This window comes from Triticum dicoccoides, chromosome 1A (assembly GCF_002162155.2).
Source record: "Triticum dicoccoides isolate Atlit2015 ecotype Zavitan chromosome 1A, WEW_v2.0, whole genome shotgun sequence".
NCBI lineage: Eukaryota > Viridiplantae > Streptophyta > Magnoliopsida > Poales > Poaceae > Triticum > Triticum dicoccoides.
In genome coordinates, this window is record NC_041380.1 from 125662502 (window position 1) to 125734590 (window position 72089).

Below are 72089 nucleotides of genomic sequence, written 5' to 3' on the forward strand. Positions count from 1 at the left end.
TTGCCCATATCTTGTCCCATGTGGCGGTTAGTGTGTATAGGCCAACGACCAACTTAGATCAAATACCCAATCTTGTTAAGCGTGTTATTTTGAAATAACCACGGACAACGACCAGGGACTAGGCCCACCTCTCTCTTGGGTGGTCTCAACCTGCCTTATCGCTCCGCCACAAAGATCCACTCAGACGGCCGTCAGGAAATATGTCCTTTCAGCCCCCAATCCGTGAATCACTCGCGGATACTCTACGAGGCAACCCGACTTTAGTCACCACATGTATCAAGTATAATATGTAGGTATGTATATACTCGTGATCACCTCTCGAGTGAACATGGCCCGATAGTATAGCAAGGCAGCAGACAAGAATGTAGGGCCACTGATGAAATACTAGCATCATATACTAAGCATTTAGGATTGCAGGTAAGGTAACAACCGTAGTAACAAGGACGGGCTATGCAGTAGTATAGGATCCAATCAATGAAACAATAACACTACTCTAATGCAAGTAGTAGATGGAAAGAGTAGGTGATATAGGGATGATCAAGGGGGGTTGCTTGCTTGGAAGCTCTGCTGAGAAGGAGGGGTCATCAACACTGTAGAGATCGGGGCAGGAGTGGCGTCAGTCTCGAAGTCTACCGGAGAGAAGAAGGGGAGAAACAATGAATACAATGCAAACATATGCATGACGATGCATGACATGATAATAAGCGGCGCTAGGTATGCCCTAACGCGGTACCAGGCGATACTGGCGAAGGGGGGAAACATCCGGAAAAGTATTCTCGGTGTTTGGCTTTTTCGGACAAATGAAACAGAGGAGGCGGTTTCATTTTCGCTACGCTAGGGATGTGTGGCAGACGAACGGACTGCTTATTCAGATTTGTCATGTTTTTCTGAGCAACTTTCATGTACAAAGTATTTTCGTCCAAGTTACGGATTATTTTATATTAATTTTCAAAGTTTTAAACATTTTTTGGAATTAATATTTATTCAATTTAAAAAGGCAAAAAGCTAAATGCACCTAGAACTATACCCAGTTTAGTGCACACAGAGGATGACAGGGGGCCCAGTCAACAGCCTAGTCAGCTTTGACCACTGACTGGTCAAATTGACCAGTAGGGGCCACCTGCAATAGGCTCAGGTATTTAGCAGTGTGTTTGATTTATTTCAATTAGACTAACTAAAAATCAATAACTAAACTGATGGGGGTATTTATTTTAATTAGACGCGTGGGGCCCAACTGTCTCTGAGGGTTAGGGGGATTAGCGTCCTAATTAAAAGGGGTGATGAGCAGGCCCATTAGTCAGTTTGTCTGGCAGAGGGGTTTGAACGCGCGTACACAGAGGGGAGCCCACGGCCCCGGTGTGCTTAGGCTTTCGGGCGATGGCGAATCAACGGCGGAACGGAGTGGATTCGAGGTGGGGAAATGGGGAATCGAACAGGGGCTCGCCAAGGAGCTCGGGGGCGTGCTCGGGGAGGCTGTGGGTGGCCGGAGGCGAGGTCGAGGCGGCAGGATGACGGCAATCGAGGCGGAGGGAGTCGCTCGATCCGGCTATTGTGGTGCTCCTCGCCTCGGTCTGACCCACGTAGGTGTTGTAGGGGAGGCGGATGAAGCTCCCGGTGTAACCTCGAATGGAGGGGACGATGACGGGCACGCGGATGACAATGGCGCGGGGATTTCCAGGTTTGGGAGAGCTCATGTGAGAGGGGAAGGGGCGATGAGCTGGGTGAGTGGGGCTAGGGTTTGCCGTGAGGGGTCGACGGGGTCAAGTAGGGCGCCGGGGAGGAGCGAGATGCTCGGCACATGGAGATCCCCTCGCCATGGACGTGCGGCCTTCATCCACGGCATCTCTATGAACAGAGAAATAGGAGGAAGAGGGGTTGGGCTGGGCCTGACATAGTAGGCAATGGGCTAGGTGCACAGGGGGGTTTCCTCTATTTCTTTTTTCCTTTTGTTTTGCGTTTGCTTTTCTGCTTTTCTTTTATTTCTTTAATGTTTTCATTTAAAGTTCCTTTTATTTTATTTTTATAAAATACCAAGTTAGCACCTAAATTAGTATTACTAATTAGGCCACTTCCACAATTATTTTGGCACACTACTAATTTCGTTATATTATTATAACTTTATAAAAGGCATTAAATTAATTGTTTTGCCCTCTGCTTTGGTTATTTTAGTGCATTTAAATATTAAAAGAAATGTTGGTTTCTCCACCATTATTACTCATGAATTATTTCTCACATTTAGAACATTTTAGTTTTAATGTTTGAAAACTTTTATTGTTTAACTTTATTTTAAATTTGAATTCGAACGGGATTTGAGTCATCGTGAGACTAAAAATAGTAATCGTGATAACGTGGCATCATTAGTAGAGGGTTACTGTAGCTTAATTATTCGGGTGTTACAATTCTCCTCCACTACAAGAAATCTCGTCCCGAGATTAAAGAGGTGGAGTAAGGGGGAACATTCTGGTTACGAAATTCTAACGAGTCTTCTTGTTCTTGGTTGTCTTCTCAAAGGAGTTGGCCCCTCTCGTTGATGCCTTCCTTTCTCTACTTCAGGTCATTATGATGAAGTCGTCATCCTTTCTTCGGAAACTCCATCGTATTTACGAAAAGGTTAAGGGGTAGCTTCGGAAGAACGAACCTCTACATGGTTGCTTATCTGGTAGATAACATCTGGGAAGGTGGTGGAAAGTGTATCTCGATTTGAGACTTAAGAAAAATATCGAGAGTAAAGTAAGAAGGTATAATGAGAAGTTTTGAACGGGCAGGTGATCGTTCGATGCCTGAAACAACGTGTGAAAGGGGGTGCAGAGCAACGGAAAAAATTATTGTGTCTGATACTAGAATAGATCATTCCTAGGACGATGACTCATCAATTACATACGAGGCAAAGCGCGAGAATAACTTTGGAAACATGGGTGTACAGGAGAGTCAGGTTTCGATCCTAAGGAACTGTGGGTTATGGGCCCACCATGTGGGTTAAAAGTGGGAAGGGCGCTATCATCTTGCACGGTGATGATAGCAAGGCATGTCAGAGAATAGCATGTCAGTTATGTCGGTAGCAACGTCGGCACCAAGGGTGAGGGACGAAGAGAAGCATTTTCCTGCTCGTTGAACGAGGTGGACCAATAGGCAAAGTTCACATCCATCGGTGGCTACCGGAATGTAATCAACAATAGTAACAGGGTCTTACTGACAGGGTTTGTACACCGAGGTGTTTACATAAGCAGGGAAATGTTACTGCTTATTTCATATAGACCACAAGAAAGGTTAAACAAAACAATGGAAAGGAAAATGTGATTATCAGAATAAACGGAACAATGGAAAGGAAAATGTGTATACACGAGTATTAGGTGTATCTCCTTCCCAAGAGCAAGCAGAGCGGGATAATCCTGACAGGATTGTAAGTAGAAAATCATTTAGGTAAGGGGAGAGGAATTTCATGACATTACCCATACAATGGTGTGTGGATAATTGATCAATAAAGATTTAGCATTATGCTTCCAATGCCCTTGTTGATGTATGAGTACCACGGTCATGCTTCAAGATAGCATAGACATGGTTAGAATGTAAAGGTCGTACTTAGGAATCACAAAAGGATCCAGGAGGAACTGCTAGAACAACTTGAATCATTTCATCATGGAAAAGGTGAGGATGTGGCCGATGGGCTCAGCAAAAACTCATCGATATTTCCATGATTAAGTAAACAAGGTGATAGCATTGAGCATACCGAGCTAAATAAAGAAGTATGTTCGAGGAGAACATCCACAATTAAACATTGAACGAAAATGCACCTGGAAATATGGACCAAGTAGCACGATCAATGTTAAAAATGGTGATTCGATAACCAAAAGACTTAGAATGAAACTATTGACCATTCACTTCAAAGCAATAGGGTTTCTAGAAGTTGTGACCAAGAAATGAATGGGGATAGCGAGAAGTATTACTATATCAAGAATTCTTAAGAGATGGAGCAATTTTCACAACATTCTTGACATAAAAGATGGTAATAGTCCAAGGTAGAACAGAACATGAGCTAGATAGTAAGGAACTCAAGGTACAACTCAAAACATGAACAAGTTTGTGTTGGGGGGAAGGTAAGAATGTTGTCGATGATAACACAAATCATCGAGGGGCAAGGATGGTATTTCTCATCATGAATTCGATTGATACTCTGGAAGAGTTCAGAATGTTGATGATGATCACAACACATTTGTCGAGAGGTTTCTTGAAGATGTATTATTCGATCAATGACAACATCAAGGAAAAGGAATGATGAAGTGAAAGGTTATCAGAAGCACATATAAGATTGCAAGCTCAAAATCAGAATTGTCTTTCAAGCCAAACAATATGATGTTGAAAACTCGACATAATCTTAGTGCATTGTCAAAATTGTGTTCCGAGGACGAAGGACATAGGTAGCACAGTCAAGCTTTAGCATGACGATGGTAATGTATTCAAACGTCTCAGAATGACATGATCGAGTACAAACTCGTAACCAATTAAGATTACTAAGAGTTGTTGAATCAAAGTGCAAACTTGATTTAGTTATCAGTGTCCTTGAGTGTCTAACAACTCAGAACCCATGGAAAATTGGATTTAGCGAGGAATAATAGTTCAGGAAGAACTCGAAAGCAGTTATGTAGTTCCGTGATATTCTCGAGATACCGGAGGGTAATACTCGAAGGTAGATCAGAATAGAGGTTGAAGTGGTGTATTTATCTGCAAAATACAAGTACTTTAACTTGCTCGAGAAAAGGAATCAAAGGATATCAATATGGCCAGAACCACGGTTGCAAAAGACCAGATCCCAGATATAAGATGAACTCATACCAAGGGAATAATTAACTTAAGAGAAGCTTCCATGATAAGATCTACATCGTGTCCATGGGCATGAACACAATGATCAAGGTCTACTACCACTTCTCCAATGCATGACCATGCATTCATTTCTCTATTAAAAATGATTTGAGTGTGAAAAACTACCTGGTGAATTATCTAAGGAGTATGACCCGTGAAAACTTTCAGGTTCACACAGATTAAGGAAGGCATAGGTTCAACCCATCGAGGCATCGTGGAAACATATACCACAAGCTTTAATAGTAAATATCACCAGCTCAAAAGCAGAGCATAGTTGGCTAAATCAGAGAATAGGATTTACCAATGGCATTATGTATCAGGGAAAGAACTTCTCGAGGTTTTTGTATATGAAGGACACTATCAGATGATAATTTAATAAAGGATCTAACGGTCCATAACGGGGCTGATGTGAGCATCGGCACACGACCAGAGGAAGAGATAATGCAAAGGCGTTGGATTACAGAAACAACTGACTAATTCAAAGCTCAAATATAAAGGAATTATGATTTCCAAATCAAGAGATCAGAAGCAAACACTCTGATTAAGGATGGATAAGTTGAGTAGTCTTAGAGCTACAATCCATGGCAATATGATTGGTCGAGGTCCAATTCATGTTTAAAATAACATGTGAGCTGGAAGGATGAATTCTAGGATATGATTGAGGATTGCGAGCATTCGCAACATATCAGATCAAATGCTCAAAATGACAATGACAAAGGATACTAATGAATATTGCTAGACATATGGAAAGTAACCATAATGCTAGCAGACAAGTATTTGTAGAGCAATAGTTGGCAGAGGATTATCGGAAGATCGAATAATATTTCAAAGAATTTTGTGAAACACATGAACAACTAGTAATGAACAATTCCTTGATAAGGGTGAAGAAGTATTCGTAGGGGTACTCATGCGGCAAGGAACTGCAAAGCAGTAGGCATGAAGGATTCTCAGAATATCGGAGAATATTTCGATGTATCTTGTAATAACAAGAACAACTAGGAATGAATGTATGAATGATAAGTGTATGTAGTTACACATAGGGATTTATCAGTGGTAGGGAATTGCAAAGACGATGAACACGAAGGTCTCGGGAAAACAACAAAGAGTATCTTCAGGATCTTCTGGTGCACCAAGCAATCATCTTGAGTGAGGGGCTCTCCGGGAGGAGGTAGTTACGAGAACCTAGAATCAGAGTTAGTAAAATAATTTAACCTGAATAGAAGAGAGAGATTAAAGTCCCAGAGTATAGGTCAAGGAATAAAAGATCCTAATACCACCCAATGGCGACGTGGGCCCATAAGCCGCACAACCATGTTAGTAAAAGTTTTTCAATGACTAGACTCAACTTCGGCCAAGTAGTTTGGAAGGGGGATTCCTACAGTCAGTCGGCTCTTATACCAACTTGTGATGTCCCTGATTCAATTGTACACTAATCATACACACAAATGTGTACGATCAAGATCAGTGACTCATGGGAAGATATCACAACACAATTCTATACACAAATTAAAGTCATACAAGCTTCATATTACAAGCCAGGGGCCTCGAGGGCTTGAATACATAAGGTCGATCATAGACAAGTCATCGGAAGCAACAAAATCTGAGTACAGACATAAGTTAAACAAGGTGCCATAAGATAGCAAGCACAAACAGGAATACAGATTGAAGAGGTGCAGGCCTCCTGCCTGGGATCCTCTTAAAGTACTCCTGGTCGTTGGCGGCCTGCACATAGTAGTAAGCACCCTTGGAGTGGTAGTAGTCGTCGTCGATGGCGTCTAGCTCCTGGGCTCCAACATCTGGTTGTGACAACCAATAAGAAAGGAAAAAGGAGAAAACATAGAGCAAAGCAACCGTGAGTACTCATCCAAAGTACTCGCAAGCAAGGATCTACACTACATATGCAACGATATCAATGAAATGGGTAATATCTGTGGACTAAACTGTAGAATGCCAGAATAAGAGGGGGATGGCTAGTCCTATCGAATATTGCGCTTCTGGAAACCTCCATCTTGAAGCATATAGAAGAGAATAGCAAGTACAACATCAAGTAACACCGTATAGCATAATCCTACCCGGCGATCCTCTCCTCATCACCCTATGAGAGAGTGATCACCGGGTTGTCTCTAGAACTTTTGTGGATGTGTTTTATTAACTATTCAGTTCTAGTTGTCATGAAGTCGGAATACAACTCCAAGTCGTCTTGTTACCGTGGACACGGCTATTTAAATAGATCAATCTTCCCTACAGGCGTGCACCAAATTACCCAACACGCTCGATCCTTCTGGCCGGGCACACTTTCCTGGGTCATGTCCGGCCTCCGAAGATCAACACGTCGCAGCCCTACCTAGGCCCAACAGAGAGGTCAGCATGCCGGTCTAAATCCTAAGCGCGTAGGGGTCTTGGGCCCATCGCCCGTTGCACTCTGCACATTTCGTACACGGCTGGTGAGCAGACCTAGCCCCCTTATACAAGTGCAGGCATTCCAGTCCAACCCGGCGCGCGCCACTCAGTCGCTGACATCTCGAAAGCTTCGGCTGATGCTACAATGTCGGTTGCCCATATCTTGTCCCATGTGGCAGTTAGTGCGTATAGGCTAACAACCAACTCAAACCAAATACCCAATCTTGTTAAGCGTGTTATTTTGAAATAACCATGAACAACGACCAGGGACTAGGCCACCTTTCTCTTGTGTGGTCTCAACTTGCCCTGTTGCTCTGCCACAAAGATCCACTCAGAGGGCCATCAAGAAATATCTCCTTTCAGCCCCCAGTCCGTGAATCACTCGCGGATACTCTATGAGGCGACCCTACTTTAGTCACCACATGTATCAAGTATAATATGTAGGTATGTATATACCCGTGATCACCTCCCAAGTGATCACGGCCCGTTAGTATAGCAAGGCAGCGGACAAGAATGTAGGGCCACTGATGAAATACTAGCATCCTATAGTAAGCATTTAGGATTGCAGGTAAGGTAACAACGATAGTAACAAGGACAGGCTATGCAGTAGTATAGGATCAAACTTATGAAACAATAACACTACTCTAATGCAAGCAGTAGATGGAAAGAGTAGGCGATATCGGAATGATCAAGGGGGGTTTGCTTGCCTGGAAGCTCTACTGAGAAGGAGGGGTCGTCAACACTGTAGTCGATCGGGGCAGCAGTGGTGTCAGTCTTGAAGTCTACCGGAGAGAATAGGGGGAAGAAACAATGAATACAATGCAAACAGATGCTTGACGATGCATGACATGACAATAAGTCGTGCTAGGTATGCCCTAACGCGGTACCAGGCGATACTGGCGAAGGGGGGGCATCCAGGAAAGTATTCCCGGTGTTTGGCTTTTTTAGACAGAGGGGGACGATTGCATGTTCTCTATGCTAGGGACATGTTGAAAACGAACAGACTGCGTATTCGGATTCAATACGTTTTTCTGAGCAACTTTCATGTACAAAGTATTGTCATCCGAGTTACGGATTATTTTATATTAATTTTCAAAGTTTTAAACACTTTGTGGAATTAATATTAATTCAATTTAAAAATGCAAAATGTTAAATGCACCCAAAACTGTACCCAGTTCAGTGCACACAAAGGATGATAGTGGGCTAGGGGGCCCAGTCAACAGCCTAGTGAGCTTTGACCACTGACTGGTCAAACGGACTAGTAGGGGCCACCTGCCATAGACTCAGGTATTTAGCAGTGTGTTTGATTTATTTCAATTAGACTAACTAATAGAGTGGGGCCCATATGTCATACTCAATAACTAAACTGATGGGGGTATTTATTTTAATTAGACGTGTGCCGCCCAAGTGTCTGTGGGGGTTAGAGGGATTAGCGTCCTAATTAAAAGGGTTAATGGGCATGCCCATTAGTCAGTTCGTCCGGCAGGGGGTTTGAACGTGCGTACACAGAGGGGAGCCCGCGGCCCCTCTATGCTTCGGGCGACGACGAATCAACTGCGGAACAGAGTGGATTCGAGGTGGGGGAAAGGGGAATCGGACGGGGGCTCATTGAGGAGCTCGGGAGCGTGCTCGGGGAGGCTGGGGTGGCCGGAGGCGAGGTCGAGGCGGCGGGATGACGACAACTGGGGCGGAGGGAGTCGCTTGATCCGGCTATTGTGGTGCTCCCCGGCTCGGTCCGACCCACGTAGGCACTGTAGGGGAGGCGGATGAAGCTCCCGGCATAACCTCGGCCGGAGGGGACGACGACGGGCGCATGGACGACAGTGGCGTGGTGATTTCCGGGTTTGTGAGAGCTCGTGTGAGAGGGGGAGGGCGAGGAGCCGGGTGAGTGGGGCTAGGGTTTGAAGTGGGTGGTTGATGGGGTCAAGTAGGGCGCCGAGGAGGAGCGGGATGCTCGGCACGTGGAGATCCCCTCGCCATGGACGTGCGGCCTTCGTCCACGGTGTCGTGGACTTAACACGACAGATGCCCTAGCAAAAGGACTTAGGTGTGGAGCCATCGCAACTAGGTTAGCTTGAAGGGGTTAATCGGGACAAAGGACACAGAGAATTTACCCAGGTTCGGCCCCTCTCAACGAGGTAAAAGCCTACTCCTGCTTTAGGTTGTACTGCTTGGGTTTCGATTACCAGGGAGCGAATACGCTTGACCTAGTTCTCGATGAGTTGTTTTCTTGAGTCAACCCGCCTCCAGGTCACCCCTTTATATACAGGTTGATGCCCGGCGGCTTACAGAATCCTGGCCGGCTCATACGAAATGTGTCCGGCTCGGTATCTAACTAAGCTTGCCTTACAACACAAGTTAAACATATGGCGGCTCATACCCATGGGCCTCAAGTCGTCCCGGGGTCTTGGGCCTTCAATAAGCTTGCTCTATGAATCGCCATCTTCACATCTTCTGGACCTTATCGGACCTCTTTGTCTTTAAGACTCCAGTGGCATGACCCGACCCCTCCTGGGCGAGTCATACCCAATAGTTATATCCCGAACATTAGGCCTCAGGTTGATTTGAACTTGTTCACATCAATCTTCCCTTCTTGACTTAGTTGAATCTTCCATCCTCTTGCATTAATTATGCAAAAGGCCGAGAAACTCTCAACAGATCTTTTTCTTTAATGGACCTCCCGAAAATCGAGGCGTTCGCATAACCACATAATCATTTTTCGGTCTCCTCGATTCACATGCATGCCATCTATCCACTTCCTTATAAATAGGGATAGGGGGCCCCTGTTTTCACTTTTACCTTGCCCCCTCATCTTCGTCTTCTTCCTTGCGACTCCTCGGCCATCTCGAGCTCCGCCGCCGCCTCCGTCCGGCGTCCTCAACTCCGGCCACTGCATCAACCTGATCGAACTAGAGCACTGCGGCACACCTCCATTGTTCATCAGCGTCAGTAAGTATTCTCCTTTCCCGTAGCAGATCTTCATTAGGGTTTTCACCATTCGTCGGTGTTCTTCATTGTTCCTTATTTTCTCTTCTAGATCATATGGCTTGATCTGAACATGGTACCAAACTTGTGCGGTAGAAGTTTAGCATCCCCTTTCAATCAAATAAAATCCTCCCTCTGTACAAAAGATCGCATCTATGCATACGAATTCTTCTGCTGCCACCACCTTAGGTTTAAAATTTATTTGCATTTTCTGAACTACTATAGATCCAAAATCATAGCACCAATCTACAGAACTTGTTTATCCATCACTTAGTAAAAATTCACTTTCCAATCTGTTGTACTGCAATCATGCGGGTGGCTTATATGATAAACCATAACCCGCCATATATCATTAGTCTTCTGATTAAGCCGCTAGTATATATCTGCATAACTCGGCGTTATCTTCCGGTTTAACATGCTGGCTCTTCCTTCTACTTATGAATTGTCTTTGTATAATGCACTTTACCTTTCAATCACTGGCCGGCTTAGCAGCACAATCCTTAACCCGACAATATTTCCCTTTGTAGTCAAAAAATGTCTAAAGCCAAAACCGTCACCTCATGCAACTGGGTCATCTCCCGGGTTACCGAAGAAACATTGAACGAGTATGTCCAAACGGGCGTCTTAGCCAAAAAAGATGCCATCCATTGGAGGGTCCCAGGCACAGAAACCCCTCCTAAGCCCAAGGAAGGTGAAGTAATGGTTTTTACTGATCAAGAGTATGGCGGGTTTACCCCAGGGCTGGTCATGATGTCCAATATAAAAGCCGCTGGTGACTGTATAGTCCATAACTAGGGCGGGTTATCAAAACCTCGGATATTCCTAGAATAAACAAATAACATACCTGTTATATTTTTTCATATTGCCGTCTTACCATGCAATATGCAGCAAGGGTAATAATCCAGAAAACTTTTAGAGCGCATAACTCCAATTGCACAATCAAGGCATACTGGTGACTTATCGTCCAGAACCAGACCGGGTTATCAAGCATCCGAATACGCTCAAATATGAGCCATAAAGATTAAGGCTACATGGCCTGGATTGTTTTAAACCATATGTCAATATGGTACAAAAATATGAACCCAAACAATGTTCAAACAAAATAACAAACCGGAAAAATAAGGCTTTCATAGGCTGCCAAACCTCAATATCAAGTGATGTTCAAGGGCCGCACAGCCACTGAGTTAATCCTTTATTCAAACCTGTAAGTCGGGCCTCACATGGCCAACCGTCGTTTTAACTTTGACCAGTTCAAGGTCTTTATAAGATTAACTGTCAAGAGTATGGCGGGTCATTCCAGGATTACCTAGTCAGAGTGGCAGACATACAGAAGGCAGGATAACCCGAAGTTTTGGTGAATACAGCTGGCGTCCAAGCCGATCAAAGGGTAAATATAGCTATGTTCATTGAACAGGAAGCCCCCAAGTGACCTTTAATAAACCATCAAGGTAGGTTACCTATGTTTGAATTGTACATTGTAACAAGTTCTCTTTGGCAATCTTATAACTTGGGCAAAGAAAGCCCCCAAGTTGTTTTGCAACAAGGCGTATAAGCCGGATCAAAGGGTAGTCATAGCATTGCTCAGTGAGCAGGAAGCCCCCATGTTATTTGTAACAAGGCGTGCAAGATGGATCAAGAGGGTAGTCATAGCTATGCTTAGTGAGCGGGAACCCCCAAGTGATCTTATGAATTGATAATAAAGACTCAGATACTCAGAAATGAAACGACAAAGGCCCTAAATTATCAGGGATGCCAGCTTTATTATACTAATCTTAATATATACATTGGTAGAAGTTGTACATCACAAGAGCCGGTGGCTCAGGTGTAATAAGGCCGAAGATGAGCAATATTCCATGACCGAAGGGTCTCCTCCTCCGACGTGCGTGAGTCCTTGTGGTCTCAGACATCGATGAGGTAGTATGATCCATTGTTCAGATTTTTCCTGACCACAAAAGGCCCTCCCCAAGGTGGGGATAACTTATGCATATCTGTTTGATCCTGGATGAGCCGGAGCACCAAGTCACCTTCTTAAAAGGTCCTGGGTTTAACCCGGCGACTATGATATCAACACAGATCTTGCTAGTAGATTGCTGAACGAGCTGCCGCAAGGTCACGCTCCTCATCTAGGAGGTCTAGAGCATCATGTCGTGCCTTTTCATTATCAGCTTCAACATAATCCGCCACGTGGGGCGAGTCATGACGGATGTCATTGGGAAGAACTGCCTCTGTCCGTAAACCATGAAAAAAGGCGTATAACCCGTGGATCTGTTGGGGTTAGTATTGGTAATCCAAAGCACTAAAGGTAACTCCTCAACCCAACAACCCGGCGTCCTCTGCAAAGGGACCATAAGCCGGGGTTTTATGCCTCTCAAGATTTCTTGATTGGCTCTTTTAGCTTGACCATTGGACTGGGGGTGGGCCACATATGAAACATCAAGACGAATATGTTCACGTTGACAAAATTCTTTCATAGCACCTTTAGACAGATTAGTGCCATTATCAGTTATGATGCTGTGAGGGTAACCAAAATGGATAATCATCTTTTTAATGAATTGAACCGTCGTTGCCACGTCACACTTGCTGACCGGCTCTGCCTCAACCCACTTTGTAAACTTGTCAATTACCATCAAGAGGTGAGTCTTTTTGTCCTTAGATCTTTTAAAAGGCCCAACCATATCCAGCCCCCAAACTGTAAACGGCCAAGTAATTGGAATCATCCTCAACTCTTGAGCCGGCACATGAGCTCGTCTAGAAAATTTCTGACAGCCATCCCATTTGCTAACTAGATCCTCTGCATCAGCATGAGCCGTCAGCCAATAAAACCCATGATGAAAAGCTTTAGCCACGAGAGACTTAGAACCAGCATGATGGCCACAATCTCCTTCATGAATCTCTCGTAGAATCTCATGGCCCTCCTCAGGAGATATACAACGCTGAAACACCCTTGTGACACTGCATCGGTGCAACTCTCCCTTGACAATAGTCATTGACTTAGACCATTGGGTTATCTGTCTGGCCAAATTTTCATCTTCAGGTAACTCACCCCGGGTCATATAAGCCAAATACGAGATTATCCAATTAGGAATAACATGAAGAGCCGCCACCAACTGCGCCTCCGGGTCAGGGATAGCAAGATCCTCCTTCGTAGGCAATTTAACTGAAGGGTTATTTAAAATATCAAGGAAAACATTAGGTGGTACCGGCTTACGCTAGGATCCCATCCGGCTTAAAGCATCAGCTGCCTCATTTTTCCTACGACCAACATGCTCCACTTTATAACCCTTGAAATGACCAGCAATAGCATCAACCTCTCGGTGATAAGCCGCTATGAGTGGATCCTTGGAATCCCAAGTTCCGAAAACTTGCTGACCCACCAAATCTGAGTCACCAAAGCACCTTACCTGGCTTAGATTCATCTCTTTAGCCATCCGAAGACCATGGAGCAAGGCATCATACTCAGCTGCATTTTTAGTACAAGGGAACATCAACCTTAAAACATAACAAAATTTATCACCTTGTGGGAAAGTCAAAATAACTCCAGCCCTCGAGCCTTCCAACTGCCTAGACCCATCAAAATGAATAGTCCAATATGTGTTATCAGGCTTTTCCTCAGGCATCTGCAACTTTGTCCAATCATTAATAAAATCCACAAGCGCTTGAGACTTGATGGCTGACCGAGGCATATATTTCAAACCATGGGGTCCAAGCTTAGTGGCCCACTTGGCCACCCGACCTCTGGCTTCTCTGTTTTGAATAATATCCCCTAAGGGAGCAGAACTAACCACAGTGATGGGATGACCAAGGAAATATTGTTTCAACTTACGGCTAGCCATGAACACCCATAAACCAGCTTCTGTCAACGTGTGTATCTCTGCTTGGATTCAATGAGTACCTCACTGACATAGTAAACCGGCCGCTAAACCAGATATTCCTTGCCTCCTTTCCACAACAACTGCCACACTAATGGCTCTACTATTAGCAGCCACATATAACAGCAAGGGCTCCTTATCAATGGGAGCTGCAAGGATTGGTGGCTCAGCCAAGTGCTTTTTCAATGCCTCAAAATCTTGATTATCAGCATCACTCCATACGAAGTGATCTGTTTTCTTCATTATCCGATATAAAGGGATAGCCTTCTCTCCCAGGCGGCTTATAAACCGGCTCAAAGCCGCAATACGACCCGCCAAGCGCTGGACGTCATTGATACATGCCGACTTAGCCAAAGAAGTGATAGCCTTGATTTCTTTGGGTTAGCTTCAATGCCTCTCTCAGAAACCAAAAAACCCAACAGCTTACCAGATGGAACACCGAAAACGCACTTGGCCAGGTTAAGCATCATTTTGTAGACCCGGAGGTTGTCAAAGGTCTCCTTCAAATCATCTAACAAGGTCTCTTTCTTCCTTGATTTCACAACTATGTCATCCACATAAGCATGAACATTGCCTCCAATTTGATTATGGAGGCAATTCTGAACACAACACTGATAAGTCGCCTGGGCACTCTTGAGCCCAAAAGGCGTAGACACACAGCTGAAGGCTCCAAAAGGAGTGATAAAGGCTATCTTTTTCTGGTCCTTAACTGCCATCTTGATCTGATGATAACCATAATAAGCATCTAGAAAACTCAAACGCTCACAACCCGTCGTAGCATCGATCATCTGATCAATACGAGGAGGGCGCAAAAAGATCAGCCGGACATGCCTTTCAAGGTCTGTATAATCCACACACATACGCCAAGTGTCGTTCTTCTTAAGTATCAGCACCGGGTTAGCCAACCACTCAGGATGAAAAACTTTAATAATAAACCCAGCCACCAAGAGCCGGGCTACTTCTTCACCAATGGCCTTGCGCCTCTCTTCATAAAAACGACGAAGGAATTGCTTGACCGTTTTAAACTTTGGGTCCACATTGAGAATGTGCTCAGCGAGTTCCCTCAGTACACCTAGCATGTCTGAAGGCTTCCATGCAAAGATGTCCCGGTTCTCACGGATGAACTCGATGAGCGCGCTTTCCTATTTTGGATCCATATTGGCATTGATGTTGAACTGCTTGGACGAGTCGCCAGGAACAAAGTCAACCTGATTGGTGTCATCTGCCGATTTAAACTTCAACAAAGGGTCATGCTTTGTCGTTGGCTTCTTCAAGGGGGTCATGTCTGTCGGGTCAACATTATCTTTTATAAAACTTCAACTCCTCCGTTGCACAAACAGACTCAGCGCAAGCAACATCGCCATCTTCACACTTCAAGGCTATCTTCATGTTGCCATGCACTGTGATGGTACCCTTGCGACCCGACATTTTAAGATGCAGATAAACATAACAAGGACGTGCCATAAATTTAGCATAAGTCGGGCTTTTGATCTTGACCACATCAAAGGTCAATGTTTCAGCTATGTAATCATGGTCATCACCAAAGGCCACTTCCAAAGCTATCTTACCTACTGGATACGCCGACTTACCAGGCACCACCCTATGAAAAATAGTAGAAGACGGCTTAAGGTCTTTGTTAGTCAAATTCATACGTCAAAAAGTATCATAGTAAAGGATATTGATATTGCTGCCTCCATCCATGAGCACCTTTGTAAATTTGTACCCTCCAACCTGAGGGGTAACCACCAAAGCCAACTGACCTGGATTGTCAACTCGGGGCGGGTGATCCTCACGGCTCCATACAATAGGATGTTCAGACCATTGCAAGTATCGAGGGACTGCCGGCTCAACCGCATTCACCGCCCGTTTATGAATCTTCTGGTCTTGTTTGCATAAGCTGCTTCGGATTACTCTAATAACCGGTATGCTGTTGTTGATTCCCTTGACTAGGTTGCTGATTAAAACCATCTTGGCTGCCTTGGCCCTGAAAATCGGAGCTTGAGCCTCCACTTCCAAAGCCAGGTCCGTGATAGCCGGAGCCTGACCCACCATGCGGGCCATGATTGTTCTGGAAAAAGCTAGAATTTCTGTACTCCCTCATGATGAAGAAATCTTTCCACAGATGACTGGTCGGCTTCTCTTGCGTACCGTGCTTTGGGCAAGGCTGATTCATCATCGTCTCAAGGTCGAACTTTGGCCCGCCAAACCGGGGTGTTGAGGATTTCCCCTTGCGACGCTGATTATTACTCTGTGTGTTGGTATTAGCTACAAAGTTTGAACCACCGTCCATCTGCTTGCGCATACCATTGTTACCTTGACCCATTGTATTATGTTGTTGTCCATTTGCATTTCCATTCTTCTTCCCCTTGCTAGCCTTCTCATCATCAGACTCGGGGTCCTTAGTACTATCAGAGTTGGCGTATTTGACAAGAACCGCCATGAGCTCTCCCATATTATTGCAGTGGCGCTTAAGCCACCCTAGCTACTGCTTAAGGGGAAGGAACCGGAAATTATTTTCCAACATCAGGACGGTTGAACCGGTGTTGACACTATCCGATGAGTGGATAACGACCGAGATCCGATACACCTAATTGGTTGTCGATTCGCCCTCACCCTGGACGCAAGAGTCTAAATCAAGAATCGACATAGGTTGTTTGCACATGTCTTTGAAATTTTGTATAAAACGCGTATTCAATTCAGCCCATGACCTGGTGGAGTTAGGGGGCAATCCTTTCAACCAAGTGCGCGCCGGCCCATCCAACATCATGGTGAAGTATTTAGCACACACAACATCACTGATGTCCAACATCTCCATGGCCATCTCATAGCTCTCAATCTAGGCCTCTGGGGGCTGATCCGCTATGTAATTAGGCACCTTGCGGGGGCCCATAAAATCCTTGGGCAAGCACTCATTACGTAAAGCTGACACTAAGCACGACACACCAAGAGTTCTAGAGGTTACTCCTGCCTCCACAGACATCGATGGGTAAACTGGAGATTGTTGTTTAGCCGCTAACTGAGCCGCCGACTCAGCCTCTCGACACGCCCTGCCCTAATCCACTGAAGCCTGAGCATTGTTATCAGCACACGGCGGGTTATGCCTCGAGGCTCGTTATGGTGCCGCTTGATGTCTACTACGCAACTTTATTCTTGTAGACGCCTGTTGGGCCTCCAAGCGTAGAGTTTTGTAGGACAGTAGCTATTTCCCCTCAAGTGGATGACCTAAGGTTTATCAATCCGTGGGAGGTGTAGGATGAAGATGGTCTCTCTCAAGGAACCCTTCAATCAAATAACAAAGAGTCTCTTGTGTCCCCAACACACCAAATACAATGGTAATTTGTATAGGTGCACTAGTTCGGCGAAGAGGTGGTGATACAAGTGCAATATTGATAGTAGATATTGATTTTTGTAATAAGAACAATAAAGAACAGCAAGGTAGCAATTGACAAAACGGAGCACAAACGGTATTGCAATGCTTGAAAATGAGGCCTCGGGTCCGTACTTTTGCTAGTGAAATCTCTCAACAATGCTAATATAATTGGATCATATAACCATCCCTCAAAGTGCGATGAAGAATCACTCCAAAGTTCCTATCTAGCGGAGAACATACGAAGAAATCGTTTGTAGGGTACGAAACCACCTCGAAGCTATTCTTTCCGATCAATCTATCCAAGTGTTCGTACTAAAATAACACCAAATAATTTCAGATTCATAATACTCAATCCAACACAAAGAACCTCAAAGAGTGCCCCAAGATTTCTACCGGAGAAACAAAAGATGAGAGCATTAACCCCTATGCATAGATTACCCCAATGTCACCGCGGGTGTCGGTGTCAAAACCGGCGGATCTCGGGTAGGGGGTCCCGAACTGTGCGTCTAGGCCAGATGGTAACAGGAGACAGGGGACACTTTGTTTTACCCAGGTTCGGGCCCTCTCGATGGAGGTGATACCCTACTCCTGCTTGATTAATATTGATGATATGGGTAGTACAAGACTAGATCTACCACGAGATCAAGGAGGCTAAACCCTAGAAGCTAGCCTATGGTATGATTGTTGTGTATGGAGTTGATTGCCTACGGACTACAACCCTCCGGTTTATATAGACACCGGATAGTATTAGGGTTACACAGAGTCGGTTACAATGGTAGGAGATCTTGAATATCCGCATCGCCAAGCTTGTCTTCCACGCCAAGGAAAGTCCCATCCGGACACAGGACAAAGTCTTCAATCTTGTATCTTCACAGTCCAGGAGTCCGGCCGAAGGTATAGTCCAGCTACCCGAACACCCCCTAATCCAGGACTCCCTCAGTAGCCCCCGAACCAGGCTTCAATGACGATGAGTCCGGCGCGCAGATTTATTCGGCATTGCAAGGCGAGTTCTTCTCCAAATCTTGTGTACCTGTAGGAATAATGTCCGATTTTTGTAATGCAGCCCTTCTCGGCTTCCATGCCCAATAATGGCCGTCTTCCACGTGTTCAAACAAATGCGAAAAGCTGGGGCGTTTTTACATCCACACCCCTAGCCGTATAAACGAGCCGCCTATTTAACGGGATGGGGATTTAGGTCCAAACCACATCTTCTCCTTTCCGCGAGTTATCATCAGAGCGCTTCCAGCAAAGGTCCATTCCAACATGACCGGCCGTCGCAGCTCCTCCCCTCGCCCCTCCGGTCCCAAACCCGGGGACTGGGAGAGTTGCACCATCCCGCATAGCAAGTTAGCGTCACTTCAGGCCCGGGATTCCTTCCTCAGGCATGCATGGTCCCGGTCCGAGCCGGTCTCGCCACCTATAATGGCGGAAAACAAGCAAAGAACACCCCTAATCCTTCTAAAGGAGAGCGGGTGTGCCTCGTCCCCTATCTAATAAGGGGACTGGGATTTCCAATTCACCCATTTCTCCGCGGGCTTCTGGAGTTCTACGGCCTCCAGCTGCACAATCTCACGCCCGCCTCCGTATTGCACATTGCGGGTTTCGTCGCCCTCTGCGAGCTATTTTTAGGCGTTGAGGCTCATTTCGCACTGTGGAAGAGGTTATTCTGCCTGGTGCCCCGTTCTGAAAAGGGGTCTATATATCAAGTGGGCGGAGCCGAAGTATGGCGCATCATAAGAAGGCGTCCGAGGACTGGCCTTCGGAATGGTTTACATAGATGACGTCCCGCTACCGGACCCTATCCGGGTCGGTCTCCCTGAGTTCAACAGTGCTCCATTGAAGAAACGCTTCAGCTGGCGTCCGCGGAGCTCTCAGAGAAAAAGTGACAGAGACGCCCTATACCTGATGGGCCAGATAAGACTGTTGGCTCATTCCGGACTAACCATGATTGGAGTCATGGCCGCATGCATTATGCGGGGGGTGCAGTCGCTTCAATATAGAGGCCACCCCATGTGGGATTTCAACGGGGAGGATGACGCTACACGTTACGGTCGTAAGGGGCCAGACTCAGCCGCCGCCTTAGTAAAGATCTTATCCTCTTTGTATAAGGGAGAAAAGGAGGAATTCCTCCGCGTCAATCCGCAGGCCGGATTCAGTATGTATGATCCTCCAAGTTGGGTAAGTGAACAATTGCTTGCCCGTTTGTTTTATGCTCCCATGGTTATATAGGTAGTCTAACGACTTCAATGCAGGAACTGCGACAGGAGGTAAAGGACGTAAGCAGCCGCCCTCCACAGCCTAAGGACCCAGAACGGTTCCTCAATCCGGACTCCGAAGAGGATTCGGACATATCGGTGGATCTTATTGACGGGGTGTTCCATCGGCTAAGCAAGGACAATACCTTGGTAGCCATCATGGCTGATTACCCAGGGTTAATTCCAGCCTCCCAGGTGATAGAAACCGGAGTCTCATTCCCTTGAGAGAGATTGCACTCTCGTGTATTCCGGTGTTTCTGACAACAACCGTGTTTTGCAGGGGAGTTTTCGAGGCAGGAGGCCGAAACTGCGGCGGCTAGCCAACGAGGGGCCGCAGGGCCCCGTGGGGCAAAAAGGAATGAAGTCCGGACTGAGATGCCGGCGCAAAGGTATAGCGCACCCTCTGTTTCCCTGGTGTTATTCTGTCAGGGCATATTTTAACGTTCGTGCTATCTTCAGAACGAAGAGACCTCGCCGGGCTACATCCGGAGAGGTTGCCAATCGCGCCTCCACCAGCCAAGCTCCAACGGCTGGCCAGGAAGCGGGGGCGAGCACAAGGCGCGTACCGGACGCTCCTCCGATAGAGGATGAGGACAGGTTGTCTGCCACAAATTCTGAAGTGGAGAGTGCCATGAACCACAGGTGTCGCCGGACAGTTCTACGTGACGCTTGTTTCTCCCAAGAGGCTTTAGATGCCTTTAATTCGAGAGATGCCTACCTCCGTGCCGCTCAAAATGGTTTAGCCAGAGCCACGGAGCAATATGTAAAAGACATACGGGTAAGAAAATTTTGGTCAAATATATATATACTAGTAGCCCCCGAGACTTGAAACAGTTACAGCAACTGATTTAAGGATCATTTAATATGCAGGTTCTTACAGAGAAGAATACTGTACTGTCCCAAGAGCTGGAAAAGTGCAACGCCCAACTAGAGGCCGCACTAGCCGCAGCAGGGGAGTCCAAAGAGACCCCCTCAGGTAAGATACACTTCGAAAGATTAGTCTTGTGCGGTGTGGGTGCAAATCTGACAAATCATATTGCAGATGGCGCCGGACTCGATCCGTACAAACAACAACTCTTACGCCAGCTAAAGGCCGGTGAGAGTATGTTGACAAGGGTGAGGCGAGAGAAGAATGATCTTCAGGATGCCAACACCAAGCTGGACGTCGAACTTAAGGATGTTCGTGGCCAGCTGTTGGACTCCACGAAGGAGAATCAGCGACTTCGACGCGGCATTTTTATTAAGTGCTTGAGCGAACTTTGAAAAAAGAGTTCGGCGAGGAAGTCGACTAACAGAGTAATGTCTGTAGGTATGCTCACAGGTCGTCCTACAGAGGAGATGCCCGGTTCTACGGGTGACCTTCTTCCCGAACTCATGCAACTGTACGAGCGAATTCGGCAGGCGATGCGAGGTGTTGCCCAAGCCTTATGGCCTTCCCACTCCATGCCCGAGGGCCTTGGAGAGCTTGCGGAGAAGCTGAAGGGAGCTCGGTGGCGCTTCCAGTTGTGGAAGATATCGGCCTGCCGACAAGGCGCTAGGGAAGCATGGGCCATGGTGAAGACCCGTTTTACGAAGTCTGACCCAAACCACATGGTCGAGGTCGGACCAGTGGGGCCTGACGGGAAGGAGATCCTTGTGAGCTTAGTATACGGCCAAGTAGAGTTGGCCGCGAAGTATTCCCAGCAGGACTGTAAATTAGACAGCCTGTTAGATGGTATAGAAGAGGAATACAATCAGTCAGAATGATTATGTAATTTTGAATTGACATATGTAATGCCTTCTAGCTGGATTGTAGATTGTTTGTCGTTGCCGACCTTTTCGCTTCGACCTCGGGACCTGACGGTCCGGAGTGTGTCCGAATACCATAGCGGTTATATAAGAACCGTGGTATGCGTGGAGACCAGGCGTAGGGGTCATTAGTGCGTTATCAGATAAGTTCCCAACTAATTATGTTATATTACATGGTTAGTAAGAAACATCTTTCAGAGAGAATAGTTCTGTTAGGGGTTCCTTTCGCTGGGAGGCATGCCCTAAGTGCATGTCCGGACTGCGTAAAAAGACGCAGAAAAAAGCATCTAGGGGCGCATAAAATGAGTAAAAAAGTTCATCTTTTATCTCACCGACCGAATATTCCCTTAGGAACGCTAGCTTTCGGCTTCACCCAGTCTGAGGTACACATCCGGCTGACCCGGCAGTAACAATCGCAGAGGTGCTCCCTTTACCGCCTAGCCGAACAATCGGGAACGTAGGGGTAAGCACAGGAGCCAGGCAACCCAGCTTGGCCAAAACTTAAGTCATATCGATGCATATAATGGTGAAGAAAAAGGTACATGCGGAAGTTTGACGCATCTGTTGGGCATGAAGCCCGTATAAATAAGCTTCTATTAAAGAAGCCCCCAGGTTTAATGAGCGCGAGTGGCGCATCACTAGATGAGCCTTTAAGGGCTATAAAAGAAAAGAGGGGAAGGAGAGAAATGTAAGACAGAAAAATGCAAAAAATGGACAGAGGAAGGAGACGAACACAGAGTCCGACGCTAGGCGTAGAATCTTCGGAGACGGGTGGCGTTCCACGGGTTCGGCTCGAGTCGGTTATCCGACGCATCTCGCAGGCGGTACGTCCCGCCAGTTAGGACTTGGTCGATTATGAATGGACCTTCCCACTTGGGCTTGAGTTTGTCCTTTTTCTTATCCGACAGGCGTAGAACTAGTTCGCCAACATTGTAATTTTTGACCCGTACTTCTCTGCTTTGATATCTTCGGGCCTGCTGTTGATAAAATGCGGAACGGGTTTTTGCCACGTCATGCTCCTCCTCTAGGGCGTCCAAGTTGTCCTGCCGATCGAGCTCGGCTTCTCTTTTTTCGTACATGCGCACTCTAGGTGAGTCATGAATTATGTCGCAGGGCAGAACTGCCTCTGCGCCGTACACCATAAAAAACGGTGTGTATCCGATGGTGCGATTTGGCGTGGTCTGCAGCCCCCATAGCACGGAGTCGAGCTCCTCTACCAAGTGCGTGTTAGATTCCTTGAGGGACCGCACCAGTCTGGGTTTAATGCCGCTCATGATAAGACCATTTGCACGTTCGACCTGGCCGTTGGTTTGTGGGTGATAGACGGAAGCATAATCGAGCTTGATGCCCATGTTTTTGCACCAGAGTTTTACATCGTCGGCGGTAAAGTTTGTACCATTATCGGTTATGATGCTGTGGGGGACGCCATAACGGTGTACAACCCCGGATATGAAGTCTATCACAGGTCCGGATTCGGCCGTTTTAACAGGCTTGGCTTCTATCCATTTGGTGAATTTATCCACCATGACCCGTAAGTATTTTTTCCTATTGGTCCCACCTTTAAGGGGTCCGACCATGTCAAGCCTCCAGACCGCAAAAGGCCAGGTGATGGGTATAGTTTGGAGTGCGGTGGGTGGCATATGACTTTGGTTGGCAAAAAGTTGGCAACCAGCGCATCGTTGGACTAAGTCCTGAGCGTCTGTCCGGGCCGTCGGCCAATAAAAGCCTGTACGGAAAGCCTTGCTAACAAGGGACCGAGCAGCGGCGTGGTGACCACCGAATCCGGCATGAATTTCAGCCAGAAGGTTCCGCCCTTCCTCTTCGGAGATGCACCTTTGAAGGACTCCGGTAGTGCTTTTCTTATAAAGCTCTCCCTCATGGACTCTATAGGCTTTAGATCGCTGCACTATGCAGCGGGCCTCGTTTTGGACCTCCGGGAGTTCCTGCCTAGTAAGGTAGGCTCGGAATGGTTCTGTCCACGGGGCGATGACCGCCATTATTACGTGGGCTGAAGATGTAATTTCATTGGCAGAGCCTCCAATTGTGTCAGATTGTTCGGCGTCGAGTGGTGCGGCTGGGTCCGGGCTGTTATTTACGTGTTCCCCCTCCCATGTTACGGATGGCTTGAACAATCTTTCTAAAAAGATGTTGGGGGGGACTGCATCGCGTTTTGCTCCGATGCGTGCCAGGACGTCCGCTGCTTGATTGTTTTCTCGGGCTATATGGTGAAACTCCAGCCCTTCGAACCGAGCTGACATTTTTAGGACGGCGTTGCGGTAAGCTGCTGTTTTTGGGTCCTTGGCGTCGAAGTCTCCATTTATTTGGGATATCGCGAGGTTTGAATCCCCGCGTACCTCTAGGCGCTGGATACCCATGGATACTGCTATCCGGAGACCATGTAGGAGGGCCTCATATTCGACTGCGTTGTTGGAATCCATGTACATGATCTGGAGCACATATTGGACTGTGTCTCCTGTGGGGGACGTCAGGACGACGTCAGCCCCCAGTCCGGCCAACATTTTGGAGCCGTCGAAATACATAATCCAGTTTGAATATGTGCCGTACTCTTTAGGGAGCTCGGCCTCCGTCCATTCTGCGACGAAGTCGGCCAAAACTTGCGATTTAATAGCTTGCCGTGGCTTATAGGTTATATCGAACGGGAGAAGCTCGATGGCCCATTTTGCAATCCGGCCCGTTGCGTCGCGGTTGTTGATAATATCGTTGAGTGGTACTTCCAAGGCTACTGTTATGGAACACTCTTGAAAGTAGTGTCGTAGCTTCCGAGATGCCATGAATACCGCGTATGCAATCTTTTGATAATGCGGGTATCGTGATTTGCATGGAGTGAGGACAGTGGATACATAGTAGACCGGCCTTTGAAGGGGGAATTTGTGTCCGTCTGTTTCCCGCTCGACAACGAGCACTGCGCTGACAACTTGATGTGTTGCAGCAATGTACAATAACATTGGTTCGCCGGTGTTCAGCGCGGCCGGGACTGGATTTGTTGCCAATATGGCTTTTATTTCCTCAAGTCCGGTCGTGGCAGCATCTGTCCACTCGAAGTGTTCGGTGCGCCGAAGGAGGCGATAGAGGGGTAGTGCCTTTTCTCCCAAGCGAGAGATGAAGCGGCTTAAAGCCGCCACGCATCCGGTTAATTTTTGTATTTGTTTGAGGTTCTTTGGGATATCCAATTGTGACAAAGCTCGGATCTTGGCTGGATTTGCTTCAATTCCTTTACCGGATACAATGAAGCCCAAGAGCTTTCTGGCTGGAACGCCGAAGACGCATTTTTCCGGATTGAGCTTGATGTCATATTTTCGGAGGTTATCGAATATAAGCCTCAAGTCGTCTATTAGAGATTCGACATGTCTTGATTTGACGACCACATCATCCACATACGCCTTCACTATTTTGCCGATCCGATTTGCCAGACATGTCTGGATCATGCGCTGATATGTTGCGCCGGCGTTTTTCAGCCCGAGGGGCATTGTGTTGAAGCAGAATGGGCCGTATGGTGTGATGAATGCTGTTGCAGCTTGGTCTGATTCTGCCATCTTGATTTGATGATAACCGGAGTATGTGTCGAGGAAACACAACGAGTCGTGTCCTGCGGTGGCATCGATAATTTGATCGATACGAGGGAGGGGGAAGGGATCCTTTGGGCAAGCCTTGTTAAGGTCTTTAAAATCGACATACAGGCGCCAGGATTTGTCCTTCTTTGGTACCATCACCAAGTTTGCTAGCCAGTCCGGATGTTTTATGTGTCTAATGAATCCGGCCTCCAATAGCTTGGCTAGCTCCTTTCCCATAGCTTGTCTCTTGGGTTCGGAAAAACGCCGAAGGGCTTGCTTGGCAGGTTTGAATCCTTTTAGGGTATTTAAGCTGTGTTCGGCCAGCCTGCGTGGGATCCCTGGCATGTCTGAAGGGTGCCAGGCGAAAATATCCCAGTTCTCTCGTAGGAACTCTCGCAGTGCGGCGTCTACATCAGGGTTCAGTCGTGCCCCGATGGAAGCTGTTTTATTGGGGTCCGTTGGATGGACCTGGAATTTGACTATTTCGTCAGTTGGCTTCAAGGATGTGGATTTGGATCTCTTATTGAGTATCATATCATTCCTGTTAACCGTGGAGCGCAGCGCAGGCAGTTCCTCAGCCGCTAAGGCTTCGGATAGTGCCTCAAGGGCTAATGCGGCCGTCTTATTTTTGACACGGAGTGCTATGTCCGGATCACTAGCTAGAGTGATAATTCCATTTGGCCCGGGCATCTTAAGCTTCATGTACCCGTAATGGGGTATTGCTTGGAAGATTGTGAATGCTTCCCGCCCTAGTAAAGCGTGATGTTCGCTCTTAAACGAGACCACCTGAAACGTGACTTCTTCGGACCTGTAATTATCCGGCGTGCCGAACACCACATCTAGTGTGATTTTTCCTGTGCAGCGCGCTTCCCGACTGGGGATTATTCCTCTAAAGGTTGTGTTGCTTCGCTCGACGCGGTTCCAGTCTATTTCCATTTTTTGAAAGGTTTCCTCGTAAATGAGGTTCAATCCGCTGCCTCCATCCATGAGCACCTTGGTGAGGCGAAAGCCGTCCACTATGGGACTGAAGACCAATGCGACTGGTGCTCGGGCTGTTCGGAATCTAGGTTCATCACTTGCGTTGAAGATAATGGCAGTGTCGCTCCATGGATTTATTGTTGCAACTTGATAGACTTCGGCGAGGCTGCGGAGTGTTCTTTTTCGCATATTGTTTGATGCGAAAGTCTCGAAGACCGTGAGAACGGTACTGGTGTTCTCGGGCTGGTTTTCTGCGGCCTCCAAAATTAAGAGATCCTCGCCAATTTTGGCCACCTGCCGGAGTATCCAACATGCTCTAAGGCTGTGAGTTGGTGTGGCTTTCTCTGTACTGTGAATTCTACAGGGTCCATCAAGCCACCTTTCCAGTACAGTTCCATGCCCTATAGAGGGTTTTGGCTTTTTGGTGTTTATCCCGGGTGTCCTATGATGATGCACCCTCTTAGTTCGGACGGGATTACTATTCAAGGCCGGATTATCCCAAAATTGTATTTCGGTTTTCCAGGCGCTTTCCATCGCACAGTATTTTTGTACTATGGACGACAAGTCAGCAAAGCGTGTAATATCACGGCGACTTACGGCGTTAAGGATTCCCTCGTCCGTGCAATTACTGCAAAAAATTGAGATTGCATCTTCCTCGCGGCAATCCTTTATCCTGTTCATAATCAGGAGGAATCTGGCCCAGTAATGATGTACTGTTTCCTCGGGCTTCTGCCTGATTTGGGAGAGATCGCTTATGTTCGGGTGGGTGGGTGTCTTTGAATCTGAAACCTCACCCAATCCAAGATTCGGAGGCCGAAGAGTTTCCAAACTTTGAAGTTCGGATTCTTGGATGTTGTCCAACGAATCTAGCCCGTTGCCTGATCCTAAGCTCGGGTCTTGAGTTACATCCTTCCCTCCGCGGGTATCCGGCTTGGAGGAGTCGGGAATTCGGACGTAGCTAGTCCTTAAAATAGATGAAGGGTCGCCGCACTCCAAGGCAAATTTGAAAAAAAAGAGTTTGCGAATTAAATAAATGTTCACAAATTCAAAAAATATGTTTGCGATTCGGAAAATGTTTGCCAATTCCAGAAATGTAGCTTTGACCATAATTATTTATACATCACACCATATTATTTAGAATCTACTAACATGAAAGCCGATACAAAAAGAATAAATCTACGCATGTAATTTACATGTACATTATAATTATATTGTTTTAGAAATTCTAGGTAGGTTTGTCTAGATGTCTAGACCCATGTCTATACTGTACAGCACCTTCTATACTCTACAACAATGTATGTTTGGTTTGGGTTAATTTATCACCATCGTCTTGACGGTAATCTCTATTCCCAACCTAGGGGTGTGCATTACACGACGGGAAAAAAATCTCTAAACTTCGCCAATAAGTAACTCAAATAAACAGTTGTGTATATGATTTCAAAAGAAAGATATAAATGGCAAGGTGTTTAACAAATCTGCATGCATGTTGTATCGTGCTTATTGAGTGAACAAAACAAATATCAGGATAGAAACTAAGAAACAGAATGCATACCACCAGGAACACAGCCACCACTAGCTCTGTCGCAGAATAGTTTGTGATAAAAGCCCGCCATGCTAACTCAGCAGCTTCCTCAACTGACATGTTGAATTTGTAACTGAAATGTAAAGCACAAACATAAGGCATGCAACTTCAAGATAATATGAACTGTGAGCAAAGCAACATATAGATGTATAAAAAAACATACCCCTCATCCAAGATACCATAAGCATACAAAGAACTACAGAACCAGCTGCTTCCCTTGAGCCTTGCACCCTTGCTATCAACATAGTACCAAGACCAGACCCTAGAAAAAGAACGGAATTGTTAGGCATAGACCTAAGTACTGCTTAATGACACTAAAATATGTCAAAAGGCCACTCACAGTTCCATCAAATCCAACAATCATTGTACCGATTGGACGTACCATCCCACGGTATGAAAATAAAGGATATTAGCCAACAGTCTTTAAAGAAACAGCAATAGAAATCCTTCGCTTGTTGATGAGCTGATGGAGCCCATCAAGCTCATGAACCTCTGAAGGAAGAAACTATTGTTATTCCTACTATCTTTACTATTAAAGGGGAGTGCGGTTGTGATGGTAGGTTGTGGTACGTCGATTCGCATGTTCGTGTGTCGCTTCCTCGCCTCCTCTCTCAAACAAATACTCATCGACGAGTGGACCCGCCAGCTCTCTTCCCTGCCTCATCGACTCGCTAGCTCCAATCTGATTTCTTCTTCCTCTCTTGTTAAGAGCGAGCACGGCCACAGCTAGGGTTACTATCGCGTCCAGCCATTACCGCCTCACACCGCTGCCCGGGTTGCTATCTGACACACCAACCAAGAACTGCAGTGTCGAACACGAGCCTAAGTCGCCCTCGTTTGTAGATGCAAGATGTAGCTCGCCATCTTCTATGTCACGTACGACCTTCATCCCTACCTGCTTCCCAACGTATCGAACAGAGGCACCGTGGCAGGACTCAAGGTGCAGCAGCTACTCCAGTTGTACATGAGCCATGGGTTCAAGAGAGGTTCTTGGAGTTCTCATGGTCCCTGGTTGGGCGGCCGCCGAAAGGGTGAGAATCGATTTGTTAAGGCTTCCCTGATATTTGTCTTCAATGCCAATGTATTATTTTCTCACCAGTAAGCTTTTGTCTCGCTCACTATTTGTTTCTTGCACTATATGGCCAGATCTAGCATCTTCATTTATCCATGATTTTTCTTTAAAGTCCGCCGACTAAACATACAAGAGCTTGGCAATTCTTTCTGGCTGTAGCTAAAACTTTATATTAAAATGAACTTTAGGTTTGTTGGTTTCTTGTTCATAGAACCGGCAGCAAGAAATAAGGCTAGATTAGCCACAGCAACATCAGCCAAGTTTATGAGCATGTACCTGGACCCTCCTGTATGGCAGTTGATCCACCTTACATGAAGATTAAAGTCATCTACATCAATATATTAATTTTGCTCCTGGTATGCATCTCTTGAAGAAATCTTAGGGCAAATATTTTCTTATTTTGCTTTCTTTAGAAATCTTGGAGAAATTTAGCGTAGGCACCTTCAGTTCTATAACATAGTTGAATGTAAAAATTACTACAATAAGCATTGTATCACAACAGTGGGCTAATTCTGTAAAGAAATGCAATGATGTAATGTTTCTTGGTTAAACTTCAGTTATATATTATACTTAGTAATGCAAATTCAAGAATTAAGTTTGCAGGCATGTCGTCATTGTAGGCCTGATAGATATTTTGCTTTTCTGTATTTACGTGCATTAATAGAGTTACTAATACTGTTTCGATATTTCGTTAGTAGAAGACTGGATTGTGTCTACAACCAATGAGCATCAATGCGATCCAAAAATAGGCAATTCGAGGTGGATTTCACTTGTGGTAGAGAGAAGCCACACAGTTCAGATAGCAACGCGGGACTTTATGGTCACAGATAGATTGTCGTGGAATAACTCAATTGATGGGATGTAGGATTCACATAGGTGCAGATTGCCGAGTACCATGCAAATGAAATGTTGGTTGCAAAATTAATGATCTGCCTCTTTGTCGAGGTAAAATTGATAAGAGTTATAAACTCGAGAAATATTTTTTCCATCGATCTTTTAGTCTGGCAAGTAAAAAAAAATTCCGTCATTCTTTTAGCTCGATGTAAACAATATAATTGTTTGTGCAGCCACAAGTATGCTACCTTCCGTTTCATAAACAGATGTCCTACTACCAAATATTATGCAGTAAAAAAGATAGCTCGATGTAAACAATATAATTTGTGCAGCCACAAGTATGCTACCTTCCGTTTCGTAAATAGATGTCCTACTACGAAACATGGAGTAAAAAAGATGTGAGTTTGACTACTACAATATAAAAGATGGTTCACATTTGTAAGATAAATGTTATTTTTGATTTATCATGTTCTGGGTTTATCATGACTGTAAATTACGGAACTATTTCTGACCAAGAGAGAGAGATATGTGAAACTCATGATTTAGCTCATTTAAATATCACAAAATTATTTTAGGAGAGACCATCTAGCGTACTCAATTGTGGCATTGGCCGTGCTATTATTTTATGAGTTTATTTTGATGTCTGCTTATTTATTTTAAAATTAAAATCAATATTATGGGTAGCAGCACATTCACTGGTGATGCAAGAACATTCCAGCTTTCCTGAAGAACAAAAGGTTCCATTATTTTGTGAGTATATAAAATTGTTTGCTTGCATTGTATATTAAACTTCATGTGAATTTGCATCACTTGCACCCTAATCCTTAGCTGATATATACCTATACTAACTGCCAACCCCAAGAAAATTCACACGCTAATTATTAAATAAAAATATCTGAATCATGATTATTTTTTGTCCATACAAGATAGTCAGAGTGTAATCAACTGTACATAGACCCTACATTATTAATATATGCAGATGAAGAATACAAGACTTGCACTCAGTCCTGCTTGGTTCCTTTCGTTTGTGCCACATCCATTGGAAGTGAGTTTTTAGCTGTCTTTCTTTGTGATAAAATGTGAAAGATTCAAATCCAATGTTGATATCTTCTTTCTAGATTGATGCTTTGTTGGTCTTTTTCACCTATTGTCTCACATGTTAAATATCTAGAGCATACTTAGATTTGCTATTTCTGTATTTTGTTTTTGTAGACTTAGTACAAGGAGTAAGGACACAGAGAAATAATATTTGAAAGGTGCAGGTTGAAATATAATTGACAAAAAACATATAAGGAAAAAGGTCTTACTAGAGATAGTCATTTATGATGTCAAATTCTCTCCCCTCACGATTCTTGGCTTGTTGCCTTAGGCTGATGACCCACCTAATAAAAATAACTAATAATTTGAATTACAACGCATAATGTGACTTTTATCTCTCCGTCAAGACATGTATCCTTCAATAGTGTACTAGACCTTATGTAGAGAAAACCTTATGTAGAGAAAGAAAGAGAGAGAGGACTAGTTCTTGTTAATTTTGTCAGAGAGATGGAGAGACAAACATGGAAAGATAGGAGACACACAAATGGGAGAGATAGAACATCAGGGGGACTTCGGTGCTGCTTCTTGATCTGCTAGGTGCGTGAGGAGGTAAGAAACAGGGACATAGAGGAACATTGGGCTTAAAATTTATAGAAATTCGAAGATTGACAGCTGGAAGCCATGCTGCTTTCTGTTCCCATCGAATTTTGTGTGCGCAATTCGGTCGGGCATTACGTCAAACATGTGGAAGGCATAACATACATGTATTATGGTTCACTACTCATACACAGCAACTCCAGCGGCATGCAGCAATCAAGAAATTTAGAGCAACGGCATGCAGTAATCAGAATATTTAGATCAAAAGAGGGAATCAAGTCATGACCAAGAAAACAGAGCAATGATGATGAAACTTACATCTCGCCGTGGCTTCATGCTTGGAGATGAGGCGTGCAAAGAAACATCGAGAGGAGAAACGCTGGACGTCGCTGAGCTGATGCAATTGTTTCCCACAGGGCTCAGTTTGTCCATCGCTCTTGTATGAGGAGCCGGCAGATAGCGGCGTAGCGCCCCCACAGCCTGCGCTAGGAGAGAACACGGAAGAGCACAGAGCCGTGGACGTCGAGGGGAGGCGGCAGATTGGACGCACGACTCGATTGCGGATCTGCGGAAGGGCGGCGTCCCGGCCCACCCCGTCGAAGCCGGCAAGCAGCAAGAGCGCACCGCGAACGCAGCTTGTCCCGTGAGGAGGACTGCAGACCGGCAACCTGTCGTGGCGCCGCCGTGATCCGGTCTGATCCGGGATTTGGATCGAGCGACTCGAGTCCTTTTTCTATAGGTGGTGCCTTCGGCTGGCGGAACGGGCAAAGAGTCCATGTCGATGACGGGAACCATGGGAGCGGGCTTGAGCAGACTTCTTGTCGGAGCAGGTTCGTGGCGGCGGTGGGGACTGGGAGGAAGGAGGGGATCAAGGTTGCCGCCCGCGTTGGGGGCTTTTTCCTTTAGAATCCTGCGTTGTGGGCTAGACACGAGCGGGCCGATGTATACAGCAGCTAGACACGAGAGAAGGCCCAGCCAAGCGACAACCGCAGGGGACGACCAATTGTAAGGAACTTCCTATATGACGGCCGTTCGTATTTTCAAAATTTAATCACTTTTTAAAAAAGAGTAATTTCAAAAAATCTTCACTTTTTAATAAAAAATTCAATACATGTAAATTTAGTGTAGAATTGTAAAATTTGTTCACAATTCCAAAAAACTAAAAATTAAGAAAAACGCAATTTAAAAATGATCACATTTAAAAAAATCATGCATTTTCAAAATTCACGTGGTTCAAATTTTTTTCGAACATTTCTTGGAAATCATGAACAATTTTTCAAAATACAAATAATGTTTGAAAAACTGAACATTTTTTGAACAACATGAACAAAATTTTGAAATTTCAAACTTTGGCTAGCGACAGTCCTTAACCAGTGAGAGGTCTATAATTTAATTCCTTGTGCGTGCACTGCTTTTTGTGAATTTCTGTTGCGCTATAATATTAGCAGGGCGAACGGGCGTGCACGCCAATGGGTCGGCCCAGTCGAGGGGTCAAATAGGAACTCCCCAGTTATAATGCAAGCTCAGTCGAACAACAACGAAAAAAGTAATCATTGGTGTCGCCTTTTCCCTCTCTAGGGTGTGTCTCTTCTCTTGTTGCTTCGCCGATATTTTAGTTTATCTGTTTTCCTCCCATTTGTTGTCTTGTTCGGGTTGACCAGGGGTTGCACTACAGTACCAACAGGGCGAACAGGCGTGCATGCCAATGGGTCGGCCGAGTCAAGGTGTCAATTAGGGGCTCCCCGATTGTTACGCAAGCTCAGCCGAACGGCAACGAAATAAGTAGTAGTTGGTGTCGCCTTTTCCCTCTCGCTAGGGTTTATCTCTTCTCTCATCGCTCAGTCGGTGTTTGTGTTTATCTCTTCTCCTCTCATTTGGGGTCTTGTTCGGGATGACCAAGGGGTGGTCTTGTACGACTTCTCGGCCTTTGTGAGCTATGGTTTGAATTATGAGGAGGGATGTCAGCGGGTTTATTCGATCTTCAGTAAGATTGGATTGTGGTAGCTGCTCTCATGGCATCGGATGATTGGGCTTCATCGTTTGAATTGTCAGAAAAGGAAAAACATGAAGCCATGATGCCAGATCTAGATCTTTTGGAAAATAGGCCAAACAACCAAGTTCAAACACAATATAGGTACAAATACACCAACATCAAGTCTGTTGGGGGCACTAGCTCAATAATAAGCCCACACGCACAAGTTAAAAATAGAGGGTACACTAATCCAGATTCGACGAAGCTTGTGGCGTCAGGGGCTGAGCAAGAGAGTGAGTCTAATTGATATCATCGCTGGTGTTGTGCCCCTTTTGCTTACTGAGGACCTTCCATTTGATTAGTCCCTTTAGTGATCCGGTAAAGGAGCATAAAGAACCCTGAGTGATCGAACCCACGTGAGGATGGCGCCCTTTAAGGAAGGGTTTCTAACAAGCTTTTGTAAAAGAATTAAATTCCATCTTTTGACCAGATCATAAATCAAGCTGACACTAAAAACACTTATAATAAAAATAGGCATGGGTATGAGAACTTATGCTTACAACCATATGTTTGTGTTGGGATCATTATGATATTAATTTGTGTCCTAGAAGTCATCCATCGAGATGTGCTTGCTACGTATGGAAGTGGGGGATGTGTGAAAATTACATCTTGACCGACACGTGTCCTACATCAAGAGTCAATTGTCCAACCGAAGGCCTTATTCGTCGCCCGGGGTTGCCCCGATAATTAAAATAGAAATAATCAAACAAAATCATTGGTCGTTTAAGGACTACAGCTCTTGTATCCCCAGAGATAGGATCCGCGTTACCGTACTAAGGGTCAGTTCTTTTGCTGCCTTCTAAAATAAGCTGGAATAAGCCGCCCCTACCCAGCTTATTTGAGAAGCTCAACCAATTATATATTTTTTAAATCCTACTCATTAAGACTAGACTAGTAGGCTTCTAAAAAATATTTTTGGTTGGGCTTCTAGAATAAGCTGGGTAGGGGAGCTTATTCTAGAAGCCCCAAAAAGGCACCAAAAGAACTGGCCCTAAACCTTTGTGTCACTGGTGTTTAGAATAACACATCATGGTCTCCCTGACCTTAGCCTCTATGTGGCTCGCTCTCCATGGTCCTGGCTACGTGCATGGATGAAGAACGCTAACGAGACAAGAGACAACTACGGAACAACTTTATGCTACACATACAGAAAGTTAATTAAAAGTACTTCCATTACTCCTCCAACAAATACATCGGGTTGAAAGGCCCTTGCCTCAACCCATGACCTTACCGAACTACGCACACATGGAGATCAGAACACACGAAGAACTCATTGAAGAACACATCATAAAGATCGATTGATTGATTGGTAATATGTCTTACAATAGGTGTCAGATGTGACACACGATTAAAAGTATGGCTAGATGGCTAAGAACTTTGGTGGTGATGAAGGTGGTGGCTATGGAGACTGAGGTATGGCTAGACAGAGTATCTTGTGCTGAAAGTCATCCACATATCGTATACGGGAGGACTGAGGAATCTTGCATTGTAAGCTTCTCTGGTAGCTTGCGGCGGAAGACTGGGTTGCTTACACCAGAAGCTTCTCTTTGTAATATGTGTACTAAATGCCATCTATACATCATCTTAACATTCCTGCTGTTGATTACTTTTATGAAAAGGATTTGTCTGTTATCCCTCTTGCTGAGTACTGAATTTATAGCATATTGTAACTTGCTTTCGGGGTATAACTGTTGGGGAACGTAGTAATTTCAAAAAAATTCCTACGGACACGCAAGATCATGGTGATGCATAGCAATGAGAGGGGAGAGTGTGATCTACGTACCCTTGTAGATCGACAACGGAAACGTTAGCACAACGTGGTTGATGTAGTCGTACGTCTTCACGGCCCGACCGATCAAGCACCGAAACTACGGCACCTCCGAGTTCTAGCACACGTTCAGCTCGATGACGATCCCCGGACTCCGATCCAGCAAAGTGTCGGGGAAGAGTTCCGTCAGCACGACGGCGTGGTGACGATCTTGATGTACTACTATCGCAGGGCTTCGCCTAAGCACCGCTACAATATTATCGAAGACTATGGTGGAAGGGGGCACCGCACACGGCTAAGAATATGATCACGTGGATCAACTTGTGTCTCTAGGGGTGCTCCCTGCCTCCGTATATAAAGGTTCAAAGGGGGGGTGCGGCCGGCCAGGAGAGGGTGCGCCAGGAGGAGTCCTACTCCCTCCGGGAGTAGGATTCCCCCCCTTTCCTAGTTGGAATAGGATTCGGGGAGGGGGAAAGAGGAGGAGAGAGAGAAGGAAGGGGGGCGCCGGCCCCCTCTCCTTGTCCTATTCAGACTAGGGGGGAGGGGCGCGCGGCCCAGCCCTGGCCACCTCTCCTCTCTTCCATTAAAGCCCACTAAGGCCCATATACCTCCCGGGGGGTTTCCGGTAACCTCCCGGTACTCCGGTAAAATCCCGATTTCACCCGGAACACTTCCGATATCCAAATATAGGCTTCCAATATATCAATCTTTATGTCTCGACCATTCCGAGACTCCTCGTTATGTCCGTGATCACATCCGGGACTCCGAACAAACTTCGGTACATCAAAATGCATAAACTCATAATATAACTGTCATTGAAACCTTAAGCGTGCGGACCCTACGGGTTCGAGAACAATGTAGACATGACCGAGACACGTCTCCGGTCAATAACCAATAGCGGAACCTGGATGCTCATATTGGCTCCTACATATTCTATGAAGATCTTTTATCGGTCAGACCGCATAACAACATACGTTGTTCCCTTTGTCATCGGTATGTTACTTGCCCGAGATTCGATCGTCGGTATCTCAATACCTAGTTCAATCTCATTACTGGCAAGTCTCTTTACTTGTTCCGTAATACATCATCTCACAACTAACTCATTAGTTGCAATGCTTGCAAGGCTTATGTGATGTGCATTACCGAGAGGGCCCAGAGATACCTCTCCGATGATCGGAGTGACAAATCCTAATCTCGAAATACGCCAACCCAACATGTACCTTTGGAGACACCTGTAGAGCACCTTTATAATCACCCATTTACGTTGTGACGTTTGGTAGCACACAAAGTGTTCCTCCGGCAAACGGGAGTTGCATAATCTCATAGTCATAGGAACATGTATAAGTCATGAAGAAAGCAATAGCAACATACTAAATGATCGGGTGCTAAGCTAATGGAATGGGTCATGTCAATCAGATCATTCCCCTAATGATGTGATCCCGTTAATCAAATAACAACTCTTTGTCCATGGTTAGGAAACATAACCATCTTTGATTAACGAGCTAGTCTAGTAGAGGCATACTAGTGACACTCTGTTTGTCTATGTATTCACACATGTATTATGTTTCCGGTTAATACAATTCTAGCATGAATAATAAACATTTATCATGATATAAGGAAATAAATAATAACTTTATTATTGCCTCTAGGGCATATTTCCTTCAGTCTCCCACTTGCACTAGAGTCAATAATCTAGATTACACAGTAATGATTCTAACACCCATGGAGCCTTGGTGCTGATCATGTTTTGCTCGTGGAAGAGGCTTAGTCAACGGGTCTGCTACATTTAGATCCGTATGTATCTTGCAAATCTCTATGTCTCCCACCTGGACTAGATCCCGGATGGAATTGAAGCGTCTCTTGATGTGCTTGGTTCTCTTGTGAAATCTGGATTCTTTTGCCAAGGCAATTGCACCAGTATTGTCACAAAAGATTTTCATTGAACCCGATGCACTAGGTATGACACCTAGATCGGATATGAACTCCTTCATCCAGACTCCTTCATTCGCTGCTTCCGAAGCAGCTATGTATTCCGCTTCACACGTAGATCCCGCCACGACGCTTTGTTTAGAACTGCACCAACTGACAACTCCACCGTTTAATGTAAATACGTATCCGGTTTGCGATTTAGAATCGTCCAGATCAGTGTCAATGCTCGCATCGACGTAACCAGTTACGATTAGCTCTTTGTCACCTCCATAAACGAGAAAACATATCCTTAGTCCTTTTCAGGTATTTCAGGATGTTCTTGACCGCTGTCCAGTGATCCACTCCTGGATTACTTTGGTACCTCCCTGCTAGACTTATAGCAAGGCACACATCAGGTCTGGTACACAGCATTGCATACATGATAGAGCCTATGGCTGAAGCATAGGGAACATCTTTCATTTTCTCTCTATCTTCTAAAGTGGTCGGTCATTGAGTCTGACTCAACTTCACACCTTGTAACACAGGCAAGAACCCTTTCTTTGCTTGATCCATTTTGAACTTCTTCAAAACTTTGTCAAGGTATGTGCTTTGTGAAAGTCCAATTAAGCGTCTTGATCTATCTCTATAGATCTTTTATGCCTAATATGTAAGCAGCTTCACCGAGGTCTTTCATTGAAAAACTCTTATTCAAGTATCCCTTTATGCTATCCAGAAATTCTATATCATTTCCAATTAGTAATATGTCATCCACATATAATATCAGAAATGCTACAAAGCTCCCACTCACTTTCTTGTAAATACAGGCTTCTCCAAAAGTCTGTATAAAACCAAATGCTTTGATCACACTATCAAAGCGTTTATTCCAACTCCGAGAGGCTTGCACCAGTCCATAAATGGATCGCTGGAGCTTGCACACTTTGTTAGCTCCTTTTGGATCGACAAAACCTTTTGGTTTCATCATATACAACTCTTCTTCCAGAAATCCATTCAGGAATGCAGTTTTGACATCCATCTGCCAAATTTCATAATCATAAAATGCGGCAATTGCTAACATGATTCGGACAGACTTAAGCATCGCTACGGGTGAGAAGGTCTCATCGTAGTCAATCCCTTGAACTTGCCGAAAACCTTTTGCGACAAGTCGAGCTTTGTAGACAGTAATATTACCGTCAGCGTCAGTCTTCTTCTTGAAGATCCATTTATTCTCAATTGCTTGCCGATCATTGGGCAAGTCAACCAAAGTCCATACTTTGTTCTCATACATGGATCCCATCTCAGATTTCATGGCTTCAAGCCATTTTGCGGAATCTGGGCTCACCATCGCTTCTTCATAGTTCGTAGGTTCATCATGATCTAGTAGCATGACTTCCAGAACAGGATTACCGTACCACTCTGGCGCGGATCTCACTCTGGTTGATCTACGAGGTTCAGTAGTATCTTGTTCTGAAGTTTCATGATCATTGTCATTAACTTCCTCACTAATTGGCGTAGGTGTCACAGAAACAGGTTTCTGTGATGTACTACTTTCCAATAAGGGAGTAGGTACAGTTACCTCGTCAAGTTCTACTTTCCTCCCACTCACATCTTTCGAGAGAAACTCCTTCTCCAAAAAGTTTCCGAATTTAGCAACAAAAGTCTTGCCTTCGGATCTGTGATAGAAGGTGTATCCAATAGTTTCCTTTGGATATCCTATGAAGACACATTTCTCCGATTTGGGTTCGAGCTTATCAGGTTGAAGCTTTTTCACATAAGCATCGCAGCCCCAAACTTTCAGAAATGACAACTTTGGTTTCTTGCCAAACCACAGTTCATAAGGCGTCGTCTCAACGGATTTTGATGGTGCCTTATTTAATGTGAATGCAGCCGTCTCTAGAGCGTATCCCCAAAATGATAGCGGTAAATCAGTAAGAGACATCGTAGATCGTACCATATCTAGTAAAGTATGATTACGACGTTTGGACACACCATTACGCTGTGGTGTTCCGGGTGGCGTGAGTTGCGAAACTATTCCATATTGTTTCAAATATACACCAAACTCGTAACTCAAATATTCTCCTCCACGATCAGATCGTAGGAATTTTATTTTCTTGTTACGATGATTTTCAACTTCACTCTGAAATCCTTTGAACTTTTCAAACGTTTTAGACTTGTGTTTCATTAAGTAGATATACCCATATCTGCTTAAGTCATCTGTGAAGGTGAGAAAATAACGATATCCGCCATGAGCCTCAACATTCATCGGACCACATACATCTGTATGTATGATTTCTAACAAATCTGTTGCTCTCTCCATAGTACCGGAGAATGGTGTTTTTGTCATCTTACCCATAAGGCACGGTTCACAAGTACCAAGTGATTCATAATCAAGTGGTTCCAAAAGCCCATCAGTATGGAGTTTCTTCATGCGCTTTATACCGATATGACCTAAACGGCAGTGCTACAAATAAGTTGCACTATCATTATCAACTCTGCATCTTTTGGTTTCAACACTATGAATATGTGTGTCACTACTATCAAGATTTAATAAAAATAGACCACTCTTTAAGGGTGCATGACCATAAAAGATATTACTCATGTAAATAGAACAACCATTATTCTCTGATTTAAATGAATAACCGTCTCGCATTAAACAAGATCCAGATATAATGTTCATGCTTAACGCTGGCACCAAATAACAATTATTTAGGTCTAATATTAATCCCGAAGGTATATGTAGAGGTAGCGTGCCGACTGCTATCACATCGACTTTGGAACCATTTCCCACGCGCATCATCACCTCGTCCTTAGCCAATCTTCGCTTAATCCGTAGTCCCTGTTTCGAGTTGCAAATATTAGCAACAGAACCAGTATCAAATACCCAGGTGCTACTGCGAGCATTAGTAAAGTACACATCAATAACATGTATATCACATATACCTTTGTTCACCTTGCCATCCTTCTTATCCGCCAAATACTTGAGGCAGTTCTGCTTCCAGTGACCAGTCTGCTTGCAGTAGAAACACTCAGTTTCAGGCTTAGGTCCAGGTTTGGGTTTCTTCTCTTGAGCAGCAACTTTCTTGCTGTTCTTTTTGAAGTTCCCCTTCTTCTTCCCTTTTCCCTTTTTCTTGAAACTAGTGGTCTTGTTGAGCATCAACACTTGATGCTCCTTCTTGATTTATACCTCCGCAGCTTTCAGCATTGCGAAGAGCTCGGGAATAGTCTTATTCATCCCTTGCATATTATAGTTCATCACGAAGCTCTTGTAGCTTGGTGGCAGTGATTGGAGAATTCTGTCGATGACGCAATCATCTGGAAGATTAACTCCCAATTGAATCAAGTGATTATTATGCCCAGACATTTTGAGTATATGCTCACTGACAGAACTGTTCTCCTCCATCTTGCAGCTATAGAACTTATTGGAGACTTCATATCTCTCAATCCGGGCATTTGCTTGAAATATTAACTTCAACTCCTGGAACATCTCATATGCTCCATGACGTTCAAAACGTCGTTGAAGTCCCGATTCTAAGCCGTAAAGCATGGCACACTGAACTATCGAGTAGTCATCAGCTTTGCTCTGCCAGACATTCATAACATCTGGTGTTGCTCCAGCAGCAGGCCTGGCACCCAGCGGTGCTTCCAGGACGTAATTCTTCTGTGCAGCAATGAGGATAATCCTCAAGTTACGGACCCAGTCCGTGTAATTGCTACCATCATCTTTCAACTTTGCTTTCTCAAGGAACGCATTAAAATTCAAGGGAACAACAGCACGGGCCATCTATCTACAATCAAACATAAATAAGCAAGATACTATCAGGTACTAAGTTCATGATAAATTTAGGTTCAATTAATCATATTACTTAAGAACTCCCACTTAGATAGACATCCCTCTAATCTTCTAAGTGATTACGTGATCCAAATCAACTAAACCATGTCCGATCATCACGTGAGATGGAGTAGTTTCATTGGTGAACATCGCTATGTTGATCATATCTGCTATATGATTCACGCTCGACCTTTCGGTCTCCGTGTTCCGAGGCCATATCTGTATATGCTTGGCTCGTCAAGTATAACTTGAGTATTCTGCGTGTGCAACTGTTTTGCACCCGTTGTATTTGAACGTAGAGCCTATCACACCCGATCATCACGTGGTGTCTCAGCACGAAGAACTTTCGCAACGGTGCATACTCAGGGAGAACACTTCTTGATAATTAGTGAGAGATCATCTTATAATGCTACCGTCAATCAAAGCAAGATAAGATGCATAAAAGATAAACATCACATGCAATCAATATAAGTGATATGATATGGCCATCATCATCTTGTGCTTGTGATCTCCATCTTCAAAGCACCGTCGTGATCACCATCGTCACCGGCGCAACACCTTGATCTCCATCGTAGCATCGTTGTCGTCTCGCCAATCTTATGCTTCCACGACTATCGCTACCGCTTAGTGATAAAGTAAAGCATTACAGCGCGATTGCATTGCATACAATAAAGCGACAACCATATGGCTCCTACCAGTTGCCGATAACTCGGTTACAAAACATGATCATCTCATACAATAAAATTTAACATCATGTCTTGACCATATCACATCACAACATGCCCTGCAAAAACAAGTTAGACGTCCTCTACTTTGTTGTTGCAAGTTTTACGTGGCTGCTACGGGCTTAAGCAAGAACCAATCTTACCTACGCATCGAAACCACAACGATAGTTTGTCAAGTTGGTGCTGTTTTAACCTTGGCAAGGACCGGGCGTAGCCACACTCGGTTCAACTAAAGTTGGAGAAACTGTCACCCGCTAGCCACCTTTGTGCAAAGCACGTCGGGAGAACCGGTCTCGCGTAAACGTACGCGTAATGTCGGTCCGGGCCGCTTCGTCCAACAATACCGCCAAACCAAAGTATGACATGCTGGTAAGCAGTATGACTTATATCGCCCACAACTCACTTGTGTTCTACTCGTGCATATAACATCAACATATAAAACCTAGGCTCTGATGCCACTGTTGGGGAACGTAGTAATTTCAAAAAAATTCCTACGGACACGCAAGATCATGGTGATGCATAGCAACGAGAGGGGAGAGTGTGATCTACGTACCCTTGTAGATCGACAATGGAAGCGTTAGCACAACGTGGTTGATGTAGTCGTACGTCTTCACGGCCCGACCGATCAAGCACCGAAACTACGACACCTCCGAGTTCTAGCACACGTTCAGCTCGATGACGATCCCCGGACTCCGATCCAGCAAAGTGTCGGGGAAGAGTTCCGTCAGCACGACGGCGTGGTGACGATCTTGATGTACTACTGTCGCAGGGCTTCGCCTAAGCACCGCTACAATATTATTGAGGACTATGGTGGAAGGGGGCACCGCACACGGCTAAGAATATGATCACGTGGATCAACTTGTGTCTCTAGGGGTGCTCCCTGCCTCCGTATATAAAGGTTCAAAGGGGGGGTGCGGCCGGCCAGGAGAGGGCGCGCCAGGAGGAGTCCTACTCCCTCGGGAAGGGGGAAAGAGGAGGAGAGAGAGAAGGAAGGGGGGCGTCGGCCCCCTCTCCTTGTCCTATTCGGACTAGGGGGGGAGGGGCGCGCGGCCCAGCCCTGGCCACCTCTCCTCTCTTCCATTAAAGCCCACTAAGGCCCATATACCTCCCGGGGGGTTTCCGGTAACCTCCCAGTACTCCGGTAAAATCCCGATTTCACCCGAAACACTTCCGATATCCAAATATAGGCTTCCAATATATCAATCTTTATGTCTCGACCATTTCGAGACTCCTCGTCATGTCCGTGATCACATCCGGGACTCCGAACAAACTTCGGTACATCAAAATGCATAAAATCATAATATAACTGTCATCGAAACCTTAAGCGTGCGGACCCTACGGGTTCGAGAACAATGTAGACATGACCGAGACACGTCTCCGGTCAATAACCAATAGCGGAACCTGGATGCTCATATTGGCTCCTACATATTCTAGGAAGATCTTTTATCGGTCAGACCGCATAACAACATACGTTGTTCCCTTTGTCATCGGTATGTTACTTGCCCGAGATTCGATCATCGGTATCTCAATACCTAGTTCAATCTCGTTACCGGCAAGTCTCTTTACTCGTTCCGTAATATATTGTAACATTCCAAATTTTCAATTTGGAATGTTATACATTAGATCAACATGCGTATCATATTTTATTTGCTTTGGGTTTTGATCCTAGAAAATTCTAAGCAACTCAAGGACCCACGGAGAGAGTTGGGGATTTCGTTATTTTCATATTTGAGTTTTTTTCTCAAATTTTGAGAATAGGATCATTTGATTTTATTTATTTTATCATCAATTATTCCTATTACAAAAATATGAGAGAGGGAATAAAATTACTTTCCCAAAATATAGAAATATTGAGGATTTAATAAAAAAAATCAAATAGTTTTATTTCGGAGTTTTTTTGTTGTTTTTATTTGAATTAGGAAAAATGCGCGTTTTTTAAAATTGCATTTAGGGCCCAAATAAATATTCACTTTGTCGGGATTGATTTTAGAAGCCCGGGAAAATTTATTTCGGGATTTTTGGAGTCCGTTTAGTATTTCTTTTTATTTTTTTTCTTTCGATCGAAAAAACGGAACCAACTATGGGCCGTACTCGGCCAGGACTCTGCCGGCCGGGGGGCTTTATAAGCCGCGCCTCGGGCCCGAGCCAGCCCACCAGCAGCCGCCGCCTGAACCCTAACCCTAGCCGCTAGCCGCCGCCGCCGCCAGCCGCCGCCGCCGCCGATCCGCCGGAGCCGCGCATCGCCCGAGGTTCGCCGCACCTCGAAATCCATGCCATTTAAAAAAAATTCCGTTCGTCGTTTTTCTTTTTCGTCGGATTTTCCGCGGTTATTTTCTGATCGCGATTTCTGATCCGATTTTTCGTTTTAGTTTAACTTTTCGCTCGTTTATCGGAATCAGGCGATTCAAGCGCCTGGAGTTTCGTCTCGAAACCCTCTATCCGAATAATCAACTTAAACAAGTTTTTGCTACTATAAAATTTGATTTAGGTTCAGATTACTAGAACGAAGTTGTTTTCTTTCGCCGTTTGACTTTCTTTGCTTCGTTCGATTTGATTCCTTTTGCCAACCGGAGTTCTTAAGTTGAACCTTCTGGTTAGATCTCTTATTTGAGTTTTACCTATGCATTAGATGAGTACTTATTGTATGCTTGTTTGTTTGCTTGCGATAGAGTACCCGGAGTGCGCCACCTGTTACTTCGAATCGTTAGGTTTCACGGATCATCAGCAAGGCAACTAACACTTTGATCATACCTTTTCTACAACCCAGTTTTTTTTGCATTAGATCAATCTTCACACATTGCATGATTAGGATCTAATTAAACTGTGGGATGGGAAGTAGATGAGGTAGTACCTATTACCTGTTTATTATCAAACCTTTGGGAGTTACTTCTACGTTTGCTTATTATGCCATGCTATGCTAGTAGACGTGGATTGGGTGAGTGAAATCCATGACAGATGTGAGATTGATAATTAATGGTTTATCTAAGGTGGCAACTTAAATACACATCTGGGTGGATTGAGGCACCTGGGTATTCCAGGACATGCCTGTTTTCTTTTGGACCACCACCCAGGCTCAAAGGGATCATGAGATTTTTCAAATTAGAAACTTCCGTGTGCAGCCACAAGCCATTATGGGCTCTGGCATAGTTGATTAAGTCGTGCGAACTCTTACAGGGTATACTAGCAAATGTAGGGGAAAGTAGGTGTATCCGTCTATCCATCGTAAGGTGCTAGCGCTTCTGAAAGACTGTGTCTCGGTCATCTGTTTCTCAAACACCATGTAGTGCGAGAAATCCAACGGAGGCGATCGAGTCTTGTGGGGAAAAGTGCGCAAACCTCTGCAGAGTGTAACAAACTAATCATGATTAGCCGTGTCCCCGGTTATGGACATCTTGAGTATCTAGTATCTGGATTATCATGTGAATCTCAACATGTTACTCTAAAATTAATGTTGTTGGGTTAATGATGATGCTTAATTGGGATTGAGAATGCTGTCAACCATTCTCAATGTTTAACAACCACCATGATAGTAATTAAATTTATTCCTTTTGAAGTAGGGAAAAATTGGCTTTATGCAAAACTGTAACCATAGAGCTTTCCACCAGCCAAATATGCATATAGTATAGTTGTTGCATTCCATTACTCTTTATGTGTTACCTTGCCAGCATATTCCATGTGCTGACCCGTTTTCGGGCTGCCACGTTAATGTTGCAGACTTCTCAGACGACGATTAAGGAGTTTTTAGGTCGTGGTTCTATACTCAGTGATGCCGTTGGAGTTGATGGACTCACTTATCTTCCAAGCCTTCCGCTGTTATCGCAATTAGATGGCCTTAAGCCATATTTATTGTAATAAGTTCTCTTTTGAGACACTCGATGTAATAAGTGTGCGATTGCTACTCTGCTATAAATCCTCCGAGTACTGTGTGGTGTCAGCATTACTGATCCAGGGATGACACCGGAGCACAGAGATCAGACTGTTTGAGGTCTGGTCGCTACAGAGATGGTATCAGAGCACACGCTGACTGTAGGACACGACCACTAAGCTAAAGACCTAGATCACTACTCACTCTCTTCTCTTCTGACCTCTCATCTTTTCTACTCTTTAGGATGGCGGATGCAAGGAACAAGTTCACCCAACCAGATGAAGATACACCCTTTGGACGCCACTTGAAGGAAGTCACTAGATACCTGAACATAGGAGTACCAAGCTTCACAGGAACCTACAACGCCACTTTACCTGAAGAAGAGCGCTGGATGATTCAAGTTCAAATCCCAGGAAGGACGTTCATGCCAGTCACTGAGCCCATAGAGTTTTCTTTTGATGCACCAACTTGGAGTCTAGGAAAGAGTATGGCAGCTCACATCGCCATGGGACGCATTGGAGAAGTCTACCGCAAGGATCTTAAGGATACTATATACCACATTTGTGGGCGCCGAGATGAACACTGGGAGATGATTAGCACCATGAAGGATAGATCAATCGCAGCTTTTATCCAGGAGTTAAACCAGCACATTCGACGACAGGAGAATCAGATGTGCGCCGACATGATAGATCTGAAGAAGGCTAAGACTAGAATCAAGGAACTGGAGGAAGAACTCAAGGCTACACGCGAAGATTATGAAGAAGAAATTGAAGTATTGGTGGATAAGAATGCCGACCTAACTATGAAGCTAGCAGTATTTATGGGAGGCCCGACACCAGTAGATGAAGACGAAGAACCCAAGGAGATTAGCCCGGAAGACTACATCATCATTGACGGCACCGACTCGGAACAAGATAGTAGCAATGATGATTATGTTGATGAAGCAGGAGCAGATATCATGGAGTCTACAACCGTAGAATATTTCTAGTAGACCACCTCATTAGTAGTAGTAGTCCACCATGTAAATATAGTAGTCCGAGCACTTTGCGATAGTTAGATCGATTGTATGCCTTTGTTTGTTTAAATGAAGTGAATTGTTTGCTTTTGCCTCATGTGCATATGGGTAGTGTTTTCTCTTTAGACCCCCTCTATTCTTATATATCATCTTTTCTAAACCCTCAGATGCCTCCGAGACGTGACCCCGGATTTGCCTTTCCGCCGGAGCTCACCCAGTTGATCCAGTAGCAGAACACCTTGATGCAGTTGCTAGTCCAGAATCAGAATCAGGGGAACAACAACAACAACCCACCACCACCACCTGTTGACCACTTAGCCCCCTTTCTTAGGCTGAATCCGCCGGTGTTTTCTAGTAGCACCGAGCCGATAGTAGCAGATGATTGGCTCCGCAAGATAGCTAGGGAGTTGACCACAGCAGGATGCACAGATGCGGAGAAGGTGAAGTTTGCCGCACATCAGTTAGAAGGACCCGCAACATCATGGTGGGAGAATTTCACAGCCACCTTTCCAGTCGACACTGTCACATGGGATCAATTTCAGCAGGCTTTTTGTACTGCCCATGTTTCAGCAGGAGCAATGGCCATGAAGAAGCGTGAGTTTCTAACTTGCACCAAGGAGGACGGACAGTTGGCCAGTATGTGGAGGAGTTTAGTAAGCTAGCACGTTATGCCCCAGATGACGTTGCTACGGATGCAGCTAAGCAGGAGAAGTTCCTGGAAGGACTGAATGATGAGTTGAGTATGCAGTTGATGGTAGCCACCTTCAACAACTACCAGGAGTTGGTAGATCGTGCTCTTATGATTGAAGGGAAGCAGCAGTAAATTGAGAACCGCAAGAGGAAGTATGGACAAGGAAAGTATAATTCAGGAGCTCAGCAGAAGCCACGTTTTACCCCTAGACCGGGAGGATATTTTCAGCATACCCATGGAGTGGGTAGCTCGCACAATCATAATGGCACCAATAATGGTAATGGGAATGGAGGAAGCAATGGCCAGAACCGCAGCACCCCATCAACCCCAGCCAAGAGAGATCTGAGTCAAGTCACCTGTTTCAAGTGTTCCAAGACCGGACATTATGCCAATGAATGTCCTGAAGGCCAAAACGGCAATGGAAGTTCTGGGAAGAAGCCGAACCCTTTCAACAGGGGACAGGTGAACCACGTTAATGTGGAGGAGGTTGAAGCTCAGCCCGATGCAGTAATAGGTAAGTTTTTGGTTAAGTCATTTACTGCACTCGTTCTTTTTGATACTGGTGCATCGCATTCATACATATCAAGGGGATTTGTGGAAAAGTATAGCCTACCCACTAGGGTTCTCAAAACACCTATGCTAGTAAGCTCACCAGGAGCAGAGTACATGGCCAGTCAAGGATGTTTTCAAGTGCCATTAAGTATAGGACGGCATGTTTTCCCAACAGATTTAATTATTCTGGAATCCCAAGGTCTGGATGTGATTCTTGGTATGGATTGGCTGTCGATGTATGGAGGAAACATCGATTGTGCTAGTAAGTCAATTTTGCTTACCACCCCAGAAGGGAGAAGGATCAAGTATGTATCCCGGCATGCGCCAAACAAGACACAAGTAAATTCATTAACAGGAGTTGTGCAGGAGGAAGTACCAGTGGTAAGGGAATTCCCTGATGTATTTCCAGAGGAGTTGCCAGGCATGCCACCGAATAGAGATATTGAGTTCTTGGTTGAGCTATTGCCAGGCACAGGGCCAATATCAAAGAGACCATATAGGATGCCAGCAAAGGATTTGGTGGAAATTAAGAAACAGATTAAGGAATTACTGGATAAAGGTTACATTCGCCCAAGTTCTTCACCTTGGGGATCACCAGTACTATTAGTAGAGAAGAAGGATGGATCGTTAAGGATGGTTGTTGATTATCGAGGATTGAATGAAATAATAATCAAGAACAAGTACCTGCTACCAATGATCAATGATTTGTTTGATCGATTGCAAGGAGCTAAAGTGTTTTCCAAGATCGATTTGCGATCAGGGTACCACCAGTTGAAGATTCGAGAACAGGATATTCCGAAGACAACTTTTACCACCAGGTATGGGCTGTATGAGTATACCGTTATGTCATTTGGTCTGACTAACGCGCCTGCCTATTTTATGAACATGATGAACAAAGTGTTTATGGAGTTTTTGGATAAGTTCATCGTAGTGTTCATTGATGATATCCTGGTTTATTCAAAGAATGAAGAGGAACATAAGGAGCATTTGCATTTGGTACTTGGAAAGCTCAGAGAACATCAATTATATGCCAAGTTCAGCAAATGTGAGTTTTGGTTGAAGGAAGTAGGATTCCTCGGACACGTTATATCTGGAGAAGGTATAGCTGTTGATCCCACTAAAGTTGATACCGTGACCAAGTGAGAAGCCCCAACTACCGTTGGAGAGATCCGGAGTTTTCTTGGACTTGCAGGATACTACCGGAGGTTTATTGAATTTTTTTCAAAGATTTCAAAGCTTTGTACGGAAGGAGGTGCAGGACACCATTGTCGTGGGACGAAGTTGGAGACCGTTAGTTGTTTGGACCTGACTTGATTAAGGAGTCTGAACAGAAAGTGAAGTTGATTCGCGATAGGCTCAAGGTAACCCAGTCCAGATAGAAGAGTTATGCAGATTCTAAACGCAAGGAGACAGTTTACGAAGTTGGAGACAGAGCTTATCTTCGAGTATCTCCACTTCGGGGAACAAAGCGTTTTGGAGTTAAAGGGAAGTTAGCGCCACGATTTGTAGGACCATATCGAATTTTGGAGCGTATGGGAGAAGTGGCCTACAAGTTGAAATTGCCCGAAGGATTGTCAAGAATTCATGATGTGTTCCACGTTTCTCAGTTAAAGAAGTGTCACGCGGAGATGGCTGACATACCATTGAGAGACACAGTGCCTTTGGAAACTATTCAGTTGGATAACAATTTGACCTACGAGGAGAAACCAGTTAAGATCCTCGAGTTTGCCAGCCGAGTTACTCGCAGCAAAGTTATCAAGTTTTGCAAGGTTCAGTGGAGCCACCACACGGAGGATGAAGCCACCTGGGAACGAGAGGAAGATTTGCTCAAAGACCACCCTCACCTATTTTCTAGCCAACCCGAATCTCGAGGGCGAGATTCATCTTAAGGGGGGTAGGTTTGTAACATCCCAAATTTTCAATTTGGAATGTTATACATTAGATCAACATGCATATCATATTTTATTTGCTTTGGGTTTTGATCCTAGAAAATTCTAAGCAACTCAAGGACCCACGGAGAGAGTTGCGGATTTCGTTATTTTCATATTTGAGTTTTTTTCTCAAATTTTGAGAATAGGATCATTTGATTTTATTTATTTTATCATCAATTATTCCTATTACAAAAATATGAGAGAGGGAATAAAATGACTTTCCCAAAATATAGAAATATTGAGGATTTAATAAAAAAATCAAATAGTTTTATTTCGGAGTTTTTTGTTGTTTTTATTTGAATTAGGAAAAATGTGCGTTTTTCAAAATTGCATTTAGGGCCCAAATAAATGTTCACTTTGTCGGGCTTGATTTTAGAAGCCCGGGAAAAATTTATTTCGGGATTTTTGGAGTCCGTTTAGTATTTCTTTTTATTTTTTTCTTCCGAGCGAAAAAAAACAAAAAAAACGGAACCGACTATGGGCCGTACTCGGCAGGACTCTGCCGTCCGGGGGGCTTTAAAGCCGCGCCTCGGGCCCGAGCCAGCCCACCAGCAGCCGCCGCCCGAACCCTAACCCTAGCCGCCAGCCGCCGCCGCCGCCGCCGCCCCGCCGCCGATCCGCCGGAGCCGCACGTCGCCCGAGGTTCGCCACACCTCGAAATCCATGCCGTTTAAAAAAAATCCATTCGTCGTTTTTCTTTTTCGTCGGATTTTCCGCGGTTATTTTCTGATCGCAATTTCTGATCCGATTTTTTGTTTTAGTTTAACTTTTCGCTCGTTTATCGGAATCAGGCGATTCAAGCGCCTGGAGTTTCGCCTCGAAACCCTCTATCCGAATAATCAACTTAAACAAGTTTTTGCTACTGTAAAATTTGACTTAGGTTCAGATTACTAGAACGAAGTTGTTTTCTTTTGCCGTTTGACTTTCTTTGCTTCGTTCGATTTGATTCCTTTTGCCAACCGGAGTTCTTAAGTTGAACCTTCTGGTTAGATCTCTTATTTGAGTTTTACCTGTGCATTAGATGAGTACTTATTGTATGCTTGTTTGTTTGCCTGCGATAGAGTACCCGGAGTGCGCCGCCTGTTAGTTCGAATCGTTAGGTTTCACGGATCATCAGCAAGGCAAGTAACACTTTGATCATACCTTTTCTACAACCCATTTTTTTTTGCATTAGATCAATCTTCACACATTGCATGATTAGGATCTAATTAAACTGTGGGATGGGAAGTAGATGAGGTAGTACCTATTACCTGTTTATTATCAAACCTTTGGGAGTTACTTCTACGTTTGCTTATTATGCCATGCTATGCTAGTAGACGTGGATTGGGTGAGTGAAATCCATGACAGATGTGAGATTGATAATTAATGGTTTATCTAAGGTGGCAACTTAAATACACATCTGGGTGGATTGAGGCACCTGGGTATTCCAGGACATGCCTGTTTTCTTTTGGACCGCCACCCAGGCTCAAAGGGATCATGAGATTTTTCAAACTAGAAACTTCCGTGTGCAGCCACAAGCCATTATGGGCTCTGGCATAGTTGATTAAGTCGTGCGAACTCTTACAGGGTAGACTAGCAGATGTAGGGGAAAGTAGGTGCACCGGTCTATCCATCGTAAGGTGCTAGCGCTTCTGAAAGACTGTGTCTCGGTCATCCGTTTCTCAAACACCATGTAGTGCGAGAAATCCAACAGAGGCGATCGAGTCTTGTGGGGAAAAGTGCGCATCTGCAGAGTGTGACAAACTAATCATGATTAGCCGTGTCCCCGGTTATGGACATCTTGAGTATCTAGTATCTGGATTATCATGTGAATCTCAACATGTTACTCTAAAATTAATGTTGTTGGGTTAATGATGATGCTTAATTGGGATTGAGAATGCTGTCAACCATTCCCAATGTTTAACAACCACCATGATAGTAATTAAATTTATTCCTGTTGAAGTAGGGAAAAATTGGCTTTATGAAAAACTGTAACCATAGAGCTTTCCACCAGCCAAATATGCATATAGTATAGCTGTTGCATTCCATTACTCTCTATGTGTTACCTTGCCAGCATATTCCATGTGCTGACCCGTTTTCGGGATGCAACGTTAATGTTGCAGACTTTTCAGACGACAATTAAGGAGTTTTTAGGTCGTGGTTCTATACTCAGTGATGCCGTTGGAGTTGATGGACTCACTTATCTTCCAAGCCTTCCGCTGTTATCGCAATTAGATGGCCTTAAGCCATATTTATTGTAATAAGTTCTCTTTTGAGACACTCGATGTAATAAGTGTGTGATTGCTACTCTGCTATAAATCCTCCGAGTACTGTGTGGTGTCAGCATTACTGATCCAGGGATGACACCGGAGCACAGAGATCAGACTGTTTGAGGTCTGGTCGCTACATACATCATCTCACAACTAACTCATTAGTTGCAATGCTTGCAAGGCTTATGTGATGTGCATTACCGAGAGGGCCCAGAGATACCTCTCCGACGATCGGAGTGACAAATCCTAATCTCGAAATACGCCAACCCAACATGTACCTTTGGAGACACCTGTAGAGCACCTTTATAATCACCCATTTACGTTGTGACGTTTGGTAGCACACAAAGTGTTCCTCCGACAAACGGGAGTTGCATAATCTCATAGTCATGGGAACATGTATAAGTCATGAAGAAAGCAATAGCAACATACTAAACGATCGGGTGCTAAGCTAATGGAATGGGTCATGTCAATCAGATCATTCACCTAATGATGTGATCCCGTTAATCAAATAACAACTCTTTGTCCATGGTTAGGAAACATAACCATCTTTGATTAACGAGCTAGTCTAGTAGAGGCATACTAGTGACACTCTGTTTGTCTATGTATTCACACATGTATTATGTTTCCGGTTAATACAATTCTAGCATGAATAATAAACATTTATCATGATATAAGGAAATAGATAATAACTTTATTATTGCCTCTAGGGCATATTTCCTTCAATAACATGCTTCAAATTGTACTCATAGCAGAATCAAACCTTATATATGAACCATACCTTTGACTGATAATATATTGTTGGTCTTGCGCACCACTTGTCTTCCGGCTGATTTAATCATTAGTGATGTGAAGATTGCACCATTGATGTAAACTTGATGTTAATAACCACTCCAGGATATCATTTTCATTCAGACTAGGTATTTCTAATACAATGCTGTCGGCTGAGAAGTCCATAGTGCTTAGTTGAGCTTCCAAATATTTGAACTCCTTGTTTATTCTTTGGGTTCAGTGTTGGTTGATGAGCAACTTGCATAAGGGGTAATAAGGTAACACCGAGGGCCTAAAGAAAACAAGCCAAAGAAACAAATGAAACAAAAGTACACAAGGCAATCAAGATCACATACAAGCAATATCATATTTTACTGCTAAACACAACAATAATATGCATGCATATTTAAGCACACAAATCTCGCAAGAACTCTGGTTCTACGATATAATATGTTGTGGCGGTGTGCACGAAAGTGAATCCATGTGTGGAAAGGTTGGTGTAAACAAAGCTACACCAAGCGTTGGCTTAACACCAGTTGCATCTGGATGAGCTTAGAGGTGAGGATAGACTTGGCGATCATGTAGCGATACACGGATGTCACGACCACATCATCATCCAGCGGACAAAAGGGGAACCGTACTCATCCATGGAATGGGTGACAGGGTAGGATAGCGGTGAAAAACAAGGCTTGTTGTATTGCCCTTTTATGATAACAAAGATCACTAAGGGTTGCCTACACGGCGAGTCGAAAAGCATGATTTGGGATAGAAACATGTCTATCACCAAAACGATAGGGGTGGCCAGCTAAAAGATACTGGCGCGATACCTAAGCACAAATCCTGCAAGTGTTTCTTGGGGAATGCGGCATTTCAAAAAAATTCCTTTGATCACGCAAAATCTATCTAGGAGATGCATAACAACCAGAGGGGAGAGTGTGTCTACGTACCCTCGTAGACCGAAAGCAGAAGTGTTTAATAACATGGTTGATGTAGTCGAACGTCTTCGCGATCCAACCGATCCAAGCACCAAACGTACGGCACCTCCGCGTTCAGCACACATTCAGCTCGGTGACGTCCCTTAAACACTTGATCCAGTTGAGGTCGAGGGAGAGTTCCATCAGCACGATGGTGTGGCGACGGTGATGATGAAGTTTACCGGTGCAGGGCTTCGCCTAAGCACTACGATGGTATGACCGAGGTGTGTAAATGTGGAGGGGGCACCGCACACGGCTAAGAGAAACTTGTGTGTCCTTTGGGGTGCCCCCCTCCCACGTATATAAAGGGGGGAGGAGGAGGAGGCTGGCCTAGAGGGGGCGCGCGCCATGGGAAGTCTAACTAGGATTCCCAATCCTAGTTGGAGTCCCCTTCCATCCAAGAGAGGGAGAAGGAGGGAAGGAGGAAAGGAAGAGAAGGAAGGAGGGTGGCGCCACCCCCTCCCCTTGTCCAATTCGGACTGGGCAGGAGGGGTGTGCGCCACCTCTGGCGGCCATCTCTCTTCTCCACTAAGGCCCATGATGGCCCATTAACTTCCTGGGGGGTTCCGGTAACCCTTGGTACTCCGAAACTTATCTGAAACGACCCGAACCATTCCGGTGTCTGAATGTAGACTTCCAATATATGAATCTTTATGTATCGACCATTTCGAGACTCCTCGTCATGTCCGTGATCTCATACGGGACTCCGAACAAACTTTGGTTCATCAAATCACATAACTCATAATACAAATCGTCATCGAATGTTAAGCATGCGGACCCTACGGGTTCGAGAACTATGTAGACATGACCGAGACACATCTCCAGTCAATAACCAATAGCGGAACCTAGATGCTCATATTGGCTCCTACATTTTCTACGAAGATCTTTATGTTGGGGAACGTAGCAGAATTTTAAAATTTTCTACGCATCACCAAGATCAATCTATGGAGTCATCTAGCAACGAGGGAGAGGGGAGTGCATCTACATACCCTTGTAGATTGCAAGCGGAAGCGTTCAAGAGAACGGGGTTGATGGAGTCATACTCGTCGTGATCCAAATCACCGATGACCAAGCGCCGAACGGACGGCACCTCCGCGTTCAACACACGTATGGTTGGGAAGACGTCTCCTCCTTCTTGATCCAGCACGACGGCGTGGTGATGGAAGCAGCGGTGATCTCGGCAGGGCTTCGCCAAGCTCCAACGAGAGAGAGAGAAGTTTTACAAGGGGAGAGGGAGGCGCCAGGGACTTGGGTGCGGCTGCCCTTCCTCCCCCCACTATATATAGGACCCCTAGGGGGGCGCCGGCCCTAGGAGATCCAATCTCCAAGGGGGGCGGCGGCCAAGGGGGGGACTTGCCCCCCAAGTCAGGTGGGGCGCCCCCACCCCTAGGGTTTCCAACCCTAGGCGCAGGGGGAGGCCCATGGGGGGCGCACCAGCCCACCAGGGGCTGGTTCCCCTCCCACTTCATCCCATGGGGCCCTCCGGGATAGGTGGCCCCACCCGGTGGACCCCCGGGACCCTTCCGGTGGTCCCGGTACAATACCGATTACCCCCGAAACTTTCCCGATGGCCGAAACTGGACTTCCTATATATAAATCTTCACCTCCGAACCATTCTGGAACTCCTTGTGACATCCGGGATCTCATCCGGGACTCCGAACAACTTTCGGATTACCGCATACTAATATCTCTACAACCCTAGCGTCACCGAACCTTAAGTGTGTAGACCCTACGGGTTCGGGAGACATGTAGACATGACCGAGACGACTCTCCGGTCAATAACCAACAGCGGGATCTGGATACCCATGTTGGCTCCCACATGTTCCAGGATGATCTCATCGGATGAACCACGATGTCGAGGATTCAATCAATCCTGTATTCAATTCCCTTTGTCAATCGGTACGTTACTTGCCCGAGATTAGATCGTCGGTATCCCAATACCTCATTCAATCTCGTTACCGGCAAGTCACTTTACTCGTACCGTAATGCATGATCCCGTGACCAAACACTTGGTCACATTGAGCTCATTGTGATGATGCATTACCGAGTGGGCCCAGAGATACCTCTCCGTCATACGGAGTGACAAATCCCAGTCTTGATCCGTGTCAACCCAACAGATACTTTCGGGGATACCTGTAGTATACCTTTATAGTCACCCAGTTATGTTGTGACGTTTGGTACACCCAAAGCACTCCTATGGCATCCAGGAGTTACACGATCTCATGGTCTAAGGAAATGATACTTGACATTGGAAAAGCTCTAGCAAATGAACTACACGATCTTGTGCTATGCTTAGGATTGGGTCTTGTCCATCACATCATTCTCCTAATGATGTGATCCCGTTATCAATGACATCCAATGTCCATAGTCAGGAAACCATGACTATCTATTGATCAACGAGCTAGTTAACTAGAGGCTCACTAGGGACATGTTATGGTCTATGTATTCACACATGTATTATGATTTCTGGATAACACAATTATAGCATGAATAATAGAAAATTATCATGAACAAGGAAATATAATAATAATCATTTTATTACTGCCTCTAGGGCATATTTCCAACACTTTATCGGTCAAACCGCATAACAACCTATGTTGTTCCCTTTGTCATTGGTATGTTACTTGCCCGAGATTCGATCGTCGGTATCATCATACCTAGTTCAATCTCGTCACCGGCAAGTCTCTTTACTCGTTCTGTAATGCATCATCCCGTGACTAACTCATTAGTCACATTGCTTGCAAGGCTCTTAGTGATGTGCATTACCGAGAGGCCCAGAGATACCTCTCCGATACACGGAGTGACAAATCCTAATCTCGATCTATGCCAACTCAACAAACACCATCGGAGACACCTGTAGAGCATCTTTATAATCACCCAGTTAAGTTGTGACATTTGATAGCACACAAGGTGTTCCTCCGGTATTCGGGAGTTGCATAATCTCATAGTCTGAGGAACATGTATAAGTCATGAAGAAAGCAATAGCAGAAAAACTAAACGATCATTATGCTAAGCTAACGGATGGGTCTTGTCCATCACATCATTCTCTAATGATGCGATCTCATTCATAAAATGACAACACATGTCTATGGCTAGAAAACTTAACCATCTTTGATTAACGAGCTAGTCAAGTAGAGGCATACTAGGGACACTATGTTTGTTTATGTATCCACACATGTACTAAGTTTCCGGTGAATATAATTCTAGAATGAATAATAAACATTTATCATGATATAAGGAAATATAAATAACAACTTTATTATTGCCTCTAAGGCATATTTCCTTCAGTCTCCCACTTGCACTAGAGTCAACTAGTAAATGCGCACGTGCAACGCACGTGTAATCTTAATTCGGCTTGAAGACACACCTGAATTTTCTTTACAAAAGTAGCATCAAAATAAAATGTTTGTGTAAACACCATCAACAGCAGGTCCATGTCTTCCTACAAATGGGTTAAAAATTGTACTAATCCAACGGAGAATCACCCCCTGATTCCCTTCCTTACGTATATCGTGGGGTGGTTCGTTGTGGCAGTTTCCTTTCTTGTGAAAGGTGTACGTAAGGAAGGGAATCATCGGGGAGATAAAGGATTGATTAGCAGTAAACGCGTTTAGTGCTAAACGTGTTTAGTTGCTCACATTAAGACAATAAGAACTGTCAGATTAATGTTAATGGATGGCCGAGATCTGTTGGATCTGCCCCACTTGGTCTTTTTATATTGGTATAGATAATCTAGATTACATAGTAATGATTCTAAAACCCATGGAGTCTTGGTGCTGATCATGTTTTGCTCGTGAGAGAGGCTTAGTCAACGGGCCTGCAACATTTAGATCCGTATGTATCTTGCAAATCTCTATGTCTTCCTCCTTGACTTGATCGCGGATGGAATTGAAGCGTCTCTTGATGTGCTTGGTTCTCTTGTGAAATCTGGATTCCTTTGCCAAGGAAATTGCACGAGTATTGTCACAAAATATTTTCATTGGATCCGATGCACTAGGTATGACACCTAGATCGGATATGAACTCCTTCATCCAGACTCCTTCATTTGCTGCTTCCAAAGCAGCTATGTATTCCGCTTCACACGTAGATCCCGCCACGACACTCTGCTTGGAACTGCACCAGCTGACAGCTCCACCATTCAATATAAATACGTATCCGGTTTGTGACTTAGAGTCATCCGGATCAGTGTCAAAGCTTGCATCGACGTAACCGTTTACGACGAGCTCTTTGTCACCTCCATAAACGAGAAACATATACTCAGTCCTTTTCATGTATTTCATGATGTTCTTGACCGTTGTCCAGTGATCCACTCCTAGATTACTTTGGTACCTCCCTACTAAACTAATAGTAAGGCACACATCAGGTCTGGTACATAGCATTGCATACATGATAGAACCTATGGCTGAGGCATAGGGAATGACATTCATTTTCTCTCTATATTCTGCAGTGGTCGGGCATTGAGTCTAACTCAACTTCACACCTTGCAACACAGGCAAGAACCCTTTCTTTGACTGGTCCATTTTGAACCTCTTCAAAACTTTATCAAGGTATGTGCTTTGTGAAAGTTCAATTAAGCGTCTTGATCTATCTCTATAGATCTTGATGCCCAATATATAAGCAACTTCATCGAGGTATTTCATTGAAAAATTCTTATTCAAGTATCCTTTTATGATATTCAGAAATTCAGTATCATTTCCGATCAACAATATGGCATCCACATATAATATCAGAAATGCTACAGAGCTCCCAATCACTTTCTTGTAAATACAGGCTTCTCCAAAAGTCTGTATAAAACCATATGCTTTGATCACACTATCAAAGCATATATTCCAACTCCAAGAGGCTTGCACCAGTCCATGAATGGATCGCTGGAGCTTGCACACTTTGTTAGCACCTTTTGGATCGACAAAACCTTCTGCTTGTATCATATACAACTCTTCTTTGAGATATCCATTAAGGAATGCAATTTTGACATCCATTTGCCAAATTTCATAATCATAAAATGCGGCAATTACTAATATGATTCGGACAGACTTAAGCATCGCTACGGGTGACGGTGTCCTGGACTAGGGGTACTCACCACGTCGTCTCCCTATCAGTTGGATTGGGACGAGGACCCCCATAGCTGTATGCTCATGGGCCAGTTCGGACAGCCGATGTATACACGAGGAAGATTCCACAAGACTTGGTGATCAAGACAAGGACTCCTCTCCACCGACGTATTCGACTAGGACTCTTGTTATCCTAGGCCTCTGGTACATTGTATAAGCCGAGGCCAGGCTAGTTGGTAAATTATTATGACATTACTCATCATACCTGTAGGGTTTAGACCACAACATACGTTCTTGAGGTAGATCAACTCTTGTAACCCCTGTACTCATCAAAGTCAATCAAGCAGGAAGTAGGGTATTACCTCCATCAAGAGGGCCCGAACCTGGGTAAACATCGTGTCCCCTGTCTCCTGTTACCCTCGATCCTTAGACGCACAGCTCGGGACCCCCTACCCGAGATCCGCTGGTTGTGACACCGACATTGGTGCTTTCATTGAGAGTTCCGCTGTGTGATCGACAAAGGATCAATGGCTCGCCCGCGGATCAACTGCGACGCTGGAATCTTCGTCGCCGGCTCGACTGGTCACCTTGGCTCTACCGAGGACCGCGCTCCATCTCCGATCATCATGTTCAGACGGGGGCCTTCATCAACATCAACTCATATCTCTATCAAGATCATGGAGGAATCATCCATGGAGCTCAGGGGCTCAACGTCAACATTGCCCTCGGGCGACCATGCTGTTTTTCCGAACAACGGACTTGTATCCGCTGCCACCACCTCCTCGAGCATCGCTTTGACGATTCCTTTGGTGGAATTGTGCGGAATTGAGTCTACAACAACCATGCAAAATTTCGTCAAGTTCCGATGGAGCAATCTCCGACAATCTATGATATACCGGAGCCCTGTCAAATCTGGATGGGAATTTGGACGAGTTTAGGGTGTGGTCTCATCACCTAGCTCGGACGTCCTTTGGAACATCCAACCGTTGATCGGCTGCGGAATTCCTATATCTACCGCCCCTCAAAATTTTAGCTCGATCCGACCGTTCAAACTCCGGGAACCTTCTGATTAATGCATCACTTTTCGGATATGTTTTCTGCGCGAATACAGATCCGACCAAAATTCATGTTTCTTTATGAACATGATATTGGACAACCCTTTTAAAGAAATTTTCTTCTATGGTATTGTGCGTTGTTTTTAACACGTGCCCATAAAATTTTAGGCCTTCTTTGAGGCACTCTTCACCATCGTGCTGGTGTCACACCAATCCGGTAACATTGCTCCACGTGTGTCGACCTGCGCTAGACAGATCGTCGCTTCATCGAGCCGAGCCCAACCTTATCGGATTATCAGCTTGGCAAGCCGAACAAGAGTTCGGCATCACGAAGGATAAATCATCACCAACACCATCCCCACGGATTTCACGGGTCTGGCGCGCCGACATCGCCGCTCGGTCACTTCATCAATCCGGCATTGACCGCGTCACAAGTTATGACCAGCGTCGGCATGGCTGCACTGTTGCTTTTTCAAGCTGATGTGCATCGTGCCGAACTGCTTCAACACCTCGGCTGACATGGCAGCTGCAATGTCTCCTTACTGACCCGCTCCGTCATCTCGGCTAGACCGGGGACTTTGCTATTTCTTCATCAACATACTTCGGTGACTTCGGCGTCATCAGCCGACCAGCTTCGTCACGTTAGCTGGACCGGGGGCTTTGCCACCTTTACCAGCATCGCCATGCCGTCGCTTTATCGCCCATCAGGCAATGGGTGTGCGGATTGAGACCCAATTTTGGGAGTAACCTTTCTTCAGATTGCTACAACAGATAAACCAGGTGCTATTAATCCTAGTATTTTTTTCTTGCTTGGGTTTATTTTCCCAAGGAATTATTACTCTGGTTTGTTTCATCATCTGTACACAGGTCTATCAAATGGTGGCCGCATTAACAACAGTCGCCTGGTGGTTCAGTCAGTTTCCGTATATAGCTCGGCGAATGCCGCATCCGGAACTCAGACCGGCCCGTGAATTCAGGCTTTGCCACGCCTTCATCGCGTCACGCCGGCGCCCTGCATCGACATTGACTTCGGCGCCAGGCCACATCTCTTTCAATAAATTATTTTTGCGAAAAGAAATTATCCTTTTTGGACCGCACTATTTTGTGTGTGTAGGTGATCAACTTCAACTGTGTCACACGGTCACTTTGGCAAGCCGACGTCATTGTCCCAATCGACATAAATCGGCTCGCGTGATCACCTTGTTGGTCGAATCGCCATACCGACATGTTCGGTTGCCTCGGGGAATTCGACATCGCTGAGAGAGCTCTACCCCATCGAGTGTTCGGCACACGTGCCATATTTCCTTTATTACTCAGTTTGCGTAAATTATTAATTATGCAACAAAGTTTTTTTATTATTCCTATTTATCTCCGGCTTGCACTATTTTTTGTGCACTGGTAAAGGATCTGGGTTGGGCAGTGTTGTCACCTCGGTGCATAGACATACCACGTCACCTCGGCTGGATTGGGGGCTTCGTCCTCACTTCATTAACCCACGCCGAGTACTTCGGCGTCACACTGCCGGCCTACATCAGCCGTCCTATGTCGCCACTTCGGAGTGTCAAGCTCTTTGCTTTGCCACCTCGAGACCGGCTTGGGGGCTGGGAGCTCATCCCACCGTAAGCTCGGACCGCGTCATCAATACTGAGCACATTAACGAGCTAAGTCGCTTTCATGCTCAAAAACTTTCAGTTTTAAATTTTGTTCGGTTCGACCAAGCATTATACTTTTTGGCAATAAGTTGTTTGTGACAAAATTCCTTGTCAAAACTTTGTTTGTGTCACACAAATTCAAATACCTCGTTTATTTAGGGGCTCCCTTTATGAAGCCTTTCCCCTTGCATATCATTATACTTGTATGGCTTCGTTCCTTGCTCGTGTATTACGCCACAATATGCACCATGTTGACTTAAGTGTTTCACAAGCTGGGTTGCCTGGCTCTTGTGCTTACCCCTACGTTCCTGATTGTTCGGCTAGGGAGTAAAGGGAGCACCTCTGTGATTGTTACTACCGGGTCATCCGAGTTAGTACCTCAGACTGGGTGAAGCCGAAAGCTAGCGCTCTTATTGTTTTCAATTATGGTCGGCACACAACGAAACTCATGAGTACAAAAAATCTATTGCACAAGTCTCATAGTAACAATGAGCAACCGAAGAAAGGTATCAGTGGAGGTACTATTTTCTTCGAAGATGCTTCTTACACTTCCTTAGTAATATAGCATAAGTTCCCTGAGCGCGCTTTGTCTGTTACAGCCTTATGAACTAATTGCATGGTCATCGGAAACACCGTCGATACTCTCGACAGGTGGAGTACATGACACTTTTCGGCCCTTGACCAAAGAGGGAGAAGCCGACGGTCAGTTAAGACGCGTTTAAAGTTTGGGTGAACACAAATATGATATAAGTACATCGGTACATACAATCATTATACATAAAATTCTTTTACCCAAGTCACTTCGGGGCTCTTAAAATTTATATGAGCTGTTTTATAGTAAATGTGTTTTCTTCTTGGTCGTTGCAAAGCCTTTTTTTACCGCTCCTTTTTCAACTCGAGTGTATGGTCAACAGCCGGATAGCTTGTCTTCTCTCTAAAAAGCCGCTCAAGTTTAGTTCGCGAAACTGGCCTCGAAGAAGTACTCCGCCTTTGGGATAACGAGCTTGAAGCCGTAGGCTGGCCCGCTTGAAGTGTTGAGATCGAATGTGTCATGTTAAAGCACGACAGAAGCACAATTTTTTCCTTTTTCCAATTTTCGGATTGGCACCGAACACTTGATCTTGTTCGGACGTCAAGTTTTTACTGACGTCTTTTGGTTTTCCAAGATTGTGGCACTTTCAAACTATGTGTGTGTTTCCAGCATAAGTCTTGCAGTGCAGTGCCGGACACCTTTAGAGATTCGGCAAAAACATTCTCGGATATTGCTATATGTGCATCGGTTTCGAATTATGTCTTGGGTCAATAGTTGGGTTGCCCGGCTCCTGCGCTTGCCTCCTATGTTCCACTTTGTTCGGCTAGGTGTGCAAAGGGAGAACCACTGCGATTGTGCTTCTAGCTCACATGGTTAAGCACCTCAGTGGAGAAAGCCGAAAACTGACTATCACAATAAGCGTAAGCTGGTCAGCAATCCGATGACTATGTTAAATGATGGGCCGTTCATAAAATTGGCCAAAGTGTTTATGGCTTGACCTCGGCTGTCGCCGAACACTAACTGGGGGCTAGTAACTGGCCTCCCAACTTTAAGCTCCTATGACTAAATGAAAGTTATAAAGACCGCATATCTGATTGCCTTGTTTCCGCTAACACAACCGCCTCCGGGAGCCCAGACGGTAGCTAAGGGTTCTTTTGTTATTGCGGAAACACCCTGTGTAGCATCTACAAAGGGGTGGAAGTCGACGATGGGCCACTTTCAAATGATAAACGGTCGCAACGGAGTCAAATAAACATATATCATCAGCCTTTGTATTCAATATACAAACTGCTGCCTTTCGTAATCATCGTTATAAAGCCATAAATATGCATCAATTTGACTTCAGATTTTTGCCAAGCTGGGTTGCCTGGCTCCTATGCTTACCCCTATGTTCCCGATTGTTCGGCTAGGCGGTAAAGGGAGCACCTCTATGATTGTTACTACCGGGTCATCTGAGTTAGTACCTCAGACTAGGTGAAGCCGAAAGCTAGCAATCTTAAAGGATCACATTGGTCGGTGAAAGTGCGTTATATCGACTAGAGGGGGGTGAATAGGCGATTTTTATGAATTCTTCACTAAGGAATTTCAGGGTGAGGAAATTCCTGAGTGAAGAACTACTTGCAGCAGAATAAGTACTCAGAAGTAAACATAACAGTGCATGAGCATGGTCTTCACGATGAAATGAAAACAAGCATAGAGTACATAAAGCGTAAACACAGGATAACGCAAGATAAGACAGACATACTGAAGAAATTGAACTGAGGAAATAGAGAAAGTCTTCAATCAAAGTCTTCAAACAGATATGAACAAGAACACAACACAGAAACGAGGAAATGGAAGGGTTGAGGAAATGGAACCAGGTAGCTTGGTGAAGACAATGATTTGGTAGACCAGTTCCAACTGTTGTGACAGTTGTACGTCTGGTTAGGGCGGCTAGGTAAACCTGAGGACACACAGTCATGGACACCCTGTTCTGAACACGCAGTCCAGAACACTCAGTCCTCACTATATTCCCCTTGAGCTAAGGTCACACAGACCTCGCCCAATCACTCGTGGTAAGTCTTCAGGTGACTTCCAAACCTTCACACACTTGGTCACTCGGTGATCCACAATTTCCTCTTGGATGCTCTAAACCATGACACCTAACCATTTGGAAGATGCACAGTCTTCAGAGGTAACAAGCGTCGGATCCACGCAGGATCAATCTCTTCAGTGATGCTCAATCACTTTGGGTTTGTAGGTGTTTGGGTTTGGGTTTTCCTCACTTGATGATTTCTACTCAAAGTCCTCAGAGGATGGGATGCTCTCAAATGACAAGTGCCAGTTTCTCTTGGAGAAGCCAACCAGCTAGTGGTTGTAGGGGGCGGCTATTTATAGCCTAGGGAGCAGCCCGACATGATAAGACATAAATTCCCTTTAATGATATGACTGTTAGGTGGGTATATATTTGGGACAGCTGGCGCATAACATAGCAGCGGTCGGAATTTTGAGTATCAAATTCCTTAGGGCTATCATGTTCCTCACTGTGTAAGCAATCCACATTGGAGAAATCCTAACTCCTCAGTCAGAACAAATTCCTCAGAGACTAGAAGAACTTCGTCTCTATCAGTGAAGAATATGACTGAACTGTATGAGATTTCCAGTGGCTTCACTCGAAGGGATTGGTGGTGTAGGATTTGAGTTGAGCATCACATGAAATTTTTTCCTTAGTATTTCCTCGACCCCCTTTAACAGTACGGTGTTTCCTATGACTCAAGAAAGAGAAAATGAAACTACAAAAACAAAAGTCTTCATGCTCCATGTTCCTCGAATGAATACCAAGTCATCGGGATTACACCAATTTATTCACTTTCAAAGTCTTCAGAAAATCTTTAGAAATCCAAAGTCTTCAATCGAAGAACTTCATTTTTAGGGGTCGACTTTCTCTGTAAATATCAAACTCCTCATAGACTTATAGACCTGTGCACACTCACAAATGCATCAGTCCCTTAACCTATAAGTCTTCAATACACCAAAATCACTAAGGGGCACTAGATGCACTTACAATCTCCCCCTTTTTGGTGATTGATGACAATATAGGTTAAGTTTTCAACGGGGATAAACATATAAAGTGTAAATACTGGAATTGAGGAATTTGATTGCAAGATATAGAAGAACTCTCCCTGAAGATGTGCATAGTGAGGAATTTGCTTTTGAAGCAGTGCACACTTTGAAGAGTAGAATCATGGAGATCTCCCCCTATATCTTGTAATCCATACACGCATTTAACATATAATATGAAGAATTTGAAATGCATGATGAAATATGGTGACTGATGTAATTCAGCATGCGTGCATTAATATCAACGAGGAATAAGCATGCAGGAAAACACAACAAAAGTATCAGGCCACCATAGAGTTTAAGATTACAACTCGATCCAGCAAAGTCTTCAAAAGAACGAGAGTTGTAACTTAGAAAAAAACTATAGGTAGACCCGCTTGAAGACTAACTCAAATTTCTCCCCCTTTGTCATCGAATGACCAAAAGGATCGAAAAATGAGGACTAACGCCCCTGAAGAATATCAAGTTGATGGAGGAGAGCCAGCGTTGTTGGGGTCGTTTGTCATTGTAGGGCCCGCCGTAGTGTCGTCCAAGTCTTCATACTCGTCGGTTTCGCAAGATGAAGAATATGAGCTGGTCAACAAAGAATGAAAGAAGGAACCTTGACCTTCTTGAATTTCTTTGGTGGAGGTGCAGACCAGTCAAAATCTTCGTTGAGACCCATTTTCTTCAGATCTTCTTCACCATACAGATGTGATAAGACAGCCCAGGTGCGACCGAAGACTTCATGGAGGTAGTAATGGTTTTTCTTCACTGCATTATGTGTAGCAGTCATGTTGTGAAGAATAGAACCAAACTGACGCTTAACCCATTTATGGTTTCGATCCACCTTCTGGTGATGACTAAGAAGCAGCTCACGGTCAGTCATCACACGTGGAGTTGTGGCTTGAGGAGTAGACTTAGGTGCATTGGCAGCAGAATCATGAGTGGCAGAGTCATCATTGGTGGAGTAAGATGCAGCTTTGCGAAACTGAGCATCCAATGGACGAATGCCTTCATGAATGACCAGAGGTGCCTTGCCCTTTTCATCAGCTGAGGTATAAGTCTGCTTGAGGACTTCAATCGGGGGCAGGTAGCTGAGGTGATTCTGAAAATCAGCCTTGTAGTTGAGTGAAGACCTTGTTCTAAGGAATCTCATAATACAAGGAGCATAAGGATTCAACTCAAACCGAGAGAGTGCAACATTTACCAGAGTCCTCATGAAGAAATCAAAATAATTGATAGGAATGCTATGAATGATGTTGAATAGCAGATTCTTCATGATGCCAACTATTTCCTCATCAGATGAGTCGTGTCCTTTGATGGGACTCATTGTCCTTGTCAGAATGCGATAGACTATTCTGGGCACATAGAGTAAGTCCTTTACGAGGAATTTGGTCCTTGGGGCTTGACCGAGCTTCAGAGGCTTCATTAACACTTGCATGTAATGAGCGGTGAGTTCAGGTTCTTGGTACAGGCAGAGAACTCCTTCACTGGGTGGACTGATGGGCGGGGCGTGAAGCAATTCAGAGGCCGGTGCCTTATAATGAGTATTATTGGTCATCCAGTCCAAGACCCAGGTGTGATGTCTTCAGGATCACCGGTGATGTGCAGTGTCGCATAGAACTGAAGAATGAGCTCTTCATTCTAATCTACAATGTCAGAGCAAAAGTTGAGGAGGCCTGCGTCATGAAGCACACCAAGGACAGGAGTGAAACAAGGCAATGATTCCATGTCCACATGAGAAATATGCTCATGGTATAAGATTTTGTCCTTGTTGAAGAGTAGTGAAGAATAGAAATTGGCCTGGCTAGTAGTCCAGAAGAGCTTCCTCCTAAGACGAGCAGAGTCATAAGGATTGTAGTCAGTGAAGAATACATGCTCGCCAAAGAAGTTACTAGCCTTGAATTTTTGCTTCTTCGAGAAGGGATCCTTTGGCTTGGGGTGAGGAGTGTTAGTCAATTGCATCACAACCTCAGGGATCTCGATCTCATGTTCCACGGGCTGAGGAATTTTAGGTTCTTCTTCGGTGGCAGCCTAGGACTTCAATTCTTCATTTGAGTTTTCATCAGCACTTGTGGCTGGAATTTCTTCATGGACAGACGGAGTTGCACGAGGTTCGTTAGATCCCATTTGTACTTCAGTAGCTACAGGGAATGAAGGAATTTGTTGAAGAGGTGTGAACAGAGGAGAGTTGGGGTGCTGACTTTCCCAATAGTCATCATTCATCACCTGAGTAGTGCTTCCAATGTCCACATATGCATCTTCTTCTTCAATGTCGGCCTCTTCAGCAGTAAACGAGGCATGGGCGAGGAGACAATTGGTGTTGAAGGGATTGCATCCACTTCAATTTCTTCATCTAGCTGTTCTAACGAAGCAGCTGAGGGAATATCATCGTCTGATTCACTTGGAATCACATATTCTTCATCAAAAGGAACAAGGTCCTTTGATGGCATGGTTGAGATAGGAACAACATCAATTGGGTTGTCAAATGAGCTAGTCAATGGCTTCATCTTCTTCGGGGCTGAAGAATCTGATGAAGTTGATGCCTTCCTTTTCTTCACAGCTGCACGCTCTGCAGCCTTGGTCTTCTTCACATCTGATGCAGATGGAAGGATCGGAGTTGGTGTAGGCGCATGAGGAGCAGAGGGATTTGGTTGAATTTCTTCGGGCGCAACTGATGCAGTTGCCTTGACGTCTTCACTTTCTTTAGGCACAACACTAGTGGTTGCCCTGGCAATTTCTTCAGCGGCTGGAATGCAGTCATCAGCCCTGGAATTAGCATTTTCTTCAGCAGCCTGATTGTCATCAGCGGTGCTGACATTTTCTTCAGTAGGCTGAGCAGATGCTTCAGCCTGAGGAATTTCCTGTTGCGTTGGGGCTGCAACATTTGAAGTGAATTGATCAGCGAGTTTCACAAAACGGACCTTGGCTCCAAGCCAATTAGCGCGGTATGCGTCAAATTCATCACTGAGTTTCTTGATCTCAGATTGAATAGTGACAAGTTCTTCAGTTGTCATAGAGACAACGTTTTTCTTCAGGAAACACTCCTTCTTATACTGCGCTTTCTTGATCTGCCTAGCCTTCTCAAACTTCCATTTTTCTTCCTGAAGGAAGTGAGTCAACATATGACTTTGGCCAGGAGTCAACTTGAAGTCAGGCATAGGAGTATTGGGGTCCTTATGCCATAGATCAATGTACTCAAGGATCAACTTTGGATCCAAAAGCAGAGGCACACTTGTGCCCTTGGCTCTAGCGGCCTTGACCTGCCTATCTATGATGATTTCTGCAAGTTCATCATCATCAGCTTCGTCTTCATCGGACGACACTTGAAAAACGACCTGCTTCTTTTGAGGACTTGGTCGAGAGCCTCGTCCAGCAGTTGCCTTGGTCTTCAACAGAGTGGGACTAGTTGAAGAATGCAGTGGTGCTGAGGAACTAGCAGATGCTCCTGAGGCAATAGAGACGCTTGCTGTCCTTTGGCACGTGGCGAGATGCACAGGTGTAGAGAATTTGGTCGGAGCAGCTGAGGGCTTTGGCGGAGGAGCTGAGGACTTTGGAGTGGGAGCAGCATGAGGAGTTGGCCGTGAGGGCTTTGAAGAAACTGGTCGTGAGGGCATTGCTGAGGAACTTGGCCGTGAGGGCATTTGGGTTGACGCACTTGGCTTATAAGCAGGCTTCTTTGGCATAGCCTTCTTAGGCTTACTTGCAGAGGCCTCAGCAGTGGCAGCAGCAGCAGAGTCTTCATTGAATTTCCTCACTGCTTCTCTTGCTTGTCTAGCCAACTTGGCCTGGCGCTTGGCCCATTCATCAGGATAATCCTCACCGTGCTTGAGGCTGGTGGGATCTGCTTCTTGGCCAGGTGCCAATGGAGGTCTTGGGCATGGAGGATTGAGAGCAAATTTCTTCGTACTCCTCCACTCTCTTGTCCATCTCCTCTATATTCTTTGAATGCACACCTTACGCTGATTTTTGTCCTCCTTACCAAACTTGGCATCATCAGGAGTGCAATAGTCCTTGTATATATCATCAGGGATCTCAAAAGCAGTATTGACCTCAGGCCTCTTTCCTCCCTTCTGTGGCTTCTTTCCATCAGCCATTTTCTTCGGATGAGGAATTTAAACAATGGAATTCTCTGAAGATGTATGCAACTTTTCTTCGAGGAACGCTGCAAATGAGTTAAGTTGATGAGAACCTAGTGATTCAGCAGCTGACATGAGTACCTGTGAACAGAGTATAGTTGCGAGGAATATGGAGAGGTCATATGCGTTCTCAGAGGTTTTTCAAAAAGAACAAGTTTGAGGATTTTGACCAGATGAGTCTTGAAGAATTTCACTAAGCGTTCTTAGTCTTAGGTTCCAGAGTTGTATAGATCGAAAATCCACACAATTGAGGAATCTTGAAGAAAAATATAGCTTAGAGAAATGAATCAAGAACAAATGACATGTGAGGTGTTCAGTGTGTGACGAATTTGAAGAATAAACACCTTTGAAGATTTTGTAGTTATCATTTGAATCAAAGAGGCCAGTAAAAGTAACTTTTAATTACCCTGGACGAAGAACACGACAAACTGAGAGGTGTAGAAGTAAAGTTCGTCAGTTCAGATCTTCCACGCCCTAACTTGGCAGAGGAATATAGCTACGGCGGCGGCGGAGTGAAGAAATCCGCAGCTGGCGCGAGTACGACGGCGACGAGGTCGAGGCAGTAAAGCTCTTCCTCACCGGCGATGATGAAGTAGCGGTGGCGCTAGGGTTTGAGAAGCTCGAGCTGGAGTGAGAACGAGCGGAGTAAAAGTGAAGTGAGGAAGGGAAGGGGTATTTATAGCCACGGTGAAAAAACTGTTCGCTCGAAGAAATTGGACGAACGTGCCCCTGACCCTTCTCATTCGCTTGACATGTGTCACCCACGTACTGAGAAGTGGAGATCGTGTGAGATTGTGGGTGAATAGATAAGTGTTGTCGTGGGATGTGGAATGGTTTGAGCGGCAAAACCGAAAATTTAGATAGGATAAGTTAAAAGTTCCGTTCACAAATTCTTCAGCTGAGAAGGACACAGTGAAGATTTTGAACGAGTTTCAAATAGAACGCACAAGAAGAATTTGTGAATAGATTAGGTTGAGTATAGCATAGAGGGGGAAGGGTCCGATCACATTCACATAGCAGAAAAGGCAATACGAAGAAATATCTATAAGTGAATGCTGTAGAGGACATAAACTCATATATATATATATATACATATATATATACACACACACACACATACACACACACACACACACATATATATATAGCCAATGAAGAAAAATGACGGAAAAAGTAAAGACAATGCAAAGTTGAAGAACAACTGAGGAATTTCAAAGAACTGAGGAAAAACTCAATTGAAGATTTTCAACATTTTGTGGTGGCATGACCCACCGTATAAGAATGATGATTTCAAACACCGTGTACAATTGTCGTAGGGTTCTGAGAATCAAATTCTTCATTAATTTCTTCACACTTAGAGTGTTATTCTTCATTGATTGAAGAAAAATGTTTCTTCATGTGTTGCACATCTAAGTCATCAATTTTGCATAACTGTTAGGATGAGTGTCCCTTTCAAAGAACATTCGAAGATTCTAGGATATTTAGCTCACACCGCAACTTGCTAAATCTTTTCTCATCCAAGGGCTTAGTGAAGATATCGGCTAGCTGTTCTTCAGTCTTCACATGCTCAATAGAGATGTCGCCCTTAAACACATGATCACGAAGAAAATGATGACGAATCTGAATGTGCTTTGTCTTCAAGTGCTGAACTGGGTTACGAGCAATCTTGATGGCACTCTCATTGTCACAGTAGAGTGGCACAGTCTTCACGTTGACGCCGTAGTCTTTGAGAGTTTGCTTCATCCATAGTAGTTGAGCACAGCAAGAGCCAACAACAATGTACTCAGCTTCAGCAGTAGACAGTGATACACAGTTCTGTTTCTTCGAGGACCAATAGACCAAGGATCGCCCGAGGAAATGGCATGTGCCAGATATTGACTTGCGGTCCACACGATCACCAGCATAGTCAGAGTCTGAATATCCAATGATATCAAAAGCCGAGCCCTTGGGGTACCATAATCCAAGTGTTGGTGTGTGAGCTAGATATCTAAGAATATGCTTCACAGCCTTGTGGTGTGATTCTTTTGGTGTAGCTTGAAATCGGGCACACATGCAAACACTAAGCATAATATCTGGCCTAGATGCACATAAGTACAATAAAGAACCAATCATGGAGCGGTATACCTTTTGATCGAAGTCAATACCATTTTCATCAGTGCATAGATGGCCATTTGTGGGCATAGGGATTTTGACTCATTTGCAATCTTGCATGCCGAATTTCCTTAGTACATCCTTGAGGTATTTCTCCTGAGATATGAATATGCCATTGCGCTGTTGACGGATCTGAAGACCTAAGAAGAATTTCAATTCTCCCATCATAGACATTTGATATTCTTCACTCATCATATAGGCAAATTCATCACTGTAATGTTGGTCAGTACAACCAAAAATGATGTCATCAACATAAATTTGGCACACAAATAGTTCACCATCATAAGATTTAGTGAAAAGAGTTGGGTCAAGTGAACCGGGTTTGAAGCCTTTCTTCATGAGGAATTCCTTCAAAATATCATACCACGCCCGTGGGGCCTGCTTGAGGCCACAGAGGGCCTTATTGAGTCTGAAGACTTTGTCAGGATGCTTTGGATCTTCAAAACCTTGGGGTTGAGCAACATATACTTCTTCCTCAACCTTACCATTGAGGAATGCACTTTTCACATCCATTTGATATAAGATGATATCATGATGGTTAGCATAAGCAAGTAATATGCGAATAGCTTCAAGTCTAGCAACAGGTGCAAAAGTTTCATCGAAATCAATTCCTTCAACCTGGGTGTAGCCTTGAGCTACAAGCCGTGCCTTATTCCTCACCACAAGGCCATTTTCATCTTGCTTGTTGCGGTAGATCCACTTTGTACCGATGATATTGTGCTTGCGAGGATCTGGACGTTTGACCAGTTCCCAGACGTTGTTGAGCTCGGATTGATGTAATTCCTCTTGCATAGCTTGAATCCACTCACGCTCCAGAAATGCTTCATCTACCTTAGTGGGCTCTATGATAGAGACGAAAGCAAAGTGCCCACAAAAGTTAGATAAATGTGAAGCTCTTGAGCATGTGAGAGGACCTGGAATGTTGAT

The 72089-nt window shown here is 44.8% G+C and overlaps 1 protein-coding gene across 1 annotated transcript; it reads right to left on the reverse strand.

Moving 5' to 3' along the window:
- Positions 1-6398: 6398 nt before the first annotated feature.
- On the reverse strand, positions 6399-32083 carry LOC119271868 (proteasome subunit beta type-5-B-like). The gene is made up of 4 exons (XM_037553546.1): positions 31516-32083; positions 27820-27918; positions 27627-27729; positions 6399-6653 (listed from the first exon to the last, which is right to left on the reverse strand). Coding segments are annotated over exons 1-4 (225 nt in total). The 5' UTR covers positions 31518-32083; the 3' UTR covers positions 6399-6632.
- Between the last annotated feature and the right edge of the window lie 40006 nt (positions 32084-72089).

Coding starts and splice junctions, on each gene's coding strand:
- LOC119271868 (XM_037553546.1), bottom strand. Junction 27,730..27,819: donor TATGGTATCTTGGATGAGGG/GTATGTTTTTTT, acceptor TTTACATTTCAG/TTACAAATTCAACATGTCAG. Junction 6,654..27,626: donor TGGTGGCTGTGTTCCTGGTG/GTATGCATTCTG, acceptor TGTCACAACCAG/ATGTTGGAGCCCAGGAGCTA.